Source organism: Apium graveolens, chromosome 5 (assembly GCF_009905375.1).
Source record: "Apium graveolens cultivar Ventura chromosome 5, ASM990537v1, whole genome shotgun sequence".
In the NCBI taxonomy this organism is placed as follows: Eukaryota; Viridiplantae; Streptophyta; class Magnoliopsida; order Apiales; family Apiaceae; genus Apium; species Apium graveolens.
In genome coordinates, this window is record NC_133651.1 from 8,499,104 (window position 1) to 8,571,192 (window position 72,089).

General features: G+C 31.9%; 3 protein-coding genes across 3 annotated transcripts; 2 read left to right on the forward strand and 1 right to left on the reverse strand.

The window, feature by feature from the left end:
* Window positions 1-15,283: 15,283 nt before the first annotated feature.
* Window positions 15,284-18,173, reverse strand: LOC141659754 (protein FAR1-RELATED SEQUENCE 5-like). Its single transcript, XM_074466682.1, has 4 exons — window positions 18,158-18,173; window positions 17,307-17,413; window positions 16,895-17,082; window positions 15,284-15,650 (listed from the first exon to the last, which is right to left on the reverse strand). The coding sequence occupies exons 1-4, from the start codon at window positions 18,171-18,173 to the stop codon at window positions 15,284-15,286; spliced, it is 678 nt and encodes a 225-aa protein (XP_074322783.1).
* A 1,169-nt stretch (window positions 18,174-19,342) lies between these two features.
* LOC141723326 (NADH dehydrogenase [ubiquinone] iron-sulfur protein 4, mitochondrial-like) lies at window positions 19,343-23,031 on the forward strand. Its single transcript, XM_074525119.1, has 5 exons — window positions 19,343-19,589; window positions 20,461-20,549; window positions 21,573-21,702; window positions 21,882-21,911; window positions 22,751-23,031. Exons 1-5 carry the CDS (start codon window positions 19,425-19,427, stop codon window positions 22,802-22,804), a joined length of 468 nt encoding a protein of 155 aa, XP_074381220.1. The 5' UTR covers window positions 19,343-19,424; the 3' UTR covers window positions 22,805-23,031.
* Window positions 23,032-23,633: 602 nt separating this feature from the next.
* On the forward strand, window positions 23,634-25,283 carry LOC141659755 (uncharacterized). The gene is made up of 3 exons (XM_074466683.1): window positions 23,634-24,257; window positions 24,345-24,393; window positions 25,165-25,283. The coding sequence occupies exons 1-3, from the start codon at window positions 23,634-23,636 to the stop codon at window positions 25,281-25,283; spliced, it is 792 nt and encodes a 263-aa protein (XP_074322784.1).
* Window positions 25,284-72,089: the final 46,806 nt, after the last annotated feature.

Genomic DNA, 72,089 nt, shown 5'->3' on the forward strand with positions numbered 1-72,089 from the left:
ACAGCGTGGAAAAAAATTGTCAATGGCGAGGCCATATTTCCCCGCTAATGCTGATGTAAAGAATTTGGAAAATAAATTTGCAAGCTTGCACAAATCAACTATCATCGAAAAACTAGTACAAGAAAGGTATTTTAACATTTTAATTTTTTTTTTCTATATGTGGATGAGTTGTTGTGTATAAATTCATTATTATATTCATTTTTTGTTTTTTATATGTATATGAGTTGTACTGGATTCATTTTTATTATGTCATGTTTTTGTAGCATTTAATCGTAGATTCAAACATAGATTCGTATTTTTTGTTAATATATATTTTGATCAGAAATAGATCCAATATTTTTTTCTCGATTCTTAGTTATTTCAAGTTTGGATTAGAGTATAAAAATAATTTAAACACGTTTTTGATTATGTGTAATTCACTTAACACATATAATAGCTTGAGCCTAAGTAAAAATAACATAATATTATTTTTGCATAACAACAGTTTTGAACCAGACTGGACTAAGTTGAGTAAACAAGATTGGAACAAAGTTGACATTCTAGGACAACCAAAATCTCTCAAACCTTTATTAAAATTGCAAAATAAAAAATTATTTTTAATTGAATTAACTTTAGAAGGAAGAATCATTAAGCTTGATTTTGACAGGGATCCTGGAGATTTTTGGGATAAAGAAAAAGGTACAATTGATGTCTTAAATCATGATAGACCAAAAATAGAGCATAAATTGGATGAGTTACATAGGTCACCATTTCGTGAGCATGTGAAGAGAACATTTGGAATTAGCTGAATAGAAATAATGAAGACCCAATGTAAATATTAATTACGAAAGTAGCACTAATGTATTAATTATGACAAGAAAATAAATTATAATTAACATTTCCATTCATGATATGAATGCAGGCAAGAAGTCTTCTCTTAGAACTACAGTACCTATAGAAAACATGAACTCCAGACTTTACAGCCCAACAGAAAATTGTTTAGTGGTGTTTTGGATGCATATGCATTTATACTAAATTGTATGATCCCGTAATTTTTAGAATAATAATAATAGGATATTGAAAAAAATATTAAAATTTGATTAAGATTAGGATTTAAAATTGAATTAGAATAACGGGTCTAAAATTTGGATCATATTCTAATATGGAAAACTTGTAGGTTAAGATATAGGGTTTTGTATCGTTATAAAGACACCATATTCGTCTTCCTCGTTATCGAAATTCAGTGATTATGGACTTTTCGAAAAGCTCTTTTCGTTATTAACAACTTTCATGTTTCGTGTTTTCCAAGAAAACGTCATTTAGAGGGTCAAAAGCGATAATTTCAGATCTGGTCAGATTTTGAGGTAAGTTTTCGATCGATCTTACTAGTGTTTTCAAAATCGTGTGTTATGTGTATATATTTGATCATAAAAACTTGGTCTAAGTGATAATATATTTGAAAGTATTATGTGTTATAAAATATGTATTGATGTATATGTGTGTTGTCTCAACGATAATTTTGGATCTCTGATTTGTGCCATGGTTTGTGAAAATATCGAATATGAACTTAGGACCGTAGTCACCGGATTGTAGTGACAGTCTTGTGAAAATTTAGGACCGTTATCACCGGGTTGTAGTGGTCATGGCATGAGTTATGGAATTTAAATTATTGTTTTTTATGTGTTATGTGTATCGTATGTATCGAATAAGAATAAGAATAAGAATATGTATCGAAAGTGTTTGTTTCGTATATCGTATCATATCAAATGTCGTATTTTGTTATATGTGTATGTGTTACTTGACATTCTAGTTGGATCGATTATTTTCTTGCTGGGCTGTATACCTCATTACTTACAATTTCAGGTTTTGCCTAAGAGTTCGAGTTGGATAGCATTGGAGTTCGAGGACTTAGAATTGGAGCAGATTGACTTTTGGACTTCGTTAGCTGCGCTTTTGTAGTAGTCACCTCTGTAATAGAATTTTGGATTAGTAAATTGGATTTTGTTTAAGTTTTCGATTTAAAATTAATGGTCTGGAAGTGCGGATTATAATATAAATGTAGAAGAGAAAAATATTTATCATCGACTCTCCTCACAGATTTTTCTGCATCACGTATAATACGGTACACAAAAAGAACTTAGAGTATCTATATAATATATTCTCTCTTTGTATATTTCTGAAAAAAATAATAGTTAGCACTTCTACATATACTTTATCAACAGGTTAGTGCACTAAATGGGATAAATGAACTTAATCATCATGATGCTTTACAACATGTTCAATATAAGAGGTTTCATTCAAATTTGGATTCAATTCTTGTAAATCATTTGGTTGACATAAATGATGTTGATATTGTTGGGTTTAAACCCAATATGCGGTATGAGCTTGGTGATACAAGACATAGTTGGATTGGGTAATAATTATATGTGTTGACAATTATTATCATAACGGGATTGGTAATAATTGTATGGGTAGACAATTATGTCTTGTTGGCTAAGTTTTTTATGGTTATATATACATAATCATGTTATTGTTTTGATGTATGCTTAAGAGATGTAGTGGTCTTAGGTATCGTGCTGGAGATGCTTGAGCATTGGTTGGCTCAAGTATCAGTTTGGGACACCATTGAGGTGTTATGTATTGATGTATTATTGATAATTATTTTGATTAATAATACAAGTTGGGACGTGGGTTCTCCACGTTAAATATATTGTCATGTGTTTGTGTGTGTACTCTGTATTGGTAGAATTGAATCTCGAATATGTGTGTGTGTTTCCTCCTAACAAGTGGTATCAGAGCCAGGTTCGAGGTTCGTGATGAATTGGATTGGAAGAACGTTCAAGGTTCAATTGGTATAGTGGAGTACGTTGATGGATTTGTTGTCAAAGTTACGTGCTGTAAGGCGGTTGACTTACACCGTGGATCAATTCGTTCAGACTCGATGTGGAAGATGGAAGAGATCATTGCAATAGTTTCAATGGTTTGATGGTTGATCGACCAGGTGAAAAAATTTTGGATGATGTTGTTGTTCTACTTCAAAAGAGGATGAAGGATTATGAAAGCAAGGATCGGGTGACTCAATGATGAAAGGAGGCACTCATGGTTGATGCACGTGATTTTGTGGATGGATATGCCGTTCTAATGAAGATCGGTATTTTGGAGTTATTGAAGGTCATTATACGGGTCTTAGTGATTATCAAAAGTTGGAAGAACGAGATGAAGAGATTCTTGTTCGAGGGGAAGCATTGGCAAACGGATGTTGATGGCTTGAAGGTAACCGTTAATTTGGTTGTGAAATTGTATTGGGTTCAAGGGGAGGATTGTTGGGTTTAAACCCAATATGCGGTATGAGCTTGGTGATACAAGACATAATTGGATTGGGTAATAATTGTATGTGTTGACAATTATTATCATAATGGGATTTGTAATAATTTTATGGGTAGAAAAATTATTATTATAATCATATTAGGTATATCTTATTGGCTAATTTTGTTATGGCTATATATACATAATCATGTTATTGTTTTGACGTATGCTTAAGAGATGTAGTGGTCTTAGGTATCGTGCGGGAGATGCTTGAGCATTGGTTGGCTCAAGTATCAGTTTGGGACACCACTGAGGTGTTATGTATTGATGTATTATTGATAATTATTTTGAATATTAATACAAGTTGGGATGTGGGTTTTCCACGTCAAATATATTGTTGTGTGTTTGTGTGCGTACTCTATATTGGTAGAATTGAATCTCGAATATGTGTGTGTGTTTCCTCCTAACAGATATGATATTGGATCTTAAATTAAAAGTCTAGCAAGTTTTGATTCTTATTTTTCATATTTTGGTTATATATTAAATTTATGAATCATATGTAGGTATTTTTCTCGATTCACTATTTCGATCATTTCTATGTCATCTGCTTTAACTTGAAAAACCCAGCAGTGGAGATTTTGGATAATAGCCACATTGGAGGGAGCACTACTACGATTTATGACGGACTTCCAGAAATTCTGGTAATTCTCACTTTTCATTATATACTGTGGAGTTTTTTTTATTCATCATATGGAGACATACAAAGACAATGTGTGCGTAATTGGGAATCAAAACTATCAATGGAAGGGGTAAAAAATGTGAACTTTACTACTCAAACTTGTCTCGTAATCCATCTCTTGTATTAGTTATTGATGCAGAACTTAATATTTGAAATATTATAATAGACTAGATGTCTCTATTTTCAGTAATTGGTTATAATGATAGTTTTAATAAAACAAATAGTGTTAGCCTTTCAGAATGGTCTAAGATTAAAGTTAGTTAAACTAACTAAATTCACCTTGTTTGGTTTTTAATAATATACTAAATTTTGGGGTAAGCGTGTTAGGTTTTCAATGCATAAGGATTGCATAATCATTTTGTTAATAATTTTAACCTTTTATCCTTGCATCCAAGTCAGGATAGGCAATTAATGAGGGCTAGACAGCTCTATGCTTACAAGATTATATCATCGCCTTCGAATTCTTTACGAAAGAAGAATGAAGATGAATTAGGATTGAAGTTGTCCATGTAATCACTGTTGTCAAAGGATTTTCAAACCTTTATCCATTCCAACCAAGTTCTATGGGAACCACTTAAACTAAGGATTGTAAAACTATTATGTATCTCCTTGACTTAATGTTTGTTTAAGATTATACAATGATTGTGTAACTTCATATGTCATTGTTGGCAAAGGATTGTCAACTGCTGGTTTTATCTATGTTTTACTGCCTTTGATTGAGACTGTTTATATTTGTTGATCGAGGCAAATGAGATTTTGGTATATATGTTTTTAGGGCTAATCAATGTGTTTATAAGTTGTACATTTGTGAAAATTATTTTTGCTATATTGGTAGTATATGTAAGGCGCTGACTGTCCATTAACAAGTTGAAGGACTAACATGCTATGGTACTAGATAACTTAAAAAAAATATAAAGTATACTGCAATTTTGGTATAAAGATGGTTAATGCAATCTCAGTATAAAGATGATGATATATTCAATTTCTATTGATGAATTATATTTTAAAAAAGAGGTTGTAACTTGATTTATATTCAATTTCTTGCTAGATTCGATATTAGATTCATAAAATATGACAGAAATTGAGAGAACTAATTAATTAATTATACAAAGAATTCATTTTCAACAAAAAGAAATTTTAAAAATTAGATTTACAATAACTTCCGACCTTTTTTTCCTTATTGGTAAGAAATGAGGGGTTGTGACTATATCACTCCATGTAGTCTTCAATGTGATCATCTTCTCCATTGGAAGGTTCTCCAATTTGATCTAAAAGTTGGTTCTCCTGCTGTCTTTTTTTAGACAGTTACGTGAGTCATGTTATAACATTTCGTTACAAGTTTCACACAGCCTCTTCACTCTATTACTACCATCACAGCTCTTCTCTGCAGGGCCAAATATTCTAAACTGACTAACTTTGTTGTTGCTCTGAAGAGGAGGATAAACAATAATTACAGTGGAAGGTTTCAAGCCAAACATATTTACAATGATATCTTTTTTACTGAGTTGGGGATTCTTCACCATCTATCTAGCTTTAACTCTTAAACGCTTCAAACCTGCAAGAGCCTGAAAGAGATGTGTCCTAAATCCAATCATGTATGATGATTTAGGAATAACTTTTATGTAATATGTTTTAATTTCATTGATATTAATAAAAGACTTATTTTGGTTTTATTGCGGGCTTTATCTATTTAAGTGTTTAAATAAGATATACCATAGTTTAGAGTAAAGCTTTTTATGGATTATGATGAGATTATAATAATGAGACCTAAAAGATGATAACTCTAAACTTAAATAGTTCCTGGTCGTAGGATTACTAACTGGTAATTAATAATCCGCAAAGATCGGTACATACTATGCTTGCTTCATTATGAAGGATGTCTGTTCTCATAGATATTTGTGTGGTGACACTATAGCTAGTATGTAGGTGCTTATTATAGAATAAGTTCACTAAATATAACTCACACAGCTGAACAACTGATGGAGTTCACTCACGTGTCAGCAGTTGTTCACATAGTGATAGTTGTACAAGTATCCTTAGACTTGAGGTCATCATAGTCATCTTGTGTACACTGAACTATGCTTTGTTTTAGTTCTTAGTCTCAAGGGATAATTATAAGGGCTCTACTGGGTATAGGAATTTGTACACGAAGATAGTGTATGATCAATAAAGGATCTACCCCTTCCAGTATAGGAAGAGAATGTTCAATGCTGATCCACTTATGTTAGTTCAGGAATCTCTGGCCAGAGTGAATGAAATTATAAAGGAGTTTCTAATTTACATTAAATAGAACTAAGCATAGTGAATGGGAAAACAAGTGATTAAATAAGATAGGCTTGACACGAGTTCCATGTCTTGTATTTAATCGTGACATTGCAGGGTAGAAGGAATTGATTGTACGGTAACTACTCACTGAATAGGTTCTTGGTATTCTAAGTAGTGAATTCGTATTATCCGGATAGTCGCGATATGCTGAGAAGTATCCCTCACGATGTAGAATAAATATGATTAATTTATTAATTAATCATATTTAATGAATTAGAGAATTTATATAAATAATGATAAAATAGTTTTATTATTATTTATTTCTACTATCGGCTTAATATTGAACCTACAGGGTCACACCATAAAAGAGAATGATTTAATTGTGGGGGAATTAATTAATAATGGTTGGTAATTATTTATTTATGAAATAAATAATTAATTAGCAGATTTAATAATTTATTAAATGAGATTTTATTAATTCTTAATATTATTAATTAAGAATTTAATTTTGGAAATTAAATCAAGTGAGAGAATTATTTTTCTAAAGTGTTTAGAAAATGGATTAATGATTAAAAGGTGTTTTAATTATTAGTTAATTGGTTAATAAGAATAATCAATTAAAGGGTTAATAATAATAATAATATTTTATGGAAAATTTTCAGCTGAAAATTTTGCCTATAAATATACTATTATGAACCCTATTTGCCTCAACCCAAATAATTAACCCTAATTTTAAAGTAGAACAAGAGGGAGGCGACTAATTCTCTCAACCTCTTCCTCCTCCATCACATTGTACTCTTGGTGGATACCGGTGGAGTGCTTCACACTTGAGGAGCAGCTGCTAGGGATTTCCGTTCATCGTTCTTGGATCTCTATTAAAGACCTCCATCTTTCCATTAACGTAAAGTCTATTAAGGTAAACATACTGAACTACGAATTAAATATTATTTTTCGCATGGATCATGCGGAGGGTTTCGGTTTTTTTAAAGATTTAAATTTACGTTTTCGTTGCGTTTATGTGCTAAAAATCCTTCAATGGCATCAGAGCTACTTGCGAAAAGTTTTTAATTCGTTTATGTGTTTAACTGTTTTCGATATATGAGCATGTACGTGATTTGCCATGATTTGATGTTGATATAATATGCTTATATATGTATGGTTTTGAATATATGATATTCATGTGAGTTGTATAATCATAAGATGATTATGTAATCTGTATATATACTGATATATACATGATTTATGTTTGTTCTAATTATGAGAATCATATTAGATACGGATTCTGAATTGTTTGCTGCAGATTTGCTGAAATCTGGGTCTGGTGTCCGATTTACGCAAACGAATACCCTATTCCATAGGTAAACGAGCGTCTGAACAAAACTGATAGCTAAAGCTATCAACGACTCGTCTATAAGGCGTTTGACGTCGTTTACTGCCCGTAAACAGTGATTCTTGTTTTTCTGATTTTTCTGATTTTTATCATTTTTTTATGATTAGATCATGGATAATATGATATGTTAAGATCAGATTATGTGTTGTATGAGCATGGTGGATGGTTATGGCCTTTCGACCTTAGTGTAATGGTTTTGGTTTTGGTTTTAAATACGACTTGCATGTCGTCAATCTTTGTAATCATAAATCTCGAATGTAACTCGAGTTATTCTTGTAAATTCATTAGATTAGTTTTACTTTCAATCTATGTAATGTAATTGAAGACTCAAGAAGGCTATCCAATGGAGGTGATACAAAGAAGAAGACGAGGCATACAAGAAGTCTAAACATAGAAGAAGGCTTATGTAATAAGTAGTTGTATTTATTTCCATCACCATATTAGATTGACCTTGATCTTTATCATGAGCTTGATAAAGATCACATAGGATGGGGCAATAACCAAACACATTTACTTTATTGCACTTTACATTTACTTGTTTATTTAATTTTATATATGAGATATATGCCTATGTTTACCATGAGATGATAGATTTAGGTGAACTTAAATCAATATAAGGCGTGCTCTAGAAAATCTAGAATAGGAATCGTTTCTTGCCTTAACAATAATATTATGAATACAATCATGAGATTCTTGTGTTTATGAAACACGTAATTAAATATGAATTTGCAATATTGAAAGAAAGGATGATTCTGTCAAAAGCAGATTTCTATCTGTAAGAAAGGGGTATTAAGTGACGCCTCTTGACAATGCTCCCCCCGATCTGGGAATCATCTGATTATCGATTATTGATTTGAAATATTTAATTTAAAAGGAAGAATCTCTTTATAATATGATTATGATTGTAACATAATATAATCCCTCTAAAATTAAATAATATCAAGTAGTAATTGGCCAATGACACAACGGGCTTGTGTCAGTCATAGCCTTCCAACATGGTAGAAAGTGGTTCTTATTTTTAAATCATTATCATTTCGTGCTACAGCCGAGGGCTTTGATTTCGAAATAAGAAATACTTGTCTATTACATAGAGATGTGTACATTGAATTAGAATCTAAAGGTCATTACGTGCTACAGCCGTGGGCCGTTGGAGACTGATTCAATTGTACAAAATGTTGGGTTAGACTTGACTTAGAATATTAAGTTTGTCGTGCTACAGTCGTGACTCAATTATTCAAGAGGCTAAAGTTTTATTAGGGAATAACATAAGATGTAATTGACAAGAGTTGTCTGCCTAATGAACAGCACATGACGTTTCGTGCTACAGCCGAGGTTGTGTGATGGAATGTAGGATCTCTATTCCTACTAGCATTATGAATGCTTAATTTTCACTTAGGGGTTGTATAAATTAGATAAACTAATGGGAGCCACTTATGAATAAAGACCCGATTCATATAGTGTCTTGAAATAAAATTGAATATTTGCTAAGTGTTGTTATGTGTTCATCATTTACAGATTTACTATATTCGTTATGTCTTCTGCACTATCACTCCGGAGTATACTAGATGCTCACAAGTTGACTGGTCCTAATTTAGCTGATTGGCTTCGAAACTTGAGAATTGTTCTCAGGGTTGAGAAGCTGGAAATGTGATTGACTCACCTAAGCCTACTGAACCTGCTAGCGATGCACATAATGATGAACATGTTGTGTATCGTAAGTGGATAGATGATGCAAATGTTGCTCAATGCATCATGCTAGCTTTCATGAACATTGAGCTACAGAAGCAACATGAGCATATGGATGCTCACACTATCCTTATGCATCTACAAGAGTTGTATGATGTGGCAGGGAGGACAGCTCGATATGAGATATCGAATGAACTGTTCGGTTGTAGGATGTCTGAGGGATCATCTTTGAATGACCATGTACTTAAGATGATCAATTTGATTGAACGTCTTGGACAACTTGGTTTTGCCATGGATGGGGAGCTGAGCCAAGACTTGGTCTTGCAATCACTTCCGAGTTCATTCTCACAGTTTGTTGTGAACTTTCACATGAATAAGCTGGATGTCAGCCTGCCTGAACTCCACAACATGTTGAAGACTGCGGAATCGAATTTTCCCCCTAAGAAGAGTTATGTCCTTCTAATTGGTGAAGGTTCCAATCCTAAGAAAAGGAAGAAGAACCCTTCCAAGAAGAAGAAAGTAGGTGAGAAAAAGCCGGTTCAACCAAAAGCTGAAGACCCCAAGAGCAAAGTTGTTTGCTTTCACTGTAACAAGGTGGGGCACTGGAAGAGGAACTGCAAGGTTTACCTTTGAAGAAGAAGAAGGGTAGTGAGACTACCGCTTCTGATTCAGGCATGTTCATGATCAAAGTTAATATGTCACTAGGTCAAATTTCTACTTGGGTATTAGATACCGCATGTGGTTCTCATATTTGCAATTCGTTGCAAGGACTAAAGGGAAGTAGGACTCTTGAAAAAGATGAGGTGATTCTACGTATGGGCAATGGAGCAAGGGTTGTGGCCATATCTGTAGGATCATTTAGTCTACATATGCCTACGGTCAAGACTATTATTTTGAATAATTGTTATTAAGTTCCCTCTATTGTGAGAAATATTGTTTCTATTCCTATGTTGGATTTGGATGGTTTTTCATTTATTATTAAGAATAATGAATGTTCTATCCTTAGAGATAATGTTCTTTATGGATGTGGTATTTTAAATAATGGTCTGTATGTATGTAACGTAGAGCATGATTTACTTCAGATTGAACAAACTAATAAAAGAAAACGAGATGATGAAAATCTGACCTATTTATGGCACTGTAGGCTAGGTCATATTAGTGAAAATAGACTGCGGACATTGCATAAGGAAGGGTTACTTGACCCCTTTGATTTTGAATCATATCCTACATACGAGTCTTGTCTATTGGGTAAAATGACCAAATCTCCATTTAGTGGACATGGAGAGAGGGATGCAGATTTGCTAGGATTGGTACACACAGATGTATGTGGACCAATGTCTACGCAAGCCATGGGTGGATTTTCGTACTTCATTACTTTCATAGATGATAGATCTAGATTCGGATATGTGTATTTGATGAAACACAAGTCTGAAGCCTTTCAAAAGTTCAAAGAATATAAACATGAAGTGGAGAAACAAACCAAACACAGTATTATAACTCTTCGATCAGATCGAGGTGGTGAATACTTGAATGGAGAGTTTCTAGATTATCTCAAAGAAAATGGTATAGTCTCCCAGTGGACTCCTTCAGATGTTAAATGGGGTATCTGAAAGGAGAAATCGAACTTTGTTAGACATGGTTCGATCCATGATGAGCTATGCGAATCTTCCAGTATTCCTATGGGGTTATGCATTGGAAACCTCAGCATATTTACTGAATAAGGTGCCTTCCAAATCTGTTCCTCAAACTCCTTATGAGATATGGAAAGAAAGGAAACCGAGTCTTAAACACGTTAAGATTTGGGGATGTCCAACTTATGTTAAAAAGGTTGACCCAGATAAGCTGGAATCTCGATCCGTAAAATGTAATTTTGTGGGATATCCTAAAGAGACTTTGGGGTATTACTTTTACACCGATCATCGGGTGTTTGTCTCCAGACATGCTACCTTCTTGGAAAAGGAGTTTATCCTTGAAGGAAATAGTGGGAGCAAAATTGAACTTGATGAAGTTCAAGAAGCACAAACTACTACGGATCAAATGGAAACACCTGTTCAGACTGAACAACCTTCTGTGGAACAGCCCATTCGTAGGACAGGGAGAGTGTCTCGCCAACCTGAGAGGTATTATGGCCTTGTCATTGAGAATGGCAATGAGTTGTCAATCATTGATGATGACGACCCTATGACCTATATTGAGGCTATGAGTAGTGTTGACTCAGAGAAATGGCATAGTGCCATGAAATCCGAAATGGAATCTATGTATACTAACCAAGTATGGACTCTGGTTGAGGCACCTGAAAGTGTTAAGCCTATTGGGTGCAAGTGGGTATACAAAAGAAATATTGGAGCAGATGGGCAGGTGGAGACCTATAAGGCCAGGCTCGTGGCAAAAGGATTCAGACAAAGGCAAGGGATTGACTTTGATGAAACTTTTTTTCCCGTAGCCCTGTTAAAATTAATTCGGATTTTGCTTGCGATTGCTGCTTACTACGACTATGAGATCTGCAAATGGACGTGAAAACGGCCTTCCTCAATAGGAAACTTGAAGAGGAAGTGTATATGACACAGCTAGAGGGTTTTCTTTCCAAGGGAAATGAACACCTAGTGTGTAAGCTGTTGCGAACCATATATGGTTTAAAGCAAGCTTCTCGTAGATGGAACATCCGTTTTAATGAGACAATCAAAGAGTTTGGTTTTATCAAAAACATAGATGAACCATGTGTCTACAAAAGGATTAGTGAGAGTGCGGTAACATTTCTTGTATTGTATTGAAAGAAGAGATGTCAAGAGAGTTGACACACATAACAACATAGCAGACCCACTCACAAAACCACTTTCTCAAAGTCACTTTGATCGTCATAAAGACAAGATGGGTATTAGATACCAGAGTGATTGGCTTTAGTACAAGTGGGAGATTGAAAGAGATGTGTCCTAAGTCCAATCATGTATGATGATTTAGGAATAACTTTTATGTAATCTGTTTTAATTTAATTGATATTAATAAAAGACTTGTTTTGGTTTTATTGCGGGCTTTATCTATTTAAGTGTTTAAATAAGATATACCATAGTTTAGAGTAAAGATTTTTATGGATTATGATGAGATCATAATAATGAGACCTAAAAGATGATAACTCTAAACTTAAATAGTTCCTGGTCGTAGGATTACTAACTGGTAATTAATAATCCGCAAAGATCGGTACATACTATGTTTGCTTCATTATGAAGGATGTCTGTTCTCATAGACATTTGTGTGGTGACACTATAGCTAGTATGTAGGTGCTTATTATAGAATAAGTTCACTGAACATGACTCACACAGCTGAACAACTGATGGAGTTCACTCACGTGTCAGCTGTTGTTCACATAGTGATAGTTGTACAAGTATCCTTCGACTTGAGGTCATCATAGTCATCTTGTGTACACTGAACTATGCTTTGGTTTAGTTCTTAGTCTCAAGGGACAATTATAAGGGCTCTACTGGGTACAGGAATTTGTACACGAAGATAGTGTATGATCAATAAAGGATCTACCCCTTCCAGTGTAGGAAGAGAATGTTCAATGCTGATCCACTTATGTTAGTTCAGAAATCTCTGGCCAGAGTGAATGAAATTAGAAAGGAGTTTCTAATTTACATTAAATAGAACTAAGCATAGTGAATGGGAAAACAAGTGATTAAATAAGATAGGCTTGACACAAGTTCCATGTCTTGTATTTAATCGTGACATTGCAGGGTAGAAGGAATTGATTGTACGGTAACTACTCACTGAATAGGTTCTTGGTATTCTAAGCAGTGAATTCGTATTATCCGGATAGTCGCGATATGCTGAGAAGTATCCCTCACGATGTAGAATAAATATGATTAATTTATTAATTAATCATATTTAATGAATTAGAGAATTTATATAAATAATGATAAAATAGTTTTATTATTATTTATTTCTACTACCGGCTTAATATTGAACCTACAGGGTCACACCATAAAGGAGAATGATTTAACGGTGGAGGAATTAATTAATAATGGCTGGTAATTATTTATTTATGAAATAAATAATTAATTAGCAGATTTAATAATTGATTAAATGAGATTTAATTAATTCTTAATATTATTAATTAAGAATTTAATTTTAGAAATTAAATCAAGTGAGAGAATTATTTTTCTAAAGTGTTTAGAAAAGGGATTAATGATTAAAAGGTGTTTTAATTATTAGTTAATTGGTTAATAAGAATAATCAATTAAAGGTTTAATAATAATAATATTTTATGGAAAATTTTCAGCTGAAAATTTTGCCTATAAATATACTATTATAAACCCTATTTTCCTCAACCCAAATAATTAACCCTGGAGCATTGACATCAAAAGAAACGTCACCAACGCAACCTTGAAACTCAAACCACATTTCTTTTGATATAGATTTACGTGTGTCCTCATCACTGCAACCAGTATCTTGAACAACCAAATCTATTGTTGAATACCTCTCAACTGTATTTTTCATCCAGCATTTTGAAAACAATTGTTGAGGAATCTGCTCAGTAGCACTAAGGCTCAAACAGTAAAAAATATGCCTACAAGGGTAGCCAACTCTAGTAAACAAGTTACAGCTACATAAAATATCATTTGTTGATAATGACAAATCAACCTGAAACACCTTATCTAGAACAAATTTGTCTTTGATCTTATATTTCTTCACATTCTCAACAATAAGTTGATTGTCCAATGACATATGATTACATACAGCCTTGATTTCCTTCCTAACCTAATAATATATATTTCTTGTATAATGTGAAGATGCATCTTTCTCAATTTGCATTTCAGTGATTGACTTAGAAATTTTACTATCTCTATTCCTTAATTCATAATATGAGTTACATTATTTCGCAATGGCACTTTCATAACACATATAGAACTCAGACAGGGTATCTCCTTTCTGTACAAAGTGGTTATATAAAATTTTGAACTCTCAAAAAGTAATGTGGTCCTAAATAAGCCACCCATTGATTTATTTATGAAGTAGGCAAGAATCCAAAAATGTCGCAACTCAGACATATCTTTTAACCATGGATGATCACTTAAATTGTATTCTTTCAAAACAGACTCCCAACCTTGTTCAAACTCTTCTGGAAGCAAGCTATTATTTTAAACAAATTTATTAAGTTTCTCCATGAACAAAGACTCTACACAAAAAATAACTCCAAGCTGCAACAAAAGAAAATATAAAAATTATATATTGCATTCTCCAAAACTATAAACTCAGTTTGCTCCATGCGGAAGATAAAATATAAAATGTGATTGGAACTATGAATCAGATAACCACAAAATATGTGACTAAAATACCATATTTTTCACATGCAAATATGAAAAATGATAACTCCGGTGAGATGCAAACACCTGCTCATTATATATAACCTCTACGATATAATAAAATAGACAAGAAAATCAATAATAGAGCATACGGCCCATCATGCATGATAAGATTACCTTGCTAGGAAATTTTTGAAGAATATGCCACATACAAAGTCGATGCATAGAGTCGGGGAATACTATTGGAATTACAGCCTTCATCGCAACACACTGATCTGTTATATTACATTTTGGTGGACGCTTCATTACTTCAAGAAACTTTTGGAAAACCCATGTAAAATTCTCAATATTCTCCTTATTGAGTAAAGCAGTCGTAAAAGTCACGATTTTCCAGTGATTATTGACACCAATAAAAGGTAAAAACTCCGTGTTATATTTGCATAAGAAAAGTGTTCCATTTTCAGCAAAACGGTCAATAACTGAATCTCTTGTAAACCCGTTAACTATGAAAAAACATATTATTTCTTTATTATGGTCAATGTAAAACCATACAAAAAGCTAAGTTTCAAACATAAAAGAAGGTAGACACAAAAGAGAGTTGGTCATTCTTTAAGTTTAAACTTACTTGTTTGTTCGATAAGTTGCGTCAAACGAAAGAACATCTCCAAAAACATCATAACTTCTCTGACCTTCCAAATCAGCCCAGAAAAGACGGGTCAGATAACCATTTGAATCTGTTTCATAATCATAAAAGAATGTGTTATCTAACGTTTCTTTTTTATCTTTAAACTTCTGAAGAATCAAATTGGCGTCATTCTTTCCGATGGAGATCTTGATGTCTCTCATCCAATTTTTAAAATCAATCGCAATCGCTCCAACATCAACATATGAGCCACGGAGTGATTTTAGAAAATTAAAAGCCCTTACAGGAACAGTATTAGAAGATGCAACATTAAATGCAAAATTCCTAAGAATGGCAGTCATACACCTATGTTAGATATTGAGTGTAATGAAATATAATACAGAGAGGGGTGAATGTATTTCTTGAATTTTAATACTCTTTTGAAAGTGTTTAGCTTAACTTGAACAAAGCAAATAAGAATTTGTAGAGACAAATTATTTGACAGTAAACACACAGAACAATATATCAAAAACTCACTTAATTGTACTAATCAAGTTTGTTTTACTACAAATCTGTGTTCTTAGAAATAAGAACTCAACTACAAATCTTAAGAGAGAATACAAGATTTTATAGATCTGTTTTTATTTTTTTACTTCTAAACTAAGGGCCCGTGCATGCTTTATAGAACAACAACACGGGTTTACAAAACTTGCAATAAAATGTACTAACACAGTTTCTAAAGCTATCTTGTCTATTTCCTTTTTTGGTGTTAGTAAATATGTGCAGAATCTTGTAGGTCTATGACCATCCTTTATCCTGTGAATCTTGACCCTTGATCTTGTATTCTTCAAACTGCTTTTGTAGTCTTTCCAATTCAGTGAATGAATTATTTGTAGACTGATAATCTTGAATCTTGAACTTGTCTGCATTCTGAATTATGAGATAGGTTGTCGAGGTCTTTTTTTGTCTTGTAGAGAAGTGACATATCGATAAGTGAAATGGCTTATCGATATCTCGAGTTCTCGACATATATAAATGACTTGTCGAGGTCTCTAGTTCTCGACATGTAAAATAGATTATCGACATCTCTAGTTTTCGATATAGGCTTTTGACTTGTCGACATCTTGAGTTCTCTACATAAGGATATTTGACTTGTTAATATCTCTAGATCTCTACATGAAGAAATGACTTATCGATATCTCCAATTCTCTACGTAAACATTTTGACTTGTCAATATCTGAGATCTCCACATGTAGGTTGACTTCTCGATATCTCATGGGACTTCTCGATAAGTCATTTTGGACTTCTCGATATCACTTGATCTGTGACTTATCGATATCTGACTTAGAACATTTTTCCTAGAACGGTTTTATTTAAATCCAAGCTGCTACATTTCTCTCTGAGGCATTCAGGATTTGATCTTCTTCCAGAGTTTATTCCTTAGCTTGAAGGTTGTTAATAGAATAATCCCACAGTCTAATCTACTAAACATTTTTACAGACTCAAGGAATACAATTACAGAATACAAATATAGATTATCATACAACTTAACCTTAGGGCTGTCAATATGACTTAGTCTTGTTATATACATACATGTCTTGCACAACAACCTATTAACACGAAGAAATGGATTTTCTGAATCAATAGCAAGAGGATGGTTGTGATCGTCTTCAAAACGGGAAACCTCATAACCAATCAAACAAATCTTCAGTTGAAGTTTTTCCCTACACTCACATTTACCTGAAATGGTTCGCCTTTTTTTAACAGGTCCCACTGTATTATCAGATACACGAGAAGCCTTTGATTTAACAACATCAACATCATCATCTCAAGTAGAAGAATTATCTACCAAATCAGCTTTTGAGCATATAAAGTACTTGGATAAAACCACTTCATTTCTTGTTTTCAATGTGCAACGACGAACACTGTATCCGGAGAATCCAGCATGCTTATTGTAACAACTGAAGGCATCATCAATACTAGCAAATACCTAACCAACATAAGGTTTTGTTGGACTATCACCAATTCAGGATTGATTGCCGCCACCGAATAGTTTTTCAAATTCATCATCGAGTGGTATCTCCAACAAGCATCATCGTCGACATTAGCAACTGTATTACTGTCATTTACTGCATATATAGGACCACATGTTATATTTGAATCTAACTATTAACCACAACACAAAAGGCTACATACTACAAAAGTCATTTAAATTATTAATTAAGTTAGTTTATGAAATTTGTAATGTCTAAAAATACAAATGAAATGATCAACATATGAATCTCGAATTAACATAATAATCTCGAAAATAGTATACATAAAAGAAAATTTTAAATAAAATAAAATTGTAAGCAAAATGAAACATAAATTTGTAAAATATGGTTTATATGCTATGGTGACATGATATAAAACTTTATAATGAATCAGGAAGCAAGTCATTACTTTTAACAATGAATAACATGATATAAAGAAGTTACCTCATAGATTAAACATGAATCTGTATATGAATATAAAAAGTTAAGCAACCGGATTAAACAAGAATCTTTATATGAATCTAAAATACTAAGCAACTAGATAAAAAAACGAATCTATATATGAACCTAAAAAGCTTAGCAAGTAGCTAAAACAAACATCTATACATGAATCTAAAACATAAGGTGCACAACATTAAAAATACAAAAACTATGAATTGTATAAAGTACGAATCCATATATGAATCAAAAACTACGAAATACATGAACAAAACACAATTTTGAATAAAAAAAAATGAAAAACCTAAAAAAATATTGATGTTGCGAGCAACTAGGAACAAATCATAATCAAAGAACTATTAAAGAATCGAAAGATAAACAAGAATTGAGTTTATATCATACCTGGAGATGAATCCATTGTAGTAACAAGTAATCGAACAAGTATTGATTGATTTTTCATCAATGACTGAACAAAACGAATTAAAAACTGTGAAAACAATCAAAAATCGCTCGATCTTTAACAAGAATTAGTTTAATTCGAAGAATAGATTACACAAAATCTACAGATATGGTGACTTGTTTGTATATGTATAAGCAGTATAGCTCTGAGAAGTCGATGTCAGTTAGAAAACAAATATAAAAATAGTTTGACTTGATCTCAGTCGTAGATATAAAAATATAATTTTGCAATGTTTTACTTGTGAAATATATAGGATTTGCAGGAGTATCGTTAAAATAATAATATTTGCAAAACATGATTAACAAAATAATATTCTTTGCGATGTCTTACGTGATATATAATTTGTTGAACATATATGGACTCCATAACTTTAATGAAATAGTGAACTCCATATACTTTACTCATATATAACCTTGTGATCTCTGTTATAGAAATCGATCAATTTTTAAAAATTGTCGATAAATGGATTAAAAATATTTGACTGATTCGCTAAATTCTCGGTAAATCGACGATAAATCATCCATTTTTTCAAAAATCATTCGTTAAAATTATAAATTGATACCTCAATCGTATCGTACTGATTTTTGAAGTCTATAACCATGTGTGATACACAATAAAATTTTATTTCTCTAACAAATAGTATATTTTGAATAATTGAACAATGAGGAACTAAAATTACCCTAAAAAGAAAAGTACATAACATAGCAAACATACAAGGGTCTATAAATAAAAATGAAAAACATTTGGGGGAAATTGCGAAAGAATGTTAAAAATAACATATAACATATTTTTGAGCAAATGATTGAAAATACCCGGTAGATGGCTGAAATACCGTTTGGGATACGCGGGATACGCATTTGTCAATTGGGTATTATATTTTGTACTAGATACGTATTTGTTAAATCGGTATCAAAAAAATTTATGATACGCATTTGATAGTTGGTTATCTTAAATGTAATACCCAAATTGTGAATGTCTATCCTTTGTAATTTTGTGAAATATCCAATTTAAAAATGCGTATTATCGTTATTTAATTAAAAAATACGTAATTCAATAATTTCAAAATGGGTATTTTAATGAACATTCGAAAAATGGGTATTTTTGGGCAAAAAATTGCTGTATTATTACTAGGTTAGGTAGTAAATTAACAAATTGCTCTTTACAACACTGATTTGGTTCTGCCTGTAAGTCAAGCTTTGTAGAAACAAAATGGCGAGCTCTATGCATCGAATTGTGAGCCACGCGCGCTGTGCGCATCGAACCAATGTGTTGCAGTTATCGAAACACTTCTCTACATCTGAATCTTTAGTTGAATACAAACCTGGTGAGATCGGTACTGTTTCTGGTATTCCAGACGAGCATCTTGTAAGAAAGGTATCATCTTTTTTATTTTTTCTCTTTAATTTTACATCAGATTGTTTCTTTTTGTTGTTTTCTTTTGTGGGTATGTTGTAGATTTTGTTATTGATTGGTATTTTGTAAATTAGGGTTTTGTGTTTGAGTAATTATGCCTAATCTTGTGTTGTTATAATGGGTGCTCAATTAAGAAATGTAATTTGATTTTTGGGGAGTTGACTGGTTTTGTTATGCACTGATTTATTAGAAATTAGGGTTTTTAAAAATGAGTAATTATGCCCAATTTTTTGCATTATTGTAATTGGGTGCTCAATTAAGAAATGTAATTTGATTAGGGGGATGGGTTTTTTTTTACTGAAATATGGATTGTGTAAAAGCTTTGCTGGGTACTGGTTGTTTTCCTGTGTCATTTTCAATTGCATTTTACTACTATTTTGGGGATTTTTGTTTTTCGTGTTTAAGATTTGGAATAGAAGTTTTATCATCTTAATGTGTTTCTGATGACATATTCTATTCCACTATGATTTTATATCATATTTATAGACCTTGAAAGTGTGGATTTTGGAATTGGATATTGATGCCGCAGTTACGCGTTGCATTTTTTTGTATAAAGTACTTTTATGCCATTGTAAAGTAGTTTCTTAAGTATACTTTGGATTTGAATTTGAGATTTTGATGTAATTGTACTTGGACCATAAGCTATATTGTACTGCCTTTTTCTTTATTAGAGTTTCGCTAGATCAATTGGTGTTGGGGAATTTTTTTAACTTAAGCTTTTCTGTTTCTCTGATGTTTTGTTATCTTTGAGAGTGTTGCACATGCACTGATGCACGCAGCACGCATAACATATAGTATGCAATCTTAACATTTTTTCCTACTTGCTTGATAGGTTGTAATATATTCACCTGCTAGAACTGCTTCTCAGCAAGGATCAGGAAAAACTGGAAAGTGGAAAATTAATTTTGTCTCGACCCAAAAGTAAAATTATCTCCCACTATTATTTATCCATTCTATCATTGAATTTGAATTTGCTAAATCCAAGCTATGGATCTACACCTGCATTTGAACTTTGGGATGTATTTAATTTGAACGTTTAATAGCAGTGTAATATATCTACCTCTACATCTCTCTTCAACTCCTAATAAAGTTGAAATGTCTCTACCCTACCGTTGAGCATTTAAGTTACTATCGCAAAACATGTAAACTTCTCTTGCAGGCACTTAGGCATTTTTTGTTATATAAATAAAGTAAACAAGATTTATTTGGACTGTAGAACCTGATTTGGACCTCTTAAGCTAAAAAGGCCTTAAAGCTTGTAGTCTTTCTGTTGTCATTTCAAACTTGTCCAATTAGCATAATAGGAACAAGGGGTTATGCAAGTTTCTTTCTGCTAATATCTTAATGTGTAGAGCTATGTTCGGACTTGATGAAAGTGTCCAAGTGTAAGACTGGGCAAAAAAAATTCCCTGTAATGAAGTGTCAAGTATCCATACCTATGTCCGAGTTTTGAGTGTCCAACCTCTCTACCATAGTGTGAAGTATCCATACCTATGTCCGAGTGTTGATTGTCCAACCTCTCTACCATGGGTGAAAAAAAGAGTCTAGTTTACATATCAGTAGAGAACTTTTGCTATGGACGCTGTTAGCCTTTAGAGCCAGTCTGTCCCTTACTGTCCATATAAAGATCAAAACACGTAACAGCTGGGGTTTTCCTGAAGAAATTTATTGGCCAGCGGATTTTACAGAGCACAAGGGTCAGCTGAGGTTCACATGCAGTACTTGTTGAAAGACATATTGCACTTCTCATGTAGAAAAGCAGCTTTATATCAGCATACACATCCATTACCTGTTTCTCAATCGAATCTAAATAATCTAATAATATTTTATTCGGACAACCCTAATTAGCTTTGTAAGCATATTATTTGCTAAATATTTTGTCAGAAGTGCTCAAATTTGTCAAAGTAGTTTGTGATTGATGTATTTTTTCTGTGGCATCCGCAGATGGGAAAATCCTTTGATGGGCTGGACATCTAGTGGAGACCCCTACTCCCATGTAGGTGAATCTGCGCTGAATTTCGACAGTGAAGATGCTGCGAAATCATTTGCAGAAAGGCATGGCTGGGAATATGCGGTAAAGCTAATTGGGATTCTGTTTTATATTGTTCTTCTTAAGGACATAAGCTAGGCTCCTATTTTTGGTGCGGATGTGCCAGTGTGCCAGGATGTCATTTAGTTGATGACATGTGATGGTGGGTCTATGTAATCTTGTACTCTTGTCTTGCCTCTTTTAATTGACTTTCTTATTTGCAGGTTAAGAAGCGTCAAACACCTCTATTAAAGGTTCGAAATATCTTTCTACCAAGTTTTACATCTTTGTTAATAGCTGGGAAAGGCAATAAAAGAAAGCATTTGTTGTTTATTTCATGATTTAAGCTCATTTAAGGGATGATACAGTTTAGAATTAAGATTTTTGGGATTCTGGAATGATTTTTTTATAAATCTAGCCTTTGTGATTGGCTGCTTTATGACACCTGATTTCATATAGTTGTCTATGTCATTCATATATGAGAATGCTTCTGTTCCCATATTACATGTCCCTTTTGAAAAAATTACACATATTAAGAAAAATATTAGTTGGATAAGGCTTTACACCAAATACCCTTATTTAATGCATTGAAAAACGAGAATTGAGCTAAGTTTTAAAAAGGCAAATCTTGGGAACAATACAGTTAAACCTCTTTAAAGTAATAGCGTCGGGACCAAGAAAAAATATTACTTTAGCGAGTTTATTACTTTACCGGGAGTAAAAATACACTGTGTCCATTATGCTGGGACCGGAGAAAAATATTATTTTAGCGAGGTTATTACTTTATTGATTATTATTTCATCGAGGTTTAACTGTAAATATAGGGATTGTTTTGGAAAATTACCCTTAAATTTGTATTGAAACAAGAGATGGACAAGTAATTTGGGACAAATTTTTTTTCCAAAAGGGACATCTAAATTGGGACGGAGGGAGTATTTCTTAAGAGTTGATTGCTGCTTATTATTTTTTATTGTCATCTTTAGCAAGAGAATCATTGTAAATTTTTTTACAACCAACTGATGAGGGGTCGGATCATTCTTTCTTTATGCTTTTTTTTGGTTTTTTACTAAGTTTTATTTCCTTACGGTTGCAGATTAAGACATATGCAGAAAACTTCAAGTGGAAGGGCCTTCCTGAAACACAATAAAAATAATGCCACTGTTGTTCTGTTGTGTATTGTATTTTAATTTTTTAGACAAAGAAAACGTAAGAATGCTAGCATTGGGATATATTCCATGCCTTTTCTGCATGATTGTATTTGTGATCTGTATGAGAAAACTTGTCATGGAGCACTCTCTATCTTGTAATAATTCAAACACTTGCCTGGGGCTGAGATGAACATTTCTATTCGGTGAATGATTTTCTCTTCATGTATTTGAGTTCCTTCTGATGTACTTCAGATATCTTCTATTTGAGCGATTCGTCTATGACTTTTTGTGAGTGCAAGTTAGCGTACAATCTATCAAAATTCCAAGATCCCGTGTTAGTCTATTAGGATCTGAATGCTGCAAGGCATGAGGCTACAAATACGGCCATTATTGCTTTTCCCACAAAATGTTTTACGCGCTACTCTGAAGCAGATGATAATAAATGAGTAAACAGAATCTCATATTCATCTTGGGTTCATTCCCTGAGATGAAATGTAGCTGAAAAGTACAGGAGTTCTCTTTTGCATGTATGTGGATAATGAATGAGTCAACAGAATCTCATATTCATCTGTGGTTCATTCCCTGTTATTAACTCTCCTGTCATTTAAACTTCTTTTCTTGCTTGATCTTCTGACTGACTTTTAGGAAGGCTGGTAACAAGCACAGAATTCGATTAGTCATTTGAAACTTGAAGGATCACCAAAAAAGCTAAACGACTCTTCATATCAGCAGCAATTTTATATATAGAGAGGGAGGCACTTGTATCAATCACTTCTTTCACTGTAAAAATCATACATAAAACTATTCATATAGTATCTGATAACTGAAATGTCAGCCTCAAAAATTGAAATTCCATTGAAAGTGTTGATTCATAAACAAGAGGAAAGAGTAGTACTTGCGGAAACAAACAGTGATTTTGTTGATATTCTGTTCAGTTTCCTCACGTTGCCAATGGGGACGATTGTTAGACTCCTGTCTAGTCATGTTAATGCTTCACAGCCAGAGGCCATTGGGATCTTTAGTAATTTATATGGAAGCATTGCAAATCTTGAAGACACGTATTTTGCATCAGTAGCATGCAAAGATGTGCTGCTCAATACAAGAAACTCAGCAGAAGCCCTTTGTGAAAAACTTAAAGTCAATATTGATGGAGATAATCCAATCGATTATTTTACTTGTGTGGATCACAACTGTACAGGTTATTTAAGCATCAGCAGATTTGTAAGATGCAGCAAATGCAGCAAGTTGTTGAACAGGAGAGCTTACTTCCATGACACAACTTCAGGAGATCAACAAGGAGTATTTGTTCAGCCTACTGCATCATTTATCGTGATGGATGACTTGCATGTAATCCCTAATATTCCCGCGTTAACACTTGCATTGGTAGAAAATTCTGGAGTCACTGATTTTGGAGTACTCGAAGAGAAGACTTTTCAAATTGGACACACCGAGGTACTTCAATTATATTTTGAATTTTTTGTGACAAATTTCCAAGTTTCCGCCCATTCTTAATCTACTGTCTTTTTCCATTCCTGGCAGATACTTGATTTGCTCAAGTACTCAATTCTGTCAAAGACTCCCCTAACAAGTACGTTGTTGAGTAAAAATTATAAAAAGATAGACAATTCTGTTCAACTAATCAATAACTGTATGAGCACAGATCAGGGAACTATCAGCTTCAAAAAGATGACAGTTAAACTATTGGTTCAGAAATCAAATGGCACCATTCTGTTGGCTTATAGTTCACGAGATTTTATTGACTTCCTATTCAGCTTCATTACCATTCCTTTAGGAAGATTTAAAAGTCTGATTGGCACGGTATACCCACAAGTGCTAGAAAATATCCTTCAGAGTGTATCAGATTTGGATGTTGGCGAATACATCAAGTCACAAGGAATAAAAAATATGCTACTTCACCCTCAATTACATTTTCTGTATCAATGGTCCAACCAATGTATTCCTCTAGGAGAGAATTCAAAAAATTTGTTGGAATGCCAAATACCGAGCTGCATCAGGAACTTTTATTTCTTTGGCCTACCATCTTACTATGTATTCTTCTGATGATTGTGGAGATCGTGAAATTAAATTAGCAAGTCCATTGGGTGAAGCGGGATTTTTAAATGTGTCAACCAAGTATATGGTGACAGATGACCTGGTAGTTACTCCATTATCATCAATATCTTGTGTCAAATATATCCATAGTTGTCAAATACCTCCAAGCGACATTGAGGAACAGGTGGTCAACATAGGCATGGAAGAGGTAACGAATTCAAATGAATAGCTCAATACAAGCACCCTCTGCAGCTAATTTGAAGGGACAAATGGTCTATTTTTATAAATTTTTAAAATTTGTTTGCAGGCTCTAAACTTGCTGAGAGCATCACTGTTATCTACTTCAGTTTTAACCAATGGCCTCAAGCATTTGATACGGACCGAGCCATCCAAAAATACAGTGATGAAGAAGCCAAAGGAAGATAAATGAAGACCGACTGTGCCAAAAGGATAAGATCATCTCTAATATATGAAGATATTGTTGCCACATTGAGTTGAACTGGAAGAATGTATTCCTTGTAAATTTATAACAGCTTAGGTCTGATCTTAAAATGTGAGAATGAACAATGTTATTCACTTATGCACCCTGAAGAATTAAAATGAAGTAATTAAAACCAGAAATAATAAATTTTACGTGCTCCCATTAGTGTTCCAGATTTCGGAAATCGGAACTATTCGGTTGAGGTACCGATTTACGATTTATCGGACGATTTTTAAAAAATCGGGTGATTTATCGGCGATTTATCGGAAATCGTTCAAATCGGATCAATATTTTTGACCGATTTTTGAGCGATTTATCGATGATTTTTGAACTTCTTACAAATGTTTAGTCCCATATTGATGTTTCCATTTTTTTTAAACTTTTAGGAATGATTCAACCTTACAGAGTATTATGGTAATAATTTTAGAAAAAAATAAATGTATCTGATTTGCTATTTTAATAGTCAACTACTATTTTGACTAGTAGTCCCATATTGATGTTACAATTTTTTTAAAATATTTATGAATGTTCCAACGTTAAAGATGTCAAGATCTATATATTTTAGCGATATGATAAAAGTTTTAGAAAAAATTAAATGTTTTTGGTTTCCTATTTTAACAGTCAACTATTAGTTTGACCAGTACTTCTTACTAGAGTTTACTGATGTTTCGATTTTTTATAAATTGTTTATGAATGATCCAACCTTAAGGATGTCAGGATATATATATTATAGTGATATGATAAAAGTTTTAGAAAAAAATAAATGTTTTTGGTTTTCTATTTTAACAGTCAACTATGAGTTTGAACAGTACTTCTTGCTAGAGTTTAGTCTCATACTACTGTTTCGATTTTTTAAAAATAATTTATGAATGATTCAACCTTAAGGATATCAAGATATATATATTTTAGTGATATGATAAAAGTTTTAGAAAAAAATAAATGTTTTTGGTTTCCTATTTTAATAGTCAACTATTTGTTTGAGTCGTACTCCTTACTAGTGTTTAGTCCCATACTGATGTTTCGATTTTTTAAAAATTATTTATGAATGATCCAATCTTAAGGATGTCAAGATATATATATTTTAGTGATATGATAAAAGTTTTAGAAAAAAATAAATGTTTTTGGTTTTAACAGTCAACTATTAGTTTGACTCATACTCCTTACTAGTGTTTAGTCACATACTGATATTTTTCGATTTTTTAAAAATTATTTATGAATGATCCAACCTTAAGAATGTCAAGATATATATATTTTAGTGATATGATAAAAAATTTAGAAAAAATAAATATTTTTGGTTTCCTATTTTAACAGTCAACTATTAGTTTGACATGTACTTCTCACTAGAGTTTAGTCTCATACTGATGTTTTGATTTTTTCAAAATTATTTATGAATGATCCAACTTTAAGAATGTCAAGATATATATTTATATATACATATATTTTTTAGTGATATGATAAAAATTTTAGAAATAAATAACTATTTTTGGTTTCCTATTTTAATAGTCAACTATTAGTTTGACAAGTACTTCTTACTAGAGTTTAGTCCCATACTGATGTTTTGATTTTTTAAAAATTATTTATGAATGATACAACCTTAAGGACATCAAGATATATATATTTTAGTGATATAATAAAAGTTTTTATAAAAAAATAAATGTTTTTGGTTTCCTATTTTAACAGTCAACTATTAGTTTGACCCGTACTCCTTACTAGTGTTTAGTCCCATACTGATGTTTCGATTTTTTAAAAATTATTTATGAATGATCCAACCTTAAGGATGTCAAGATATATATATTTTAGTGATATGATAAAAGTTTTAGAAAAAAATAAATGTTTTTGGTTTCCTATTTTAACAGTCAACTATTAGTTTGACCTGTACTCCTTAGTAGTGTTTTTTTTAAAAATTATTTATGAATGATCCAACCTTAAGGATGTCAAGATATATATATTTTAGTGATATGATAAATTTTTTAGAAATAAATAAATATTTTTGGTTTCCTATTTTAACAGTCAACTATTAGTTTGACAAGTACTTTTCACTAGAGTTTAGTCTCATACTCCCATACTGATGTTTCAATTTTTTAAAAATTATTTATGAATGATCCAACCTTAAGGATTTCAAGATATATATATATATATTAGTGATATGGTAAAAGCTTTATAAAAAAATAAATGTTTTTGGTTTCCTATTTTAACAGTCAACTATTAGTTTGACCCGTACTCTTTACTAGTGTTTAGTCTCATACTGATGTTTTGATTTTTTAAAAATTATTTATGAATGATCCAACCTTAAGGATGTCAAGATATATATATATTTTAGTGATATGATAAAAATTTTAGAAAAAAATAATTTTTTTTGGTTTCCTATTTTAACATTCAACTATTTTAGCAATCAATGAGTAGTTTGACGAGTATTTCTTACTACTCTTTAGTCCCAAATTTTTTATTAAAATAAGGAGCTCTTAAATCAAATTATAAAAATTTTAATTTTTATTAAAAGAATGATTAAATAATTATAATAATTTTTAAAAAATTATTTGAACTTTTTTATAAAATAAAATAGATAGTATATCTCGGTTGATTTTATAAAATGACACTCCTAAATTCAACCGATAACAGTTGAGTATAGTGACACGTCAGCGATCCACGTGATTTTTATCCAACGCACGAGATTCAACCACTAAAAAAATAATCTAACGGTTGATTTTACATTATATAAAAACAAAATTAATAAAATAAAATACTTTTATTTTTACTTTATAACCCCCCACCCCAGTTCCCACCCACCACTACACCATAAATGGCCTACAGCAACACCAAGAAAATGTTACAACAGGCCCAAAAAAGTGTTACCACAGCCAGAAAAAGGCCTAAGGTAACATAAAATTTAAGTTGCTCTTTTTCGAGTTACCTTTGGCCCCTAAGGTAACATTTCCTTTGCCCTGGTGCAACATGTACTTTTGTGTTATAATAGACATCAAAGGTAACGTCAATGTATGTCTATACTATCACACTATATGTTACCTTTGCACTTTGAATTTGTAAAAAAAAAATGGGGTCCACTTGTGGGGCCCATATTGGGGCCCACAGGTGAGCCCCATTTTTTATAATGATTTGTATTATATTAATTTGACATGATTTGTTTGTGAATTGAACACATATACCATTAACATGTTTTTCATATGTAAAAAGCAATACTACATGAAATTATGCTATTTGAAATCGAACAATCCCATCATTACATACCACAAAATGTATTACATCCAAACCAACTCAAACATTCAAACCATCACATGTCTAAAACTACGACAACGACAATTATTTTAACAAAACAAAATAGTTCAGTTCTTTACTAAACATTAGGAAAAAAAAGATAAACTTAATAAAATAGTAACACTGGAAATTCTTCACATTCTCCTCGACTTCAGACGCAAGTGTTTGGTCCACTTTTTGTTAAGTGTCCTCTTTTACCAGCATGTCCCTAACTGCATGATACCCCAAAGATAACAATGCACAAATTAGTTAAGCACTTCTGATAGATGCTTTAGGTAGACAAACATTAAACCGCATTCATGAGAGTGCAAAAGCATGGTAGAATTTAAAAAACAAATATAATGTACGTACAAAACAAAGTTAAAATACTTGAGGGGCAGGAATGATATAACCGAAATAGATAAAGCCTTATACGATGTAATTCTAAAGAAATTACATTACAGTAGCATGTAATTCCAGAAATACAGGTTCAACAGAAATGCATCTGGTGACATGCATTAAGCAGAACGCAGACAAAGCATTACAGTATCATGTAATTCCAGAAATACAGGTTCAACAGAAATGCAGGTGAGTATTTAAATTGTGGACAAAGAGGTATATGTCAAAAAGGCCGACAACCTCTAAAAATGAATTTCGCATCCATGACAGAACAATGTATATTAACTGACTGTTCTGGTGCTAAGAAACCCCTCAGATAAGTAAATTCAACAAAATCACATATCTTGCTTTAACATCTGTTTTATACAGATTCAATTGCAAATTTAAATGAACAAACTGCAGATGTGAAGATATAAATTACCTGATCCCTGCAACAATCCCAGCTGACATTATTTTTTATGTTTCAGCATAATGTTGCCCCTTGATCCATGTAAGTGCCGTAGCACAAACTGCGTATAAATATCACTAGGCGTTAAATTCAGCGCTGCCAATTTCATAATCAATTCAAATTTACAAGATTATCACCAGTCAAAACTTTGCATTACTTCTGTAATAATATTCTACAATCTAAGCATAAGTAAAGAAAGGTGTACAAACTTAGGTTCTATATTCTTCACATGCTAAACAGATGTTTATTTTCCCTGGTCTTCCTAAATAGCATCTAAATATGTGCTAACTAATAGATCCACAAGAATCTATATCAAAAAGCAATGGTAGAGCTAGAAAACCTTAACTCAGGGGACAGGGCACTAAAATAAATTAAAAACATACAAGTCAGACATCTCTTTATAAAAAAAAATTCTCTACTGGGGGCAAAAATTATTTCCAATCATATATCATAATATGATTAGTATTTTTTTTTATTTTTGGGTTTAGTGGGGACTATAATTCCCTCCAGCTTGTATGTACACTTAAACATCGATAACTAACATTCAAGGAGAATTTTATTCAATTATTGAGATTATTCAATTCCGAAGTTTAAATACATTGTCTCTTCTACACTGATATGTTTAGACCGAAAGAAGTTTTTAGCAAACCTATTATTCTTATTCAGTACCAACATTTGGTATCCATTATTGATTTCATTCTTAATCCATTACAAAAATAAAATAGCATGTTCATAAATACATAGAAATAATAGAAAGTATCATTTTAAATGTGACAACATAAATATGTATAAAGAAGAAAACAATAAAAATGTAGATTACCAGTCTCAAGAATGAAAGCGAAAAAGGAATTAGCTAGCTTATGAAAAGCATTGAGACTCAAATATCCAGCTAAAATGAGCAATAGACCTATGCCAAGACCTCCGCCAAGAGACGCAGTGCTTCCGTTCTTGATAAATCCAGTGATCCCTCCGCAAGCAACCAGCATTCCATATGGGATCGTAAAGAAAAAATCAGTACTTACCTCTTCTTAGCTGCAACAACAGAAATTAACAAATTACTAGGTTATACCAACACTCTCAACAGAGAGAAACAAAAAGCTGGCGTGTTAGTTGCATGTACATTTATAACTCATCTGATTCATGAAATGTTCTAGTATAGTAATGCTTAATATTACAATAACTGCACATTTTTTACCTTCTCTCAGTTTGATTCTTATCTTGTTTGTCTTTGGATGGCTTCTGTACAGTAAACTTATGCAGCAGTGGTTTATCCATTGTGAGCTTTAGGAGATTCTCGGTTAGGAGATTCTCGGTGTATATAAATGAATTACACTCGACAGGAATCCCACGCATCCTAACCTTCTTGACTTTATTCTTGTCAAGGTCATACCACAAAAGCTTTTCTGTATCGACCTCTAGAAGTACATCACTACAACTATATTAATCAAAAAATAGATAAATGATTGATAGATAAATAGCTACACCTAATACTCATACCAATCAGTACTATTAGAAAAGGTACAAAAATCACTAAATTAAAAAACTAGAAGTAGTCTATATCTCAAAAATTATCACAAGATTCAATTAAAACTTCAAAAAAAAATCCCAAAAATCAACAAAAACATATAAATAAACAAATCGTTCCTTAACTGAAAGTGCAGACCTAGACGAGACAATCTCCGCAAGCATCTATATACAAATAAACAGAGAAAAACTCATATAAACATATAAAAGCCAATAACACAAAAAAACCCTAATTGTAAAAATCCAATTTGGAAAAATACCTTTAGATAAAACCCTAATTGAGAAACCCGATTGCAGAAGAATAACCGATTGTAGAACAAGAAGACTCGATATCAGTGAAGCCCCAAACCAATTGTGTTGAGAAACATGAATGTAAAACAAGACGACCCGGTTGAATCCTTTTGCAGTGAAGCCCTAAATTGATAGGGCGTGAATCAATTGAACAAAGACCTAGCTAATCTATAATTCAGTTCAATTGAAAATTGATAGTGACTGAGAGAGAGAATTTTAGAATGTGATAGAGCAACTGTGAGAGATGTTTAGATGTTTAGATATTTTTAGACTGAGAGAGATGCTTCTCCAAAATTTTGAGCCCGCTCTCTCAAAATTTTGAAGTCACCTGATCTGAGTCCAATGAGAGCCCAAGAAGAGTTCAAACAACTGTCCCTAATTTCACTTTTATTTTTTATTTTTTTAATAAACTTTTAAATTTAAAGAGTGTTCAATTTTTTTATTAATAAAAATTATCAGTTACTAATTAGTACAGTTAACAAAATTTAACAAAAAAACTATTTTATCATTCTTAGCTAATATTAATATTATTGTTTAATTAAATTATCAAAATTGATTAATTTTCAAGTCAAATAATTATATATATTTATTTTTTTGTAAAAAGTTACTTTTTTATCTATTACCACCCTATTGTAACATAAATTTCCACATGTTACCGTATGTAACACTTTGAAGTTATAGTAACATGGTACAAAGGCTATGGTAACATAAAAAATACTACGTTGCGGTAGGCTAAGATGAGCATAGCTAAGGTAACATATTTTTTTAACACGCATGATTAAACGATTGCGATAGGGCATCTATGGCATAGTGCACCCCCGTTCCCTTTCCCCCTGTTCATTCTTGCCCTCCCCGGCTCCCCTCCCCCCTCCTTTTTCTTTTTCCGGCCAACTTTTTATTTTTTTCCGGCCAATCCCTCTTTATTCCTTTACCAATTCCCTTTTCTTCTATTTTTCTACAACTCAATTACCCGCATCTCAAAAACCATTTTTTATCTTTATTTTTCGAACAAAAACTTAGGTGGGTTTTTAAAATTTGGTGTTTTAATTTCGTTTTTTATTATGGGTTTGTGTTTAAGAAAGTTGGAGGAGTATATGTATGAAATTTTTGAAGTGAAAACTTGAAATTTGTATAAATTAAATTTGGTATGATTTTTGATTCATATATTAGTTCTTGATGAATTGTTTTATATTAATATAATTATTGATAATCGATTGTACGTTATTAGCTATGCTTGGGATACTAGTTTGTTGAATTTTGTTGAGATTTACATGATTTCGAGTTTGGCCGGAAAGTTATGATTTTAATCAGAAAATGCATTATATAATTGATATGTCTTTGTTGAGGTTATATTTGAATTGTGGAAACGATGTAAACTAATTTGTTGTGTGAAATTGGACCGAAAAAACCCTTTTTTTGCAACATCGGAGTTATTGGAATGATTATCGTATTTTTTGAAACTCGCCGGAATCTGAGAATTTTTCCGGCGAGATTTTTTTTTAAAAATCTGGTGCTCGTTAATTCGACCGCATTCGGTCGAATTTAGAACAATGTTTATAATCGTATACGGTCGAATTTATGTTTTAGGCGGAAGTTTCAAAAAAATTCAAAATTTCAAATTTTTGGGCGGGATTTTCAAATTTTAGGTGAAAAACAAATTCTACCAATTTTGGTCGAATTTAAACGGTTGTATTTAGCCGGTCGTATACTAAATACGACCGGTTTACTAAATATTACTCGAGCATTTTCGACCGGCCGAAAAACCGGTTGTATTTAGCTAAATACAACCGAAAACGGTCGAATTTAACTAAATACAACCGGTTTTTTTCCGGTTGTATTTACCCATTTTTTTTGTAGTGATTTTAATCTGACCTCCTCTAAAAACGTAGTAAATAATTCAAACTCCGAACAGTCTTCAAACATCGATAAATAAAATAAGTAAACAAAAATTAGTGACTTCTTGGATTCTTAACCCTAAAATTCATATCTACCCCCATTCGCTATACCAAAATAAACTATATGCTCAAAGTCTTACAAAGTTAATCTTGAAAAAAATACTAAATTAAATGAATTAAACCTCGGTTCAGGCTGGCCTTGGAAAATTTGTGACAAGTAAACTTTTTTAGCCCCAAATCTCTCACAATCCTATTGATTCTTCCCAGATTTTAGCCCCCGAATTCATATCTACCCCAATTCCCCAAAATTCAAAGAGGGAAATTCTACTTTTTCCTCAAAATTTTGGCGGTAAATTTGACTTTTCTCAAATTTTTTGCGGAGAATAATTTATGATGAATTCCGTCATAAATTAGCACATAATTTTTGATATTTTCAATTTTTAAAAATCTAATTTCATGATCCAACCATAATAATATCAACCTTTATCTGTTTGGGTGACATTTCAGAAATTTCATAAAAAAATTAAATATTTTGATAAAATTATTTAATATGAAATATTGATTATATCACTAATATATATATATATATATATATATATTCATACGGGTGGATAAGTGAAAAATATTTTTAAAATAATCGAAACACAATTTCAGAACTAAACACTGGTTAGCTGTACTAGTCAAACTGATACTCGATTGTTAAAATGGCTAATCAAATAACATTGTTTTAATATTAAATTTTGGTTATATCACTATTATATATATCTATTGAAATCCAAATGGTTGGATTATTGAAAAATATTTTTAAAATAATCGAAACACCAATTCAGGGTTAAACACTAGTTAGTTGGACAAGTCAAACTCATGTTGGACTGTTAAAATGACAAACCAAATAAAATTATTTTGATATAAAATTTTGGTTATATCACTAATATATATATATATTTATTTATTTACATCCATACGGTTTGATCGTTGAAAAATATTTATAAAATAATCGAAACATCAATTCAGGATTAAACAATAGTTTATTGTACTAGTCACACTCATGCTTGACTGTTAAAATGACAAACCTAATAAAATTATTTTGATATTAAATTTTGGTTATATCACTAATATATGTATCTATTGACATCCATATGGTTTGATAGGTGAAAAATATTTTTAAAATAATCGAAACACATATTCAGAACTAAACACTGGTTAGCTATACTAGTCAAACTGATACTTGATTGTTAAAATGGCAAATCAAATGACATTGTTTTAATATTAAATTTTCGTTATATCACTATTATATATATATCTATTGAAATCCAAATGGTTGGATTATTAAAAAAAATATTTTTAAAATAATCGAAACACCAATTCATGATTAAAAACTACTTAGTTGTACAAGTCAAACTCATGTTTTACTGTGAAAATGAAAAACCAAATAAAATTATTTTGATATGAAATTTTGGTTATATCACTAATATATATCTATTTACATCCATATTGTTTGATCGTTGAAAAATATTTATAAAATAATCGAAACACCAATTCATGATTAAATACTAGTTAGATGTACTAGTCAAACTTGACTGTTAAAATAACAAACAAAATAAAATTATTTTGATATAAAATTTTGGTTATATCACTAATATATATACATCTATTGACATCCATATGGTTGGATAAGTGAAAAATATTTTTTAAAATAATCAAAACATAAATTCAGAACTAAACACTAGTTAGCTGTACTAGTCAAATTAATACTTGACTGTTAAAATGGAAAATCAAATAACATTATTTTAATATTAAATTTTGGTTATATCACTATTATATATATCTATTTGTATCCAAACATTTGGATTATTGAGAAATATTTTTAAAATAATTGAAACACCAATTCAGGATTAAACACTAGTTAGTTGTAAAAGTCAAACTCATGTTTGACTGTTAAAATGACAAACCAAATAAAATTGTTTTGATATGAAATTTTGGTCATATCACTAGTATATATCTATTGACATCCATACAGTTGGATCGTCGAAAAATATTTTTAAAATAATCTAAACACAAATTCAGGACTAAACACTAGTTAGTTGTACAAGTTAAACTCATGCTTGACTGTTATAATGGCAAACCAAATAAAATTATTTTGAGATGAAATTTTGGTTACATCACTAATATATATCTATTAACATCCATACGGTTGGATCGTTGAAAACTATTTTTATAAAATTGAAACACCAATTGAGGATTAAACATTAGTTTGTTGTAATAGTCAAACTGAAGGTTGACCGTTAAAATGGCAAACCAAATAAAATTATTTTGATATTAAATTTTGGTTACATCACTAATATATATCTATTAACATCCATATGGTTGGATCGTTGAAAAATATTTTTAAAATAATTGAAACACAAATTTAGAATTAAACACTTTAGTTGTACTAGTTAGACTGATACTTGACTGTTAAAATGGAAAATCAAATAAAATTTTTTTAATATTAAAATTTGGTTATATATCTATTGAAATCCATACGGTTGGATCATCAAAAAATATTTTTAAAATAATCGAAACACAAATTCAGGACTAAACACTGGTTAGTTGTACAAGTCAAACTCATGCTTGACTGTTAAAATGGCAAACCAAATAAAATTATTTTGATATAAAATTTTGGTTACATCACTAATATATATCTATTAACATCCATATGGTTGGATCGTTGAAAACTAGTTTTAAAATAATCGAAACACCAATTGAGGATTAAACACTAGTTTGTTGTACTAGTCAAACTGAAGCTTGACCGTTAAAATGGCAAACCAAATAAAATTATTTTGATATGAAATTTTGGTTACATCACTAATATATAAATCTATTAACATCTAAATGGTTGGATCGTTGAAAAATATTTTTAAAATAATCGAAATACAAATTCAGGACTAAACACTGGTTAGCTGTACAAGTCAAACTCATGCTTGACTGTTAAAATGGCAAACCAAATAAAATTATTTTGATATGAAATTTTTGTAACATCACTAATATATATCTATTAACATCCATATGGTTGGATCGTCGAAAAATATTTTTTAAATAATCGAAACACAAATTCAGAACTAAACACTAGTTAGCTGTACTACTTAAACTGATACTTGACTGTTAAAATGGCAAATCAAATAAAATTGTTTTAATATTAAATTTTGGTTATATCACTATTATATATATCTATTGAAATGCATACGGTTGGATCGTCGAAAAATATTTTTAAAATAATCGAAACACAAATTCAGGACTAAACACTGGTTAGTTGTACAATCAAACTCATGCTTGACTGTTAAAATGGCAAACCAAATAAAATTATTTTGATATGAAATTTTGGTTACATCACTAATATATATATATATATATATTAAAATCCATACGGTTGGATCGTTGAAAACTATTTTTAAAATAATCGAAACACCAATTGAGGATTAAACACTAGTTTGTTGTACTAGTCAAACTAAAGCTTGACCGTTAAAATGGCAAACGAAATAAAATTATTTTGATATAAAAATTTGGTTACATCACTAATATATATCTATTAACATCTATAAGGTTGGATCGTTGAAAAATATTTTTAAAATAATCGAACACTTGTTAGCTGTATAAGTCAAACTCATGCTTGACTGTTAAAATGACAAACCAAATTAAATTATTTTGATATGAAATTTCGGTTACATCACTAATATATATCTAGTAACATCCATATGGTTGGATCGTTGGAAACTATTTTTAAAATAATCGAAACACCAATTCAGGATTAAACACTAGTTAGTTGTACTAGTCAAACTGATGCTTCACTCTTAAAATGGCAAACCAAATAAAATTATTTTGATATAATATTTTGGTTACATCCCTAATATATATATATTTATTGACATCCATACGGTTGGATCATTTAAAAGTATTTTTAAATAACTGAATTAACCGAAGTAATTATATCTATATTTTAAAATTATATATATATATATTATATTTCAGTAAAACATTAAACAAACAAAACATGTGAAGCTGTGAAGTCGACTAGCACCAGATAGAAAGGAGTTAATAATGTGCTTATATGATATATCTAAAGAAAATTTTCCTTTCACTCATGTGAGATTTGGGTTGAGAGCTCAATAGTAAGACCGATGGGAGGCTATTCTAATCTGACCTCCTCTAAAAACGTAGTAAATAATTCAAAATCCGAATAGTCTTCAAACATCGGTAAATAAAATAATTAAACAAAAATTAGTGACTTCTTGGATTCTTAACCCTAAAATTCATATCTACCCCCATTCCCTATACCATAATAAACTATATGCTCAAAGTCTTACAAAGTTAATCTTTAAAAAATTACTAAATTCAATGAATTAAACCCCGGTTCACACTGGCCTTGGAAAATTTATGACAAGTAAACTTTTTTAGCCCCAAATCTCTCAGAATCCTATTGATTCTTTCCAGATTTTAGCCCCCAAATTCATATCTACCCCAATTCCCAAAAAACACAAAAAAATATGTGCTCAAAGTCTAACAAACAAATTCACCTAATCAATTAGGCACAAAAATCCAGATAAAAATTCAGCATTCAGAACCTTTTAATCCCTTAAACCAACTGATCGAGTAATTAAAATCTAGTTAACATCACATAAACGCACAAATTAAGTACACATAGTTTGAGATCAAACAAGATAAACAAACAATTCAAGATATACAACATCTACCACCTACTATTAATAAACAGCCAAAATACAATTGTTTTATTTCCCTTTGTGAGAAGAACCTGATTGTAACTAATTCAAAAACAAAAAATTCAAAAGATTAGATCACTGCAATTAATAATTTCCAATATTCTTGATACAAATGGTGACTAGTGGCAAAGAATTTTCAAGAAAAAAAAGTGTAAGAGAAATTTGAGCTCGCTTGAATTATTTGACAGCATGAAATCCTAGAACTTCTATTATAATGTAAGTGTATGTGTGCGCGAAGGAGATGATTCTAGCTTGTCGTTATCTTTACCCGCCCTAAAGAATTTTGAAACGATGCATGTACTTTAACATAACGCTCTCATTAGACACTTCCGGTTTGGAAAATCTCAAAGTGACTTATAAATTAAATTGATAATGATAAGTTGATAAATGCTTATAAGTTATACTAGCTTAAATTCCGTTTCCGTTAATATTTTAATAAATTTTGAATTTTTATCCAATCATATATTAATTTTAATATATTTATATGAATATATAATAAGTATAGATTTATAATAAAAATAATAAAAGAATGAGTTGTGATCGTAGTTTAGTAGGATAAGTTTTTGTCATAATTTAGCGGGATAAGTAGACTATATTTAGTAATTTAACAATTTAGTAGTTTAGCATGTATATAACACTATTTATTTTATTTCTAATAATCAAAATAAGACGATAATCGTTGAAACAAAATATAGCTCATTCCGATTATTATATTATAGTATAGATTTTTAAATTGCGTCAATAGAATTTATTATTTTATTTTATCCCGATTTAGCAAATCCAATTAAATATGTACTCGATTTTTCTATAGCCCGTATCAATAGTATAGTTTTATTTAAACCTAGATGGATAGTGTATATAATTTTAATATTTTTTTGTTCCGAGGCTATTATACCTACTAACGAATTGTCTTTTGATTTTATTTTTGTTTTTGACTTGTTCAATAATATAACTTTTTATACAGGTGAACAATATATATTATTGTTATTCCCAAGGAACTAACAATGAGATTTACAGAAGGGGGGTTGATTGTAAATCTCAAAACTTTTTCAAGTTTTGAGCAGTTTCAAAGGCTAAGTGTTTTGATGAACAGTTGTGTATGAATTGCTTTGAGCAGGTGCAGATAGATATATATTCAAGACACAATTGTAAAGAACTCAAAGGATTTAAAAACTTTTCTGGTGGATTTGTTGTTCCACCAGAGATGTGTATTTCAGAAAATCTGTGATTCAAAGAATTGATCACAGTTGTGTCCTAGTACAAACTAGATGATTTTCTCTCTATATTTTTCTAAACAGCTCTGGAAAATTCATCATCTAATTACTAGCTGCAACTTGGTTTATATATCACCAAGTTTACAAGTGAAGACAAAGATAAAATACAATTTTTAAAATAGTTCTTCACATGTTTCTTCTTCATTTCTCTATCCAATGCAATCTAGGATAATCTGTGAATCTTTGAATACTTCCTTGTTTGCACCAGAATGGAAATGCTGCATTTTTCTTGATTCCTCCAAGAGGCTACCGCATTCCAATTGTCTCTATCAACCCAGGTGCCTCTGTCAGCTTATGAATTGTCACTGTCAACTGCTATTGAACTGAGCATCCGTTGAAGCTTTCATCCGTTGATGCTTTATCAGTTGAAGCTTTATCCGTTGATGCATTAACAGTTAAAGCTTTATCCGATGATGTACTCATCCGTTGATGGATGTTATCCGTTGAAGCTTTAGAGACATCCGTTGAAGCTTTGTTTCTCATCCGTTGAAGGCCTTTAATCTATCAGTTGATACTACTTCATTTATACAAAATTACAAGGCATGAAATATTTACAATTAGCCCTCCTATTTGCATATCCACTAGTAGTCAACATGACTTATAATTTCCCACAACTTCTAAGAATTATAACTTAAATACAGAAGTTGAAATGTGCTACAATACTAAACTTATTTTTAAGTAAAGCTACTCCATTAATGGATAGCCAAAGTGGTCTTATCCATTGAGGCTACAACCACTAGATTTCTACTTAAGTGTTTTGCTTAACTTATCATCAAACTAATACACATATTCCTAACAATCTCCCCCTATTTATGTCTACTAGAATTGTAGGCATAAATTTAGGTTTAACTTGATGATAACAAAACACTTAACAAATATATGAGCTGAAATCAAGTAGAAATTCAAAAGTGATGCACAAGTGTATGTACTGAGATAGAATTGAAGAATTACATTATTTCCAAGGATGCTCCTTTAGACTGAGCAAATTATTTTCTTTTCCTTTGTTCCCTTATTTTCTTCCCTAGCCTCCTGTCATTTTCCTCTACTTGGAGTTGGAGTTGTCTGTAGAATTCAGATTCATCTTCTTCACTGATATCCAACTTAGATTGCATGTCCTTGAGAGTTCCATTACTGGCAATTTTAAGCTGGTCTTCAAATCTGAAAAATCTCATGACTCCTTTATTGTCTCTGAACTCCATCAACCGATGAGGTGATTTATGAATTGTAATTCCATGCTCAGGGATGCGTAATGTTCTAGGCAAGGAATTAGACTCCCGCCAAGTTTTCCTTATGTTGGCAATCTTGTTGAGAATCTCAGTTTTGGCAGTCCTGGTAAAGCCAGAATCCCTTTTGATAGCTGAGTAGACTCTAACCAAGGTAGAATAGCACTCATTTAGAATTCTTTGAAGAGGCCAAGTCCTTTCCTCACTTCCTTTATACTTGAACACTAGCCTTTCTGGGAGCTGTTTGTAGGAACTTATTCCCCTTACTTCCTCCAGCTCATCCAGATAGAGTTCAATATCTGTATACTCTTTTATGTCACAAATGTGAACATAATCATCCTTTGAGGCTTGTGGCTTAGGCTTAAGGTTTATGTTTCTGAGTGAATTTACTTGAGGTTAGGGGAGGTGTTGATTTGGATTTTCTTTTCAGTTTCTTTGGTGGTGGAGAGGTAGTTAGGAAGGTAGGCAAGTTGATGGTGTCCCAATCAATAGGTTCCTCTTTAGGGATGATTGGTTCACCATGGACATTTATACTGGGATCAGCAACAAAAGGTTCAGGAATGGAAGGTAGTGGTTTAGATTTTGATTAGGTTTCCACAGTGTCATCTCACTCTTCCTTTTTGCATTGGCCTTCTTTCTGTTCCCTTTCTGCCATTCCTTTCTTTTCTCCCTTCTTTCCTCCACACTCTCACCAACCACATTCCCCATATCCACATTTCTGCTTTCAATCTTGTCTTCTTCACTTTTGTCTTCAATCTTATTCTTTTCTTCAGTCTGACTTGGCTTTAGCTGTTTTTCAAGCTTTGCTTGTGCTCTTTTGTCAGCCTTCAGCTTTTTAGCTTCTTCCTTTAACCTCATGGTTTCTTCCCTCTTGGCTATTGAGAATTTGGGATGTCCTTGCATCACACAGATACTCTTTCCCTCTCTATAGATGATAGCCATATTCATTCTTTCCACTACATCCTTGGTCTCTTTGTGCTTTATGATGTTATTACCCAAAACTTTGTCTTCATCAGGCTTTGGAAGAGGAAAATCCACTTTTTTTAGTTGAACAAAGTTTAGAGGGTTCTTTGTAGAGTCCTTGTTGAATCTAGTGGATGGCTTGAGTACCATGGGCTTCAGGTCCCTGAAAGAAGTTTCTCCAACCTTATTCCTCCTTACTGGATTGAGCTCCATTGTGATTTGCTCAACTTTTGTGCTATGTTTCACAGATAAGGATTTTATAGTTGTAGAGCCAAACACCTGTTGCATCCTTTCATCAATTTTCTCCTTTGCTCTTTCACCTTCATCTCAGCTGCTGCTAGCTAGATTAGATTAATTCCATCAAGCTTTCCTTTAATTTGAAGTGTTGGATAAGTAGTGATGGCAGGAACTAGCACTTTGGATATTTGAATGTTTGTAGATGGCTCCCCTGTAGATGGTTCTCCTCCCCTCTTCCACTTTATTCTCCCCCTTTTTGTTATCATCAATGAGAGGAGTCAAGCCTTGTGCTTTAGCCAGTTGCATTAGAAGACTAGTCTGAGACTGTTGATTTTGAAGAATGGTGACCACAGAGTTTTTAATAACTTGAACTATGTCCTCCAATTTGGCCAGCTTCTTTTCAGCATCTGATTCTCTTCTCAGTCTTAGTAACAGGTCCTGCATGGTACCAAAGGGCATGATTGAATCCAGCTTCTCAGAATTATAGGACTTCAAGTCAGCTATATCCTTCTTGAGTTCATCCACACTAAGATTTTGTCTTAATTGTTGTAGCCTCATGAGATGTAGAGAATATAAGTGGGCTTGAAGAATATTCTTGGTACCAGCATTTGAGGTGTTCTGAATGGCCTTTTGGATAGACATGACTTGTTTGACTAAGGATACATTGAATTGTCCTGGTGTAGACTTCTTTGTCAATGCCCATTCAGGTAAATTTGGAATAGAACTCGGGCCTTCATCTCCCCCTAAGTTCATGCTTCCATCAAATGAAACAGAGTCATCATCATTAGAATTTACTCCAAATTCTTCAGATGGCTCACCAGCTATAGAAGGCATCAAATTGACAGTAGCTTTATCCCTTTGTAGAGATTCTGAAGTATGTACTAGATTTAAAATCTTCTCTGCCTCCTCATTGCCCTGAGTAGCCAACAGTTGATAGGCTGACACAGGATGAGTAAAAGTGTCAGCATCCAAGGAAATGTTATCAATTATAGCTTTATAATGTTGCTGAAATTGTCTTTCCTTTTCAGCATCATCCACAATCATTGACTCATGAGCAATGGTTGGATCCTCCCGTATACCTTCTGTACCTAGCCTTTCTCTCAATTTCTCTCTTTTCTTGCATCAGGGGCTCCCCCTGGCTCACACTCCTCACACCCTCACCTTCACCTACTAAGGTGGCACTCCTCTCACTTTCTTTTGCCATGCTGGAAGAAATAGCATGCATATTTAGACTCTCAAGCTCTCTTTTTGCCTGGGAGCAACCCAGCCTCTCACTCAAATTTTCACTCCCTTCCCTCAATCCTAGAAGTGATTGTACAGTAACCATGTCTTCTACACTTGGAATTAATTCAGTTGTTTGTGTAGAGGCTATCAACGGATAAGGAGTATCCGTTGAAGTGGAAATTGATGGTATCAACGGATAACTGATTTTAAGCTTATGCGTTGAAGAACAACCACTTGTCAACGGATGAGAGATATCCGTTGAAGAAGGAAAAGAAGTAAAATTGAAAGTGACATAATTGTTGAATCTGTGTGGATTGATTTTAATTTAGGTGACATAGATTCTTCAACTAAGTCTGAAAGAATTGGCTGATGATCCAACAAATCATCTAAAAGATGATGATCACCAGTATTTGAGTGGGGCTCATCCCTGAGTTGTAAAGAGGGAGAATCAGGAATTGATGTGAATATCATGTCCACATCCAGAGATGGTGATGGAGAATTTGGTGATTGATGTGTGTCAATTTTGAGAGAATGGGGTTGTGACTCCACATTTGTTGGAGTCACATTAAGCTGAATTTGAGAAGGCATAGATACAGGTGGGTGTATTTGTGCAGTGTGTGCACCCTGTGTGGAAACTAGGGTTTTGACCTTTTTTCTTCTTGTAAAGGCTTTTACAGGTGAGTGTGTGGCTTCAGTGTCCCTCCCTCTTTTGTTATGTGTCCCTGGTTGGGGACTATTTTCAATAGTTGCACCCTTTTGGGAGGATGCAACTAGGGATGAGTTTGAATCATTTTCAACCACCACAGTCTTTTGAGAAACTGTGGCTTGGCTAGCTGGGGTACCACTCACCTCTCCTACCTTATCCTGGGGGTTTTGTTGATGTTCACCCCTCCCCTCACCACTCACACCCTGTTCACTCCCCTCAAGGTTTATGGTAGTTGTTACAACTGTTGTCTTTTGAGAAACAACAGAGGTGGCTTTCTTTGACTTTGGTTTTGAAACTTTAGGTTTGGTGGCCTTGGTAGGAATCTGTTGGGACAAAGACACAGATTCAATATTTACACTTGAAGGCAAAGAAATGATGGGGTTGGAAGTAGTAGGAGTTGAAGAAGTATTTACCTCACTTACCTGAGGTGCATTCATGATTGGTAAGTATACCAATGGCACCTGTTATTGGGGTTAATTCTCAAAAGGTCTGCAAGGACCCTCTTCTCTTGTGCCCAGCATTTGAGTTTATTACTCTCATTGGTTATGACCAAACCTTCAGCAGCATGGTTAGCCAATAACATAAAGAATCTAGCATAGTAGATGTTATGAGGTCTATTAGCCTTGTTACCTAACCTAGTACCCAATTCTAGCATAACATAATTGCTAAAATTAAAGTACCTATTAGAAACTAGCATATAGAGCATATTAACAAGAGATGAAGTTATTGCATCAAAATTACTAATTTTCCCAGAGAAAACCTTGATAAAGGCATCACCAAGAAAACTCCATTCTTTCCTAAGGCTTTTTCTCCTAATACTTCCTAAACTAGCAGAATCAAAGGAATAGCCTATGGAATCTAACATGCTAGATACATCATTATTAGTGTGTTATGTCATGAGATTGTTTTCAGGTAGTTTGAAACAGGACTGTATATCATCACAGTTAATACAGTAATCTTTACCTTTGAGAGATAAAATGATGGTCATATCAGTAGGGTTGAACTCTGCAGTTGTCCAAATCTCCTCAATTACCTCACAGTAAATTGTTGGGGCTTCCAGCATTGCATAGCTTAGTTTGCAGTTTTTGATGAAGTCCATCATCTTGTGATAATCTGAGTGGGCTTCGTTCTTTTCCACCAAAGCTACGAAATTGTTTTTCTCATAGACAAATCCAGACTGGGACATTATCTTTACTACTGGTGCCATTGTAGTGGGTAGAGGTTGTAGAGAAAGGTTGAGAGTTTTGGGAGAGAAAAAGAGTAAAAGCTTTTGAAAAATTGCAAGAAAGCGTAAAGTGAAAATAAGAATTCAAAGGGGCTTTTATACTTTCTCAAATTAAAACATAAAGAGAATGATTAAACAATATTTTAAGTGAATTACCGCCGTTTGAGAATAAAGGAAAACTGTATGTATTCTAAAATTTGCCTTTAATACAAATACATACAACTGTGTATATATATATGTATCAACGGTTAAGTAAAAAGAATCAACGACTGTGACTTACTTAAAATGACTGATGTGACACTTCAACGGATGAGGTAAACAGTTATCCGTTGAAGATTAACACAGTTTTATCCGTTGAAGGATAAAATTACTAGAAATGTATTTGTCTTTTAACGGATAATGAATATCCGTTGATAGAACAGTTTTGGCTTACGGTACTGTTGACAAAACTCTTTTCTTTAGAAATGTTAATGGCTCTACAATACTTGTTCAAATTTATGTAGATGATATTATATTTGGTTCTACAGATGATAAGCTTTGTAAAAAGTTTGCTAAGTTAATGCAAAGTAAATATGAAATGAGCATGATGGGAGAGCTAACTTATTTTCTTAGTTTACAAGTTAAACAAGTTAGTGGTGGAATTTTCATTAGTCAAACTAAATATATTTATGATCTTTTAAAGAAGTTTGACTTAATGGAATGTTCATCTGCAAAAACTCCCATGGCCACTGCCACCAAGCTTGAATTAAACAAGGCTGAAAAGTCTGTGGACATTATAAGTTATAGAGGCATGGTTGGTTCACTTCTATATTTAACTGCTAGTAGACCTGATATAATTTTTTCTACATGTCTCTGTGCTAGATTTCAAGATGACCTTAAAGAATCTCACTTAGTTGCTATTAAAAGAATTTTTAGATATCTCAAAGGGACTCCAAATCTAGGAATTTGGTACCCTAGAGAGTCTGGTTTTGATCTAATTGGCTACTCAGATGCAGATTATGCAGGTTGCAAAATAGACAGGAAAAGTACAACTGGCACCTGTCAATTTCTAGGGAATAAGCTTGTGTCATGGTTCAGTAAGAAGCAAAATTATGTTTCTACATCAACAGCTGAAGCTGAGTACATTGTTGCTGGTAGTTGTTGTGCACAGATACTATGGATGAGGAATCAACTATTTGACTATGGGCTAAATGTTGACAAAATTCCAATATTCTGTGACAACACAAGTCCCATTGCCATTACTGAAAATCCAGTGCAGCACTCAAGAACCAAGCACATTGACATCAAGTACCACTTCATAAGGGAACGTGTGATGAATGGTACAGTGGAACTTCATTTTGTTCCAAGTGAAAAATAGATTGCAGACATACTTACCAAGCCACTTGATGAATCAACATTCACAAGATTAGTAAGTGAGCTAGGTATGCTTAATTATTCATAAATTCATGTCCTTATTGTAATTTGTTTTGTAGCCTGAAATGAATTTGTTGCAAGAACAAAGTTGGCTTTAAGTAAGTAAGTATCTAGGAGAAATTTTGAAAAAGTCTCATACCAGGCTCTAGGTGCTTGCTTTAGTCCATAGAGTGCTTTCAACAGATAATACACATGGTTTGGAAAATTAGAATCTTCAAATCCTGGAGGTTGGCTCACATAAACTTCTTCCTCCAATTCTCCATTCAGAAATGCACTCTTGACATCCATTTGATAGACTCTGAAATTGGCATGGGCTACATAGGCTAGAAAAATTCTGATGGCTTCAAGTCTTGCAACTGGAGCAAATGTCTCATCAAAATATATTCCCTCTTGTTGAGAATAGTCCTTGGCAACCAATCTAGCTTTATTCCTTATGACAATGCCATTTTCATCCATCTTGTTTCTGAATACCCATTTTATGTCAATAGAGCTCTTGTTCTTTGGCTTGGGTACCAGCTTCCATACCTTTTTCCTGTCAAATTGGTTTAGCTCATCTTGCATTGCTAAAATCCAATCTGGATCCAGTAGAGCTTCTTCCACTCTCTTAGGTTCCTCCTGTGATAGAAAACTACTGTATAGACATTCATCTTGAGTAGCCCTTCTTGTTTGTGTTAGTGTAGGTGCCCTAGAGGCAATACATTATTCTTTTATCTTTATGTCAGTTGATCATTCAATAAATGTATTTATTATGACCTTAATTACTACGATATTTTGTTAGCATAATAAATGTCCTTAGAATCATGATACAAATTGTATAGTTTAAGTACATGACTTGAACTTGAGATTATATAATATATCATATTCTTAAAGGTCCCTAGTCGAGTATTATTATATAGGACAATAATAATACATAGATAGACTAGTATGTTGTTTGACAAGATAACCACATCTACCACATCTCATTGGTTATAAGTATGGGGATACTAAAGTCAATACATAGGTACATGTGAGAGTACATGGTACTGGACAGACCCACAGTGAGATTCTTCATGTTTAATAAAGTCATAAGAAAGACTCACAGTGATAATGGTGTAACGTTCCTTTGACTTGAAATCATTATATTTCTATACGAGGATTAATATACTTTGACTACATTAAAAGTTACTTTTGATCGGGTGATGATAAAAGTGGACATCGGGTATATCATGAGTCGTATGAGAAATATGAATGATAGATAAAGGATTTAACCCTCCTATAATTAGGAGAGATATTATTGGCCTCTTGATTGAGTGAGATTATAAAAGCATGGCCATGCTCAAATAATGATTTGTCTCGATAATCTACTCATGGATCAAGTAAACCCGGATTAAATGTTGAAGAGGATGACTAAATACATGCCTCGAGTTTAATCTATAATATGTATGGTTAAAGGGATTATATTACACGAAAAACATTAATCACGAAAGGTTTTATCTAATCATGATTTAATTATTGTTTAATTGGGTAACAATGATGTATTACTAGATACCGCTCATTGTTTATAATTTTATTAGAGAATAAAATTATTGCCAATTAAATAATAGCCTATAGGGTCGCACAAATAGAGCACTTAATGGAATAGTTAATTTAAATTATGGATTTAAATTAATTGATGATTATTTGAATTTTATTATAATTAAGTAAGACTTAATTGAGATAATATAAATTCGAATTAAAAGGAATGTTTTTGCCCATAATAATTAAGTATGACTTAGTTATTAATTAAATAATAGAAATTGTTTTTATTATTTAATCCAATACCTACTAGGGTTGGGCTTTGCTATTATGGGCCTTTTTAATCAGTCATTATAAATAGATAATGAGAGGTTAAAGAGGCTTGTACGTTTTTAAGAAAACCCTAGCAGCAAAGAGAGGCAGAGGCAATTCAGATCGTCAAGAAGGAGGCTAGTACATCCATTCCGTAGTACGTTTATCCGCTGCGTTTTATGCCTTCGGAACCCAACAATGGCATAAGAGCTACGTGTATAAGGGGCTGATTTAGTTACGTGTTTACTATATTTTAACAAGTATGCATGTGTGATGAGTCTGCCATGATAACAGTTATGTTATAGAGGTGTTTCTCCGAGAGGTAGACACAAAGCGTGATAGCTAGGATCTCCGTTGAGTTCGTGAAAGTTAATCTCTTGAAAGGTATGATTCGTTATCTCCATAATCTGCCCATAATTATACATGGATCCTGTTTTTGGGTTTCGAAATTTTTGTTTTATTTACGTTTATCCGCTGCGTTTTATGCCTTCGGAACCCAACAATGGCATAAGAGCTACGTGTATAAGGGGCTGATTTAGTTACGTGTTTACTATATTTTTACAAGTATGCATGTGTGATGAGTCTGCCATGATAACAGTTATGTTATATGAGTCTGCCATGATAACAGTTATGTTATATAAATGATATGATGAATCTGTTAATGATCTATATGATGATACTAGTATGTTTAAGATCTGCCATAACTCATATGTATGCGATCTCTTAAAATATGTATACTGATACATATTTTTGGTAACTGGGATATGGATCGTGTGTATACTGATACATGCTTCTGGAATAGTATTCTGATACATGTTTTTCTAGTATTCTGATACTTGATTTTGCAAACATTTCCGCCATCGGGGGGCTCGCTGCCCCCCGATCCGCGTGCTTAGGGTTTCATTTTTAATTTGTGCTTATGACATATGCTTTACTTATTTATTATTCTTGATTGGATCATGATAAGTGATAAATAGTATGTCATCTTTATATGATCTATCATGTTCTTTAATGGTTACTTGAGCATGGTGCATAGTTATGGCCTTAAGACCTTAGTTGTAATGGTTTATTCTTTTGGTTTGTAATAAATACGACTTGCATGTCATTTTCTATTTGTAGTTGTTTTATCTCGAATGTAACTCGAGTTCTTTTGTAAGTTCATTAGTATAATTCTTAATATAACATCCAAGAAGGACAAGGGAAAGAGGAGGCATCCTATGGAGGCCAAGGAGACAATGGAAGCAATAGAGAAGACATATGTAATAGTTATTTTTACACCATAGATTGACCTTGATCTTTTCATTAGCCTGAAAAGATCACATAGGATTGGGTCATAACTATTGCACGTTTACTTTACGTACTTTTCATATGATGTATAAATAGTATGTGTAGAGTAGAAAATGCATGTTTTAATTAGATTAATGATGCATGTATGTATTAGATACATCACCCATGCCATGCCTTTAAATAAGATAAAATCTGTAACGACTCAAGATTTAAAATTAACAAACGATCATGAGATTCTCGTGTTTATGAAACACGGAATAAAATACGAATTTTCTTTATTTCTGACATGGGGCGATTTTGTCAACAACGGGTTCATAGAACTTGTAAGGCTGTGGGTTTTAAGCGAGACCGATGTGACTCCTCCACTACCTGGAAATCAAACCATTGACGAGTATTGATTTGAAGTATTTTATTCAAGGAAAAATTGGGAATCTCTTTATGATGGGATCATGATCGTTCTAAATTAAAAATCCCTAAGTAAAAATATTAAGTTTTAATCAGATGCTTTCCAATGAATGAACACTCATTAAATCCTAGATCGATAAGGGGAAGGGCTGTCAGTGGCAGGGGACTCCTATCTATCATGCTGAAATACGACGAATATAAACGGTTATATTCGGACGTTGTATCATTGGGTCTAACTTAACTGAGTCATCATAATAAGGTGAATATAAACGGTTATATTCAACTATTATGAACTTAGAAGCATAGAGTTTGGTTAAAAATCTATTAGATAGATAAGATCAATTGTTGTTCACCAAATTATCCAAGAATTATATATGATATAATTGAAAACTGTTGTCTACCTAAATAATCATGTTTTAAGGATACCAGTGGTCGACTTAGAACATGACGAAATATGGATCTTAGCTCACTAGAAAGATTTATGGGATATACTTTCTGAATTAATAGTTAGGGCTATTAATTTGATAAAAAAATAGTGGGAGATATATTATGAATATATCATAATCATATGAACATAAAATTTTAACTCAGACAATCTAATGTTTATTTTGCGCATTTATTATTGTAGATACTGAGTAATGGCAAACAACACAAACACATTATCCGTACGTTCAGTCCTTGAGAAGGACAAGCTGACAGGAGGAAACAACTTCCTAGACTGGCAGAGGAATTTGAGGATTGTCCTCAGGCAGGAGCGCAAGCTTCATGTCATTGATATTCCTCCTCCAGGCCCCCTTCTTGAGGGTGCTACTGCTGATGAACGAGCAGCACGCACAAGGGATGAAAATGATGCAAATGATGTTGCATGTCTTATGTTGGCAACTATGAGTGCTGAGCTTCAAAGACAGCATGTGCATATGGATGCATATACTATCAATGAGCACTTGCAAAGCATGTTTGCAAGCCAAACTCGTCAAGAAAGGTTCAACACGAGTAAGTCACTTTTTAATTGCAAACAAGGGGCGAGTGAACCAGTTGGCCCATATGTTCTGAAGATGATTGGTTACATTGAGTACCTTGAAACTTTGGGTTTCCCGATTGGTCCGGAAACTGGTATTGACCTAATCATGAATTCTTTGAACAACAAATTCACTCAGTTTGTTGTGAACTACAATATGAATGAATTTGACAAAACACCTACTGAATTGTTGCATATGTTGAGAACATATGAGACCAACATAAAGACAGCTGAACATGTTCCCATACTGATGGTGGGAAATAAAGGTAAGGCCAAAGGGAAGGGCAAATGGAAGGGTAAGAAGAAGATTGGATCTGATTCTACACCCAAGCCAAAGTCAGGTCCTAAACAGGCTTTAAAGCCTAAAGGTGGTGTGGCCAAGGGTGAATGTCACTACTGTAAGAAAGATGGTCACTGGAAGAGAAACTGTCCAATTTACTTGGAGGATCTGAAGAAAAAGAAAGCAGTTCAGATTTCTGGATCAGGTATTTATGTTATAGAAGTCAATTTTTCTATTTCTACATCTTGGGTATTTGATACTGGATGTGCTTCTCACATTTGTATAAATGTGCAGGGCCTGCAGAGAAGTAGAACTTTGGCTAAGGGAGAAGTGGACCTAAGAGTAGGCAATGGAGCAAAAGTTGATGCTTTAGCTGTAGGGACTTATTATTTATCTATGCCCTCTGGGCTTGTTTTAGAACTAGAAGACTGTTTTTACGTGCCTGTGATTCGCAGAACCATTATTTCTGTTTCTTGTTTGGACAAGAAAGGTTTTTTGTTTACAATAAAGAACAACAGTTGCTCTTTTGCTTTGAATGATTTAACCTATGGTGTTGCGCCTTTATTTAATGGTTTATATGTTCTTGATTTAGATAACCCTGTCTGTAATATAGAAAACAAACGACTTAAAATGAATGACTCAAATCAAACATACCTCTGGCATTGTCGTCTATGCCACATAAATGAGGCACGCATATCCAAATTACATAAGGATGGATACTTGGATAAGTTTGATTTTGAATCATACCAAGAATGCGAATCTTATTTGCTTGGTAAGATGACTAAAGCCCCTTTTACTGGTAAGGGTCATAGGGCCACTAAATGTCTGGAGCTAATACATAGTGATGTATGTGGCCCAATGCGTGTAATGGCTAGAGGAGGCTACTACTACTTCATAACATTTACTGATGATTTCAGTAGATATGGATATGTATATCTTATGAAGAACAAATCCGATTCTTTTGAAAAATTTAAAGAATATAAGGTTGAAGTAGAGAAGCAAATTGGCGGAGATGCAAGTATTAAGATCTTACGATCCGATCGTGGGGGTGAATACTTAAGCACCGAATTTAGAGAGTATTTGAAAGAGAGTGGTATTGTATCACAACTCACTCCGCCAGGAACACCTCAATGGAATGGAGTTTCAAAGAGGAGAAATCGCACCTTGTTGGACATGGTGCGATCGATGATGAGTCATGCAGATCTTCCAATTAGTTTCTGGGGTTACGCTCTAGAAACAGCGGTTTTCACACTTAACCGTGTTCCTACTAAGAAGGTTCAAAAGACTCCATATGAGATATGGAAAGAGAAACGGTCAGGCATGAACTTTATGAAAGTTTGGGGATGTAAGGCGTTTGTAAAACTGGACCATTTTTAAGTACTAAATGAGATTTTACCAGGTCTAGCCTTCTTTTCCCATGATTCTTTTGTTACTTGTTCATAAAATTCTTTTGCTTCTTCTGCGGCATTTTCAGCCTCTTCAGCTTAATTTTCTGCTTCTTCAGCCTCTGCAATAGCAGCTTCGGCCTTCTTAACTGCTGCTACTGCAGCAGCAGCATCCTCAGGACTCATTTGCGCTAGCATCATCAGCTCAGCATCAACTTCGGGCCATGGGCTATTTGAGTACTCCATTCCGTGCTGCACCAGAAAATATAGTAGCAAAATATTTTATTGCATGGTTTACCCCAGACTGAAAACTTATAAGAAGTACTTTCAAATCAAAGGCAGATTCATGTAGGGGCCAGTGGGAACATGTGCCTCCCGCTCACAGAACCCAAAATTAGCAGTGGGGACATGTGCCCCCCCCCACAGAACCCAAAATTAGCAGTTTTTAATAAAAAAATTTAGATATAATTATGTATATTTTGTAAAGTTTCCCACTGAAAAAGTTTAAGTGCCCTATAATGCTAATAAATCTTTCAGGATTTGAGTTATATTTAATTTTATTTATAGTTATATGATCATAAATTAGAGATTAAATTGTTGAAATACTAATTTTTAGCACTTTAATATCAAAAAAAAAATGAAAAATCTAGTGAAAATGACCAAATTTTTTTTGAATTTAGACCAGTTACGCGTAATATAGCCAGTTAAACACATGGTGTCAGAAATTGGACTCTGGATCCGCCACTGTTTCAAATATAAAGAATATGACACAGCTTCCTGCCAAGATGGTGTGAGTAGAACCAGAATACTTATAACATAAAGAATGTATGCAAGTCATATCGAAAACCGCATTTCAACGCAAGGAAAACAACATAGATTGTATTGAGAAATGATTAATCACTACATACTAGATAAGTTTCCTAAAACGCAAGAAACTAAATCTTTATATTTCGCTATTTTCGGAGGCCTGTGATTTACAACTTAAAGTAGAAATTTCACAGTCAAATCAACAAGAAACAAATGAGCACTTGACCTAAGACGTTAATATGCTTGTCGATATCAGCAAATAAGCAATGCAAGCTTATAATTACAGGAATAACATCTCAAAGTAGAAACTTCACTATGAATTAAATAAGAAACAAAAAGAAAATATTTGACCTATGAACTCAATATACTTGTTGATTTTAGCAATACTCTAAGAGGGCGTTTGGAAACTTACATTTCATTTCAAATTAGGGATTTCAAATGACAGTATTTGAGTTGTCATTTCAAATTCTCATGTTTATACTAATATTTGAATGTCCTGGATTTCAAATGAAATCCAAATTCTCAAACAGCTTATTTGATCAAATCCAAAATTTCAAATGAAATCTAGTTTCCCAAACGGGCCATAAGGTATATCTAATTTATTTATTAACCCTCTATGTGAATCAAACAGTCTTACAAAATAAAGGCATAGCAACCAGGTTGCAGCAAAGACAATAAATTAAAAAATTCTGCTTTATTTTCTCCTCTGAAGAGGAAAATGTTAATTACCTTGATGAGTTTTCCATCAACTGCAACAGTTATCATGTTTCCCAAAGAAAACGTTTCCAAATTCAGCGGTGGCAATGGCTTTTGCAAATAAAATCTTATAGCGTCGTTACAATGTTAACACTTCATTCTACATATATCTTTAGAATGATTTAACATGATTCATTGCAATATTTATCAACACTTCATTAGATATTAACATGAAAAAGATTGATCTCGGAAATATATGAATATATCCGCTGAACTTAAGAGACCCTAGCTCATAAAGTTTCATTATTATCAATATTATTCTGAAACATCAGCAAGTTATGAAGTATAACCTAAATACAGTTTGAAAACAACCTGTATTTTGGTAGAAATAGATTGCTGCTTGACATTCCTTAGATCTTCTAGTTTGCAGTCATCAAACCTGCATTTCTAATATTGATATTCAGTATACATAGAGAGTAAAAAATTACGCTAAAATTAGATGTGTTGGCTTGCAATTAAGGTGCTATTAATAGTTATTTGTTCCATCTTCTCCAAAAAGAGATATACATATATATGTGGATTTTGGCTGGATCATACATAGTTATCAGCTAGCACCACTAATTCAGCAGTGGTGCAACCAGATATTGGCACTTGAACAATCGGTAATTAAATAAATATGTTTCCTAACTTAACACACATACTAGATTTTACTAATTATTATCAAGTTCTAATTTAGTTGCACCCGAAAAAGATACAAGTCCACAGCCGTGTACAGACCTAGTTCATGTTAACTGTTAAAGTGTGAGAATTGAGGATATATATGATACGACAACCTTGTTAGTTTTTCAGTTTCCCACTTGTAATGCTTAATTAGATGAGGACAGTGGCTCAAATTCATCAGTTTTACCTTCATCACAGCTCTCACAGATAAGAGCCGCAGACTTATCACCCTGTCTGCTGGTCATCTTGATATTCTTTTGAACAGTCTTGCAGCTGTCTCGAGACTTGCCATTCATTGCTAATAGCATATTTCTCCATTTGTCCTGACAACTATATTCAAAAGTATTGTGGAGAAAAAGATACATAATAATGGAACCAAGGAAGGCTCGCATATATTCTTGCTGACAGTAATTATACTAGTATGTGCATAATTAGCTGATTCTTATTACTATTCAATCTGAGAGTAAGGTATTTATCAGCAATGAAAGAAGGTGTGTGCAAAGTTCATCATACCTTGAGGTCCACATTAGAACGTGCACTGCAAGATACTTCCGAACTGGTGGTCTTTGAGAATATCGGCCTATTTTCCCAGCACCGTGCTTAGTATTCCGTCTTTTAAAGCATCCTCCTCTTTGGCAGTCCACTTGAGATTACAAAGACCTGTTTCCTAGTATTATCTGTATGAAAGAGAAACAGTTAAAATCATGCTCGTCAGCACATTTGCATATGGAAAGAAGATAGTTAAAATTTTACTGAAACAATTTTAGCACAAACTACACTATATTCCACTTTTAATGTTTAAAGCAATCCCTCTAACCCCAACTTCCAGAGAAAACACAAGATATTGCACAGTTGTGGAAATGATTAATTATCATGATTCCACACCTGAAAATTGAAAAATTAAGTTGATTTTATATTCTACATGTGAGGAAAGTTATTAAAGACTAAAAGCAACATATAACTAACAAACAGGAAACTTAAGCTAAATCAAAAATACCAAGGACAAATTTGTACCCAAAGATCATCAAAGGTTACATAAGTCAAAATAACAATACGGTAGTCAGACGTGACAAACTACAGTAGATGTAGAAATGTCTAATAACTTTATGTATAGAAGGTAGAGCGTTGTGTGTCAGCATTTATATGCATTAAAACCCTTGTTTCATTTTAGTTTATTTTCCTTTATATTAAAGGGTATTCTTCCTTCATTCCTCTATGCTGATATTGGGTTAAAATATACCCCCACAATTCTCCCCTCAAACCAAGAGCTACAATTGTGGGGGCTTTACCTCCTAAGATGAATTTGACTGATCATCTTGTACTGCCGCTATTCATCTATTGAAACTGTCAGATGACCTCTAGCATGAAGACTTTCGACAGAATGCATCAACCTCAAATCTTCAATTGCGAGTAGACTTAAGGTTCTCCACCATATATAGGACTTGCAGCCCGTCAACCCTCAAGTTCTAGCTTCTAAATCTTTACCTTCTGATAACACATGTTGGGCCTCTAGCACTCATATATAACTTCATAGTAGTATGATAATGTTCATTTTGGGTCAAGCCCGCAAATAATTATTTTTGGACTCTCATACTAATAGGAAAGGAGTTAATAATGTGCTTATATGATATATCTAAAGAAAATTTTCCTTTCACTCATGTGAGATTTGGGTTGAGATCTCAATAGTCAGACCGAGGGGAGGCTATTCACTACAAGAAAATAAGGCTAAATTCAACTACATAAATACAACCAGGGTCAAATACAACCATATCTGGTTAAATTTAGGAGGCGCGGCTAAATTCAACCGCCAAGAGTCATATTTAAAAATGGTTGTATTTAGGCGGTCGAATTAAGAAGCAATTATAATACGACCGAACTCAATTACAGCTGGAAACGGTTGAATTTAGCCGCTCCACTAAATTCAACCGTATTCCGTCTACTTTAGCCTCACATAAATTCAACCGAATAATTACAACCGAAGCCTTTTACAACTGAAAACGGTTGAATTTATTCTTGCGAGAAAAATTTGAGGGCATTTTCCCGCCAATGGAATTTTCCCGCCAAAAAATGAGAGGGTAAAATTGGAGCCAAATATCAGCTTAAAATTTTAAAAAGTAATTTTTAAAAAAAAATCAGAAAAATAAAATTAATATTTTTAAATATTGCTAAAATATGTAAATAGAAATTAATTATACATTCATTCTAGATCTTGTAATTAATTTTTAATGTTTTTACATAAGTTTAACTATTTTCAATTATTTTTACAATAGTTGAATGTTCTGTAATTAATTTTGCTAAATTCAACTACAAGTGGTTAGTTTATAATAATAATATATTCATCCTAATTCTTGTAATTAACTTTTTATTATTTTTACATATATTTAACTATTTTCGTTTATTTTCGAATAGTACTTCTTACAAATGTTTAGTCCCATATTGATGTTTCCATTTTTTTAAAACTTTTGGGAATGATTCAACCTTACAGAGTATTATGGTAATAATTTTAGAAAAAAATAAATGTATCTGATTTGCTATTTTAATAGTCAACTACTATTTTGACTAGTAGTCCCATATTGATGTTACAATTTTTTTTAAAATATTTATGAATGTTCCAACCTTAAAGATGTCAAGATCTATATATTTTAGCGATATGATAAAAGTTTTAGAAAAAATTAAATGTTTTTGGTTTCCTATTTTAACAGTCAACTATTAGTTTGACCAGTACTTCTTACTAGAGTTTACTGATGTTTCGATTTTTTATAAATTGTTTATGAATGATCCAACCTTAAGGATGTCAGGATATATATATTATAGTGATATGATAAAAGTTTTAGAAAAAAATAAATGTTTTTGGTTTTCTATTTTAACAGTCAACTATGAGTTTGAACAGTACTTCTTGCTAGAGTTTAGTCTCATACTACTGTTTCGATTTTTTAAAAATAATTTATGAATGATTCAACCTTAAGGATATCAAGATATATATATTTTAGTGATATGATAAAAGTTTTAGAAAAAAATAAATGTTTTTGGTCTCCTATTTTAACAGTCAACTATTTGTTTGAGTCGTACTCCTTACTAGTGTTTAGTCACATACTGATGTTTCGATTTTTAAAAATTATTTATGAATGATCTAATCTTAAGGATGTCAAGATATATATATTTTAGTGATATGATAAAAGTTTTAGAAAAAAATAAATGTTTTTGGTTTTAACAGTCAACTATTAGTTTGACTCATACTCGTTACTAGTGTTTAGTCCCATACTGATATTTCGATTTTTTAAAAATTATTTATGAATGATCCAACCTTAAGAATGTCAAGATATATGTATTTTAGTGATATGATAAAAAATTTAGAAAAAATAAATATTTTTGGTTTCCTATTTTAACAGTCAACTATTAGTTTGACATGTACTTCTCACTAGAGTTTAGTCTCATACTGATGTTTTGATTTTTTCAAAATTATTTATGAATGATCCAACCTTAAGAATGTCAAGATATATATATATATACATATATTTTTTAGTGATATGATAAAAAATTTAGAAATAAATAAATATTTTTGGTTTCCTATTTTAATAGTCAACTATTAGTTTGACAAGTACTTCTTACTAGAATTTAGTCCCATACTGATGTTTCGATTTTTTTAAAATTATTTATGAATGATACAACCTTAAGGATATCAAGACATATATATTTTAGTGATATGATAAAAGTTTTTAGAAAAAAATAAATGTTTTTGGTTTCCTATTTTAACAGTCAACTATTAGTTTGACCCGTACTCGTTACTAGTGTTTAGTCCCATACTGATGTTTCGATTTTTTAAAAATTATTTATGAATGATCCAACCTTAAGGATGTCAAGATATATATATTTTAGTGATATGATAAAAGTTTTAGAAAAAAATAAATGTTTTTGGTTTCCTATTTTAACAGTCAACTATTAGTTTGACCTGTACTCCTTAGTAGTTTTTTTTTTAAAATTATTTATGAATGATCCAACCTTAAGGATGTCAAGATATATATATTTTAGTGATATGATAAATTTTTTAGAAATAAATAAATATTTTTGGTTTCCTATTTTAACAGTCAACTATTAGTTTGACAAGTACTTTTCACTAGAGTTTAGTCTCATACTCACATACTGATGTTTCAATTTTTTAAAAATTATTTATGAATGATCCAACCTTAAGGATTTCAAGATATATATATATTTTAGTCTCATACTCCCATACTGATGTTTCAAGATATATATATATATTTTAGTGATATGGTAAAAGTTTTATTAAAAAATAAATGTTTTTGGTTTCCTATTTTAACAGTCAACTATTAGTTTGACCCGTACTCTTTACTAGTGTTTAGTCTCATACTGATGTTTCGATTTTTTAAAAATTATTTATGAATGATCCAACCTTAAGGATGTCAAGATATATATATATTTTAGTGATATGATAAAAATTTTAGAAAAAATAAATTTATTTTGGTTTCCTATTTTAACATTCAACTATTTTAGCAATCAATCAGTAGTTTGACGAGTATTTCTTACTACTCTTTAGTCCCAAATTTTTTATTAAAATAAGGAGCTCTTAAATCAAATTATAAAAATTTTAATTTTTATTAAAAGAATGATTAAATAATTATAATAATTTTTAAAAAATTATTTGGACTTTTTTATAAAATAAAATAGATAGTATATCTCGGTTGATTTTATAAAATGACACTCTTAAATTCAACCGATAACAGTTGAGTATAGTGACACGTCAGCGATCCACGTGATTTTTATCCAACGCACGAGATTCAACAACTAAAAGAATAATCTGACGGTTGATTTTACATTATATAAAAACAAAATTAATAAACTAAAATACTTTTATTTTTACTTTATAACCCCCCACCCCAGTTCCCACCCACCACTACACCATAAATGGCCTACAGCAACACCAAGAAAATGTTACAACAGGCCCAAAAAAGTGTTACCACAGCCAGAAAAAGGCCTAAGGTAACATAAAATTTAAGTTGCCCTTTTTCGAGTTACCTTTGGCCCCTAAGGTAACATTTCCTTTGCCCTGGTGCAACATGTACTTTTGTGTTATAATAGACATCAAAGGTAACGTCAATGTATGTCTATACTATCACACTATATATGTTACCTTTGCACTTTGAATTTGTAAAAAAAAAATGGGGTCCACTTGTGGGGCCCATATTGGGGCCCACAGGTGAGCCCCATTTTTATAATGATTTGTATTATATTAATTTGACATGATTTGTTTGTAAATTGAACACATATACCATTAACATGTTTTTCATATGTAAAAAGCAATACTACATGAAATTATGCTATTTGAAATCGAACAATCCCATCATTACATACCACAAAATGTATTACATCCAAATCAACTCAAACATTCAAACATCACATGTCTAAAACTACGACAACGACAATTATTTTAACAAAACAAAATAGTTCAGTTCTTTACTAAACATTAGGAAAAAAAAGATAAACTTAATAAAATAGTAACACTGGAAATTCTTCACATTCTCCTCGACTTCAGACGCAAGTGTTTGATCCACTTTTTGTTAAGTGTCCTCTTTTACCAGCATGTCCCTAACTGCATGATACCCCAAAGATAACAATGCACAAATTAGTTAAGCACTTCTGATAGATGCTTTAGGCAGACAAACATTAAACCGCATTTATGAGAGTGCAAAAGCATGGTAGAATTTAAAAAACAAATATAATGTACGTACAAAACAAAGTTAAAATACTTGAGGGGCAGGAATGATATAACCGAAATAGATAAAGCCTTATACGATGTAATTCTAAAGAAATTACATTACAGTAGCATGTAATTCCGGAAATACAGGTTCAACAGAAATGCATCTGGTGACATGCATTCAGCAGAACACAGACAAAGCATTACAGTATCATGTAATTCCAGAAATACAGGTTCAACAGAAATGCAGGTGAGTATTTAAATTGTGGACAAAGAGGTATATGTCAAAAAGGCCGACAACCTCTAAAAATTAATTTCGCATCCATGACGAAACAATGTATATTAACTGACTGTTCTGGTGCTAAGAAACCCCTCAGATAAGTAAATTCAACAAAATCACATATCTTGCTTTAACATCTGTTTTATACAGATTCAGTTGCAAATTTAAATGAACAAACTGCAGATGTGAAGATATAAATTACCTGATCCCTGCAACAATCCCAGCTGACATTATTTTTGATGTTTCAGCATAATGTTGCCCCATGATCCATGTAAGCGCCGTAGCATAAACTGCGTATGAATATCACTAGGCGTTAAATTCAGCGCTGCCAATTTCATAATCAATTCAAATTTACAAGATTATCACCAGTCAAAACTTTGCATTACTTCTGTAATAATATTCTACAATCTAAGCATAAGTAAAGAAAGGTGTACAAACTTAGGTTCTATATTCTTCACATGCTAAACAGATGTTTATTTTCCCTGGTCTTCCTAAACAGCATCTAAATATGTGCTAACTAATAGATCCACAAGAATCTATATCAAAAAGCAATGGTAGAGCTAGAAAACCTTAACTCAGGGGACAGGGCACTAAAATAAATTAAAAACATACAAGTCAGACATCTCTTTAAAAAAAAAAATTCTCTACTGGGGGCAAAAATTATTTCCAATCATATATCATAATATGATTAGTATTTTTTTTTATTTTTGGGTTTAGTGGGGACTATAAATCCCTCCAGCCTGTATGTACACTTAAACATCGATAACTAACATTCAAGGAGAATTTTATTCAATTATTGAGATTATTCAATTCCGAAGTTTAAATACATTGTCTCTTCTACACTGGTATGTTTAGACCGAAAGAAGTTTTTAGCAAACCTATTATTCTTATTCAGTACCAACATTTGGTATCCATTATTGATTTCATTCTTAATCCATTACAAAAATAAAATAGCATGTTCATAAATACATAGAAATAATAGAAAGTATCATTTTAAATGTGACAACATAAATATGTATAAAGAAGAAAACAATAAAAATGTAGATTACCAGTCTCAAGAATGAAAGCAAAAAAGGAATTAGCTAGCTTATGAAAAGCATTGAGACTCAAATATCCAGCTAAAATGAGCAATAGACCTATGCCAAGACCTCCACCAAGAGACGCAGTGCTTCCGTTCTTGATAAATCCAGTGATCCCTCCGCAAGCAACCAGCATTCCATATGGGATCGTAAAGAAAAAATCAGTACTTACCTCTTCTTAGCTGCAACAACAGAAATTACCAAATTACTAGGTTATACCAACACTCTCAACAGAGAGAAATAAAAAGCTGGCGTGTTAGTTGCATGTACATTTATAACTCATCTGATTCATGAAATGTTCTAGTATAGTAATGCTTAATATTACAATAACTGCACATTTTTTACCTTCTCTCAGTTTGATTCTTATCCTGTTTGTCTTTGGATGGCTTCTGTACAGTAAACTTATGCAGCAGTGGTTTATCCATTGTGAGCTTTAGGAGATTCTCGGTTAGGAGATTCTCGGTGTATACAAATGAATTACACTCGACAGGAATCCCACGCATCCTAACCTTCTTGACTTTATTCTTGTCAAGGTCATACCACAAAAGCTTTTCTGTATCGACCTCTAGAAGTACATCACTACAACTATATTAATCAAAAGATAGATAAATGATTGATAGATAAATAGCTACACCTAATACTCATACCAATCAGTACTATTAGAAAAGGTACAAAAATCACTAAATTAAAGAACTAGAAGTAGTCTATATCTCAAAAATTATCACAAGATTCAATTAAAACTTAAAAAAAAATCCCAAAAATCAACAAAAACATATAAATAAACAAATCGTTCCTTAACTGAAAGTGCAGACCTAGACGAGACAATCTCCGCAAGCATCTACATACAAATAAACAGAGAAAAACTCATATAAACATATAAAAGCCAATAACACAAAAAAACCCTAATTGTAAAAATCCAATTTGGAAAAATACCTTTAGATAAAACCCTAATTGAGAAACCCGATTGCAGAAGAATAACCGATTGTAGAACAAGAAGACCCGATATCAGTGAAGCCCCAAACCAATTGTGTTGAGAAACATGAATGTAAAACAAGACGACCCGGTTGAATCCTTTTGCAGTGAAGCCCTAAATTGATAGGGCGCGAATCAATTGAACAAAGACCTAGCTAATCTATAATTCAGTTCAATTGAAAATTGAGAGTGACTGAGAGAGAGACTTTTAGAATGTGATAGAGCAACTGTGAGAGATGTTTAGATGTTTAGATATTTTTAGACCGAGAGAGATGCTTCTCCAAAATTTTGAGCCCGCTCTCTCAAAATTTTGAAGTCACCTGATCTGAGTCCAATGAGAGCCCAACAAGAGTTCAAACAACTGTCCCTAATTTCACTTTTATTTTTTATTTTTTTAATAAACTTTTAAATTTAAAGAGTGTTCAATTTTTTTATTAATAAAAATTATCAGTTACTAATTAGTACAGTTAACAAAATTTAACAAAAAAACTATTTTATCATTCTTAGCTAATATTAATATTATTGTTTAATTAAATTATCAAAATTGATTAATTTTCAAGTCAAATAATTATATATATTTATTTTTTTGTAAAAATTACTTTTTTATCTATTACCACCCTATTGTAACATAAATTTCCACATGTTACCGTATGTAACACTTTGAAGTTATAGTAACATGGTACAAAGGCTATGGTAACATAAAAAATACTACGTTGCGGTAGGCTAAGATGAGCATAGCTAAGGTAACATATTTTTTTAACACGCATGATTAAACGATTGCGATAGGGCATCTATGGTATAGTGCACCCCCGTTCCCTTTCCCCCTGTTCATTCTTGCCCTCCCCGGCTCCCCTCCCCCCTCCTTTTTCTTTTTCCGGCCAACTTTTTATTTTTTTCCGGCCAATCCCTCTTTATTCCTTTACCAATTCCCTTTTCTTCTATTTTTCTACAACTCAATTACCCGCATCTCAAAAACCATTTTTTATCTTTATTTTTCGAACAAAAACTTAGGTGGGTTTTTAAAATTTGGTGTTTTAATTTCGTTTTTATTATGGGTTTGTGTTTAAGAAAGTTGGAGGAGTATATGTATGAAATTTTTGAAGTGAAAACTTGAAATTTGTATAAATTAAATTTGGTATGACTTTTGATTCATATATTTGTTCTTGATGAATTGTTTTGTATTAATATAATTATTGATAATCGATTGTACGTTATTAGCTATGCTTGGGATACTAGTTTGTTGAATTTTGTTGAGATTTACATGATTTCGAGTTTGGCCGGAAAGTTATGATTTTAATCGGAAAATGCATTATATAATTGATATGTCTTTGTTGAGGTTATATTTGAATTGTGGAAACGATGTAAACTAATTTGTTGTGTGAAATTGGACCGAAAAAACCCTTTTTTTGCAACATCGGAGTTATTGGAATGATTATCGTATTTTTTGAAACTCGCCGGAATCTGAGAATTTTTTCGGCGAGATTTTTTTTTTAAAATCTGGTGCTCGTTAATTCGACCGCATTCGGTCGAATTTAGAACAATGTTTATAATCGTATACGGTCGAATTTATGTTTTAGGCGGAAGTTTCAAAAAAATTCAAAATTTCAAATTTTTGGGCGGGATTTTCAAATTTTAGGTGAAAAACAAATTCTACCAATTTTGGTCGAATTTAAACGGTTGTATTTAGCCGGTCGTATACTAAATACGACCGGTTTACTAAATATTACTCGAACATTTTCGACCGGCCGAAAAACCGGTTGTATTTAGCTAAATACAACCGAAAACGGTCGAATTTAACTAAATACAACCGGTTTTTTTCCGGTTGTATTTACCCATTTTTTTTGTAGTGATTTTAATCTGACCTCCTCTAAAAACGTAGTAAATAATTCAAACTCCGAACAGTCTTCAAACATCGATAAATAAAATAAGTAAACAAAAATTAGTGACTTCTTGGATTCTTAACCCAAAAATTCATATCTACCCCCATTCGCTATACCAAAATAAACTATATGCTCAAAGTCTTACAAAGTTAATCTTGAAAAAATTACTAAATTAAATGAATTAAACCTCGGTTCAGGCTGGCCTTGGAAAATTTGTGACAAGTAAACTTTTTTAGCCCCAAATCTCTCACAATCCTATTGATTCTTCCCAGATTTTAGCCCCCGAATTCATATCTACCCCAATTCCCCAAAATTCAAAGAGGGAAATTCTACTTTTTCCCCAAAATTTTGGCGGTAAATTTGACTTTTCTCAAATTTTTTGCGGAGAATAATTTATGATGAATTCCATCGTAAATTAGCACATAATTTTTGATATTTTCAATTTTTAAAAATATTATTTCATGATCCAACCATAATAATATCAACCTTTATCTGTTTGGGTGACATTTCAGAAATTTCATAAAAAATTAAATATTTTGATAAAATTATTTAATATGAAATATTGATTATATCACTAATATATATATATATATATTCATATGGGTGGATAAGTGAAAAATATTTTTAAAATAATCGAAACACAAATTCAGAACTAAACACTGGTTAGGTGTACTAGTCAAACTGATACTCGATTGTTAAAATGGCTAATCAAATAACATTGTTTTAATATTAAATTTTGGTTATATCACTATTATATATATCTATTGAAATCCAAACGGTTGGATTATTGAAAAATATTTTTAAAATAATCGAAACACCAATTCAGGGTTAAACACTAGTTAGTTGTACAAGTCAAACTCATGTTTGACTGTTAAAATGACAAACCAAATAAAATTATTTTGATATAAAATTTTGGTTATATCACTAATATATATGTATATTTATTTATTTACATCCATATGGTTTGATCATTGAAAAATATTTATAAAATAATCGAAACATCAATTCAGTATTAAACAATAGTTTATTGTACTAGTCACACTCATGCTTGACTGTTAAAATGACAAACCTAATAAAATTATTTTGATATTAAATTTTGGTTATATCACTAATATATGTATCTATTGACATCCATATGGTTTGATAGGTGAAAAATATTTTTAAAATAATCGAAACACATATTCAGAACTAAACACTGGTTAGCTATACTAGTCAAACTGATACTTGATTGTTAAAATGGCAAATCAAATGACATTGTTTTAATATTAAATTTTCGTTATATCACTATTATATATATATCTATTGAAATCCAAACGGTTGGATTATTAAAAAAAATATTTTTAAAATAATCGAAACACCAATTCAGGATTAAAAACTACTTAGTTGTACAAGTCAAACTCATGTTTTACTGTGAAAATGAAAAACCAAATAAAATTATTTTGATATGAAATTTTGGTTATATAACTAATATATATCTATTTACATCCATATTGTTTGATCGTTGAAAAATATTTATAAAATAATCGAAACACCAATTCAGGATTAAATATTAGTTAGATGTACTAGTCAAACTTGACTGTTAAAATAACAAACAAAATAAAATTATTTTGATATAAAATTTTGGTTATATCACTAATATATATACATCTATTGACATCCATATGGTTGGATAAGTGAAAAATATTTTTAAAATAATCAAAACATAAATTCAGAACTAAACACTAGTTAGTTGTACTAGTCAAATTAATACTTGACTGTTAAAATGGAAAATCAAATAACATTATTTTAATATTAAATTTTGGTTATATCACTATTATATATATCTATTTGTATCCAAACATTTGGATTATTGAGAAATATTTTTAAAATAATTGAAACACTAGTTAGTTGTAAAAGTCAAACTCATGTTTGACTGTTAAAATGACAAACCAAATAAAATTATTTTGATATGAAATTTTGGTCATATCATTAGTATATATCTATTGACATTCATACAGTTGGATCGTCGAAAAATATTTTTAAAATAATCTAAACACAAATTCAGGACTAAACACTAGTTTGTTGTACAAGTTAAACTCATCCTTGACTGTTATAATGGCAAACCAAATAAAATTATTTTGAGATGAAATTTTGGTTACATCACTAATATATATATCTTTTAACATCCATATGGTTGGATCGTTGAAAACTATTTTTAAAAAATTGAAACACCAATTGAGGATTAAACACTAGTTTGTTGTAATAGTCAAACTGAAGGTTGACCGTTAAAATGGCAAACCAAATAAAATTATTTTGATATGAAATTTTGGTTACATCACTAATATATATCTATTAACATCCATATGGTTGGATCGTTGAAAAATATTTTTAAAATAATTGAAACACAAATTTAGAACTAAACACTTTAGTTGTACTAGTTAGACTGATACTTGACTGTTAAAATGGAAAATCAAATAAAATTGTTTTAATATTAAAATTTGGTTATATATCTATTGAAATCCATACGGTTGGATCGTCAAAAAATATTTTTAAAATAATCGAAACACAAATTCAGGACTAAACACTGGTTAGTTGTACAAGTCAAACTCATGCTTGACTGTTAAAATGGCAAACCAAATAAAATTATTTTGATATAAAATTTTGGTTACATCACTAATATATATCTATTAACATCCATATGGTTGGATCATTGAAAACTAGTTTTAAAATAATTGAAACACCAATTGAGGATTAAACATTAGTTTGTTGTACTAGTCAAACTGAAGCTTGACCGTTAAAATGGCAAACCAAATAAAATTATTTTGATATGAAATTTTGGTTACATCACTAATATATAAATCCATTAACATCTAAATGGTTGGATCATTGAAAAATATTTTTAAAATAATTGAAATACAAATTCAGGACTAAACACTGGTTAGCTGTACAAGTCAAACTCATGCTTGACTGTTAAAATGGCAAACAAAATAAAATTATTTTGATATGAAATTTTTGTAACATCACTAATATATATCTATTAACATCCATATGGTTGGATCGTCGAAAAATATTTTTTAAATAATCGAAACACAAATTCAGAACTAAACACTAGTTAGCTGTACTACTTAAACTGATACTTGACTGTTAAAATGGAAAATCAAATAAAATTGTTTTAATATTAAATTTTGGTTATATCACTATTATATATCTCTATTGAAATCCATACGGTTGGATCGTCGAAAAATATTTTTAAAATAATCGAAACACAAATTCAGGACTAAACACTGGTTAGTTGTACAATCAAACTCATGCTTGACTGTTAAAATGGCAAACCAAATAAAATTATTTTGATATGAAATTTTGGTTACATCACTAATATATATATATATATATATATATATATTAAAATCCATACGGTTGGATCGTTGAAAACTATTTTTAAAATAATCGAAACACCAATTGAGGATTAAACACTAGTTTGTTGTACTAGTCAAACTAAAGCTTGACCGTTAAAATGGCAAACGAAATAAAATTATTTTGATATAAAAATTTGGTTACATCACTAATATATATCTATTAACATCTATAAGGTTGGATCGTTGAAAAATATTTTTAAAATAATCGAACACTTGTTAGCTGTATAAGTCAAACTCATGCTTGACTGTTAAAATGACAAACCAAATAAAATTATTTTGATATGAAATTTCGGTTACATCACTAATATATATCTAGTAACATCCATATGGTTGGATCGTTGGAAACTATTTTTAAAATAATCGAAACACCAATTCAGGATTAAACACTAGTTAGTTGTACTAGTCAAACTGATGCTTCACTCTTAAAATGGCAAACCAAATAAAATTATTTTGATATAATATATTGGTTACATCCCTAATATATATATATTTATTGACATCCATACGGTTGGATCATTTAAAAGTGTTTTTAAATAACTGAATTAACCGAAGTAATTATATCTATATTTTAAAATTATATATATATATTATATTTCAGTAAAACATTAAACAAACAAAACATGTGAAGCTGTGAAGTCGACTAGCACTAGATAGAAAAGAGTTAATAATGTGCTTATATGATATATCTAAAGAAAATTTTCCTTTCACTCATGTGAGATTTGGGTTGAGAGCTCAATAGTCAGACCGAGGGGAGGCTATTCTAATCTGACCTCCTCTAAAAACGTAGTAAATAATTCAAAATCTGAATAGTCTTCAAACATCGGTAAATAAAATAATTAAACAAAAATTAGTGACTTCTTGGATTCTTAACCCTAAAATTCATATCTACCCCCATTCTCTATACCATAATAAACTATATGCTCAAAGTCTTACAAAGTTAATCTTTAAAAAATTACTAAATTCAATGAATTAAACCCCGGTTCACACTGGCCTTGGAAAATTTGTGACAAGTAAACTTTTTTAGCCCCAAATCTCTCAGAATCCTATTGATTCTTCCCAGATTTTAGCCCCCAAATTCATATCTACCCCAATTCCCCAAAAACACAAAAAAATATGTGCTCAAAGTCTAACAAACAAATTCACCTAATCAATTAGGCACAAAAATCCAGATAAAAATTCAGCATTCAGAACCTTTTAATCCCTTAAACCAACTGATCGAGTAATTAAAATCTAGTTAACATCACATAAACGCACAAATTAAGTACACATAGTTTGAGATCAAACAAGATAAATAAACAATTCAAGATATACAACATCTACCACCTACTATTAATAAACAGCCAAAATACAATAGTTTTATTTCCCTTTGTGAGAAGAACCTGATTGTAACTAATTCAAAAACAAAAAATTCAAAAGATTAGATCACTGCAATTAATAATTTCCAATATTCTTGATACAAATGGTGACCAGTTGCAAAGAATTTTCAAGAAAAAAAAGTGTAAGAGAAATTTGAGCTCGCTTGAATTATTTGACAGCATGAAATCCTAGAACTTCTGTTATAATGTAAGTGTATGTGTGCGCAAAGGAGATGATTCTAGCTTGTCGTTATCTTTACCCGCCCTAAAGAATTTTGAAACGATGCATGTACTTTAACATAACGCTCTCATTAGACACTTCCGGTTTGGAAAATCTCAAAGTGACTTATAAATTAAATTGATAATGATAAGTTGATAAATGCTTATAAGTTATACTAGCTTAAATTTCGTTTCCGTTAATATTTTAATAAATTTTGAATTTTTTATCCAATCATATATTAATTTTAATATATTTATATGAATATACAATAAGTATAGATTTATAATAAAAATAATAAAAGAATGAGTTGTGATCGTAGTTTAGTAGGATAAGTTTTCGTCATAATTTAGCGGGATAAGTAAACTATATTTAGTAATTTAACAATTTAGTAGTTTAGCTTGTATATAACACTATTTATTTTATTTCTAATAATCAAAAAAAGACGATAATCGTTGAAACAAAATATAACTCATTCCGATTATTATATTATAGTATAGATTTTTAAATTGCGTCAATAGAATTTATTATTTTATTTTATCCCGATTTAGCAAATCCAATTAAATATGTACTCGATTTTTCTATAGCGCGTATCAATAGTATAGTTTTATTTAAACCTAGATGGATAGTGTATATAATTTTAATATTTTTTTGTTCCGAGGCTATTATACCTACTAACGAATTGTCTTTTGATTTTATTTTTGTTTTTGACTTGTTCAATAATATAACTTTTTTATACAGGTGAACAATATATATTATTTTTATTCCCAAGGAACTAACAATGAGATTTACAGAAGGGGGGTTGATTGTAAATCTCAAAACTTTTTCAAGTTTTGAGCAGTTTCAAAGGCTAAGTGTTTTGATGAACAGTTGTGTATGAATTGCTTTGAGCAGGTGCAGATAGATATATATTCAAGACACAATTGTAAAGAACTCAAAGGATTTAAAAACTTTTCTGGTGGATTTGTTGTTCCACCAGAGATGTGTATTTCAGAAAATCTGTGATTCAAAGAATTGATCACAGTTGTGTCCTAGTACAAACTAGATGATTTTCTCTCTATATTTTTCTAAACAGCTCTGGAAAATTCATCATCTAATTACTAGCTGTAACTTGGTTTATATATCACCAAGTTTACAAGTGAAGACAAAGATAAAATACAATTTTTAAAATAGTTCTTCACATGTTTCTTCTTCATTTCTCTATCCAATGCAATCTAGGATAATCTGTGAATCTTTAAATACTTCCTTGTTTGCACCAGAATGGAAATGCTGCATTTTCTTGATTCCTCCAAGAGGCTACCACATTCCAATTATCTCTATCAACCCATGTGCCTCTGTCAGCTTATGAATTGGCACTGTCAACTGCTATTGAACTGAGCATCCGTTGAAGCTTTCATCCGTTGATGCTTTATCAGTTGAAGCTTTATCCGTTGATGCATTAACAGTTGAAGCTTTATCCGATGATGTACTCATCCGTTGATGGATGTTATCCGTTGAAGCTTTAGAGACATCCGTTGAAGCTTTGTTTCTCATCCGTTGAAGGCCTTTAATCTATCAGTTGATACTACTTCATTTATACAAAATTACAAGGCATGAAATATTTACAATTAGCCCTCCTATTTGCATATCCACTAGTAGTCAACATGACTTATAATTTCCCACAACTTCTAAGAATTATAACTTAAATACAGAAGTTGAAATGTGCTACAATACTAAACTTATTTTAAGTAAAGCTACTCCATTAATGGATAGCCAAAGTGGTCTTATCCATTGAGGCTACAACCACTAGATTTCTACTTAAGTGTTTTGTTTAACTTATCATCAAACTAATACACATATTCCTAACAATCTCCCCCTATTTATGTCTACTAGAATTGTAGGCATAAATTTAGGTTTAACTTGATGATAACAAAACACTTAACAAATATATGAGCTGAAATCAAATAGAAATTCAAAAGTGATGCACAAGTGTATGTACTGAGATAGAATTGAAGAATTACATTATTTCCAAGGATGCTCCTTTAGACTGAGCAAATTATTTTCTTTTCCTTTGTTCCCTTATTTTCTTCCCTAGCCTCCTGTCATTTTCCTCTACTTGGAGTTGGAGTTGTCTGTAGAATTCAGATTCATCTTCTTCACTGATATCCAACTTAGATTGCATGTCCTTGAGAGTTCCATTACTGGCAATTTTAAGCTGGTCTTCAAATCTGAAAAATCTCATGACTCCTTTATTATCTCTGAACTCCATCAACCGATGAGGTGATTTATGAATTGTAATTCCATGCTCAGGGATGCGTAATGTTCTAGGCAAGGAATTAGACTCCCGCCAAGTTTTCCTTATGTTGGCAATCTTGTTGAGAATCTCAGTTTTGGCAGTCCTGGTAAAGCCAGAATCCCTTTTGATAGCTGAGTAAACTCTAACCAAGGTAGAATAGCACTCATTTAGAATTCTTTGAAGAGGCCAAGTCCTTTCCTCACTTCCTTTATACTTGAACACTAGCCTTTCTGGGAGCTGTTTGTAGGAACTTATTCCCCTTACTTCCTCCAGCTCATCCAGATAGAGTTCAATATATGTATACTCTTTTATGTCACAAATGTGAACATAATCATCCTTTGAGGCTTGTGGCT

What these genes read in the sequence shown, in the direction of transcription:
- LOC141659754 (XM_074466682.1), bottom strand. An exon ending in CGGCAATCAATCCTGAATTG is followed by an intron (nt 17,083 to 17,306) that starts GTGATAGTCCAA and finishes GTTAAATCAAAG; the next exon opens with GCTTCTCGTGTATCTGATAA. An exon ending in CCATTTCTTCGTGTTAATAG is followed by an intron (nt 15,651 to 16,894) that starts GTTGTTGTGCAA and finishes TATCTAACATAG; the next exon opens with GTGTATGACTGCCATTCTTA.
- LOC141659755 (XM_074466683.1), top strand. Translation starts at nt 23,634, where the DNA reads ATGTCAGCCTCAAAAATTGAAATTCCATTGAAAGTGTTGATTCATAAA. An exon ending in TTCAAATTGGACACACCGAG is followed by an intron (nt 24,258 to 24,344) that starts GTACTTCAATTA and finishes CATTCCTGGCAG; the next exon opens with ATACTTGATTTGCTCAAGTA. An exon ending in GTCAAAGACTCCCCTAACAA is followed by an intron (nt 24,394 to 25,164) that starts GTACGTTGTTGA and finishes ATTTGTTTGCAG; the next exon opens with GCTCTAAACTTGCTGAGAGC.
- LOC141723326 (XM_074525119.1), top strand. Translation starts at nt 19,425, where the DNA reads ATGGCGAGCTCTATGCATCGAATTGTGAGCCACGCGCGCTGTGCGCAT. An exon ending in ACGAGCATCTTGTAAGAAAG is followed by an intron (nt 19,590 to 20,460) that starts GTATCATCTTTT and finishes CTTGCTTGATAG; the next exon opens with GTTGTAATATATTCACCTGC. An exon ending in GTCAAACACCTCTATTAAAG is followed by an intron (nt 21,912 to 22,750) that starts GTTCGAAATATC and finishes TTACGGTTGCAG; the next exon opens with ATTAAGACATATGCAGAAAA.